Below are 72,089 nucleotides of genomic sequence, written 5' to 3' on the forward strand. Positions count from 1 at the left end.
AAATTAGTTGGTACCCTGTTCATGGAAGACCTCTGTAGATTTAAGACAAGTCTTTATCATGAGGTGCCTGCTGTCTAAATTGACCGCAGATATATTTAAAATAAAAGTATATATTGATGGCACACATAAATTTCCTGTTTGTGGTCACCCAAACAGCAACTGAAATTTGTGTACAGAAATTACCACTGAGTTTACAGTCAGCCCCACAGAGTTTTCTGAGAAGAAGGGGAAAGGGATGTTTGACATTTTCCTTTTCAGAAAATGACATATTTCAGCAGGGATTCTTTATCAACATCTTGCTTTAGAACAAATCAACATTAAGGACCCAGCACACACAGAGATATCTGTGGGATATTTCCAGAGAGCCTTCAAATTCTCTCCAGAAAATAATGGGAGAATGATTTTGCTATAAACCTGTGGCGGGGGGCATTATTAAATGCAAACTTTGGTTTTCTTTCTCTACAAATAAAATAGTTTGAAACTCAAATTGCCTGCATACAGGATTAGCAAATGAAATATTCTGCACTGCAGCATTTAAGAACTTTTTATCTGTGCTAAATGCAGCACAAAGCTGTGCTGTATTACTGTTTGTAATCACTGTTTTCCTGTTTAACAGCTATCTTAAGTTACTGGGAGCTGTCATCAGAAAATTTGGAACAAAGGAATATCACTCTTTACTCCTTCTGAATCAGTTGTGGCCTTAGACCAATGCTTGGAGGTGCTGATGGACTGGATGTGGGACAATAAATTGAAGCTGAATCCAGAAAAGACAGAGCTGTTATGTGTCCTCATGTCCAGGGGGTGGGGAGACAGCCTGTCCTAAATTGGGCTGTACTTCTCTAGAAAGAGCAGGCTCAGAGCTTGGGGATAATCCTGGATGCAGCATGATCACTGGAAGCTCAAATGGCCTTGATGGCTAAGATTACCTATTTCCAGCTACGACTGGTGGTCCAGCTTCAAACCTTTTTGGACAAAGATGTTGACAATGGCACATCATATCCAGAGAACATAACTAACAGTGGATAAATGTGGAATATCTCTGGTCTTTAATATCTCATAACCTTTAAAACCAAACTCATACCCAGGTTGGTGATTGGACATTTGAAAACATTCAACTGGTGGTAGGGGTTAAGTTTGTTTCTGTGTTATAATGCAGGGAGAGTTCATAATGGAGAGGGTTAGAGAAATCTGACATTCTGGGCTCCCCCCCAAAAATATTCCTGAACAGAGTATTCACAGTAAAAGAAGAACTCACAGCAAGCTGTAATGCATATGACAGCAAGCTGTAATGCATATGACAGTTCTGAAGGTATTTCTGAATATCTTCTGTTTATCCTGTTTAATCAATTAATTCAACTCCTTTAATTCTGACGAGCTCAAATTTGCAAAAGAAATATATTCTTATTTCTGTACAGAAACTTGAGTATGCCCTGGTTACACACTTTCACAGGGAATGAACAAATGTGCCTTACTCTGCTACATGGAAGCTTGGAGAGAAGCTGCAGTCATTAATTGGCAGGTTCCTATGGCATCCATATGTAGCAAAAGTTTTGTGCATAGACCTGTCACCCATAACAATGACTGTTTCTTGCATTACGTAGAGCTGATATCTGCATAGGAGATTCATCTTGTGTGGTGCAGCTCACAGACAATGGATTTCAAATGGGAGCCTATTCAAATTTCCCTTCTTCATTTTCTCATTTCATGGCTTATTCATTGCTTTCTGAATCCTGGCTTTCCTTCTTCACCTACTGCTAATAGGGTTTAAATCACTATGCTTACCAACCAGTCAGGTAGTTCTTCTCCTTATATCATTTTTCCCCTCTATGCCATACCTCTCAGTTTCCCCTTGTTTGCCCTTCATGCTGTTATGTTAGCATGCAGGTATTTTATTATGTTTGGTCTGTTCCTGAAAAACTTTTTTGACCTGATATATTGGTATCCTTGTGAATTACTTGAAGGTTCCTCTTTGTCTATTGCCTTCTTCTATTACGCTGGGGCAACCCACTCAGATAGGCGAGGTACTACTACTACTACTACTATAATTAGTTTTGTTAATTTGCAGCTCTGAGGATTGGTGTTCAAACTCTTTGACTGTTATCTTGCTTTGTGGGTGCAAGGGTATTGTAATGCCCAATGTCTACAAACAATAAAAAATTGACATTCCCTGCCTCCAAGTGTCCCCACCCTCAGAAGGAACATCTACAAAAGAGAAGCTTTTGACTATATGGCTGTACATGCAAAGATTGCCACATACCTAAGAACCCTGGTCATGTGGGTTCCTGATCACATGAACACCTACACATGATGGCATACCCTTTCCAGATGTCCACTGAATTCACAAGTGGTAGGCTGGGTTGGCAGGACTCATCAGCACAGCCCTGCTCACTGCTCACATGCTCACTGAATGTATGAGCAATGTTGGCTGAAGAGAACTTGTGCTCAAAAAAGAAAAAGAGATATGTCTACACTGAAAGGGGTCATTCTGATATGAGAACCCTTGGTGCAGGAAATACCTGTTTGAGAAGTGGCCAATTAAAAGCTAACCTAGGCTGAAAGGCAGGCTGATAACTACTTTTGGTTGCCATAGCAACTAGAGAATTTAGAGAGGAGCAGACAACAGAGCCTTGAAAGGGATAGGGAAAAGTGACAGCTGAAAACTTGTTTGTTTGAAGAAAAATGTTCTGAAGAGAACATAGATTCTGTCTGAAAGAAAAGACCATGTCTGGAAGACAGGGGTATGGATAGAGATAAGTTGCTGTCTGAGCAGAGAGAGCAGAGAGAGATCAGTAGTATAGGAAAAGCCCACCATTTTGACACTGATGTATATCATCAATTCCATAAGCAGCCTTAGGAGATGTCCTTATTGACCTCCATGAGTTGGAGGGAAACCGTGTGACACAAGGAAGCGCGTATCCTCACGGAGGCTCATCATATATAATCTGGAGTCCTGATTTTCTGGAGTTCTACATCACACAGTGACCCCACAAGAATAGAGAAGTTTTCCCAATGCAGACGATTGTTTTCCAACTTGTGAAGGTGTTGGGGTGGAGCTAGAATGCTCATCTCCACTCCTCCTGTTTACTTCTTGTATTTACTCATGATTATAAGAACCCAACTAGTCCAGGACTTCTCACAGTGGCCAACCAGATGGCCACAGGAAGCCTACAAGAACAACCTGAGCATAACGACCATCTCTCTCCCTGTAATTCCCAGCAACTGGTATTCAAAGGTATACTGCAACAGTGGAGCTGGAACATAGTCTTTGTGGCTTTTAGTCATTGCTAGCCTGGATAAGTATCCTCCATGAATTTGTCTAATCCTCTTTTAAAGCCACTCAAGATGGTTGCTATCACTACCTCTTGGGAATAAGGTGTCTGAATATACTCTTTAAAATATTTATCAATGAAATAACTGCTGTCCAAAGCAAAAGAAATAGTGCTGGTGCTTTGGAGCAGAGGCTTCAATATTCATGCAATAGTGGAGGAACAACTTTGAACCACAAAACATTTTTTTAATGGTGGGAAGCCAACCAGACAAGGCAGCTAAAGAATATTTGTTCCTTTTGAAAAGATTTGAAAGAATAATGGTGCCTGCACATTAGAGTTTGACAAGCAAAATGAATATTTTTCAGGGCGTCTTTGTGCACCATTTATTTGGACAGCTGACTCAGAAAAGAAATGAAATAGGCTGCTTTTTAAAGAACAAAAATTAACAGAAATGGCTCAAAACATATCACCGCAAGCTACAGTTAGCACTTATATTTGCCGAGATCATTTGATAAATGAAAATCAGCTGGCTGGCATATAACATTACAGAACAAAAGGGTTTGCATGCCATTCGGAGAGTGTTTGGGTGTTTATTTGAAATATTTGAGTTTTAATCCCTAATAAAATGAAATATGTCCCTTAGGATCTTAAGAGAAGTTATGCACTGGAGGAGGTGGGATTAGATGATTTGTTAAACAACAATTTGTATTGCTTAAAGAAACTATCAAAGAAAATAAAACAGTGAGAAGCAGATACAGCTCAGTTGCTACACAGACATATTAGAGCTGGTGTGAAAGCAGAAAAGTAACCAAAGGAAAACAACTGGTTTTACCCTGAGTCTTAATAGCACACAGTTACTGTTTTGTTTTTTTGAGTGGTGGAATCTAATATTGTCCCTAGAAGGCTTATATATTAGAGTTGGCACATTTTAATAAGAGCAAATTCATTCTAGATGACGGGCTAAATGCCTTTAGTTAAAAATTGTTCAAATTTGAATGATATTTAGCAGCAGAAATGGGGCTAATCTGAGCAGATTCCTATGTTCCAATTGTTCAAAACACAGTACATGCCAATTAAGGCGTGTTTAATTAGAAAATCTATTTATGAGGAAGATGCTCCCTTAGGGAGCTTATTCAAGCTTGGTGATTTTTAATAGAAATGGCTGCTGCTTAATGGAGATGGTACTAATACTTTCTGGGAATGCCTTCAAGTGGTTCAGCTGAGCTTTGATTGTGATGTGTTTCAGCTTTTATTCTGACCGTCTGCTCTCATAACAACAGAAGTATTTGTTTCCTATAGGACTGAAATGTGCAGGAAGTTTATGAAGTGTTGCGGTGGTGTCTGTTGTTTTGTTTTGTGTGGGAAATGCAAAACTGGTAAAATGGATAGCCGCAATCCATCAAAGCTCCATAATTCACCCCACCTCCATAAATAAACCCCTACACACATAATTATAGTGTTCTAATTGTTGGCTTTGGACAGTCAAAGTCCATGGCAATGCAGCTGAAGCTCTGAAACTCACGACAGTTACCAAAACACAGAGCAGCTATGAATAAGTATAGTGAAAGCAAGCGGGAAAGGCCCATCCATTTTTTATCTGTGTCTGTGAGAGATACGCGAAAACATGTCTTCTGGTGCCTCAAACAATTTCTTCCCCTACAAAAAAAGGTTTCGGCTTTTCTGCCTCATTCTGGGAATGCTGTAGAAGTTCTTCATATTTTGGTGGGTGTGCAATATCCATTTTCATTTATCGTTGTGGGGTGGCCATGTGTGTGTGTGTTTCATTAAACATTTCCCAAGCACTCTGAAGTCTCCTGGGCTGACTGATCTGAAAAAAAGTCCATGGAAGGACATACCATATGGTATTTTCCTCATGGATTTCTTTAAAAGAAAACAAGAATCTTCCCTTTAAAAGACTGAACAGCTAACAGGCACTCACTAGAGGGAAAGTATGTGGTGAAGAAAGGGAGATGAAATGGAAAAAGGAAATTGGACTTCAGGAGGGACTCCTTCTACCTGGGCCAGTTTCCTCATATTCACAAACCCCTTTCTATTCTCCATGCAGGCAAGCATTCAACTTGCCCCTTTTCCTTCACCATCTTATACCCCTTGCTTTTCCTCTGCCCCACTTCATTCCCCTCCCTTGCTTCACCACAGCATCTCTCCTCTCCAGTTCATGGCATCTTACTTTTGCTTACTTTCCACACCTCTATCAAGCTACTAACTCACAGTGTCACACTCAAGTTCCATGCTGCATGCGCAGATGCCTTCTGATAGGCAGGCTCCCAGCTTTGCCAGCTCTTCAATCATTGCCTGGTCCTGGGAGACAGTGGAGCAGGAGAGGTGGGGGCAGGAGGAAGAGGAAGTTTGGAAGCCCTTGACTCTCCACCAAATTGACATAGCTCTGCCTCCACCTGTTCTTCACTCTCCAATCCTGCAGCTTCTCCTGACTGTCATCTCCCGGGTGTTACAGGTTCCCCAGTTCACTGATCCCATCCTCCAAGCCAGTCTCCAACCCACCTTCTCCCAGTGCCCACTTTTCAGACTCTAGTCACAACTCCTCAGCGTCCAGTTAGTCCCTAACAATAGAAGGTCATGGTAGAACAGAAGAGGAGGGGGAAAGAGGAAGGAGATAAAAACAGAAAGAACATTCCCATTATTCAGTTGTTTTTCCCACATTTTTCAGTGGATTTGCTCATTTTTTTGCTAACCACAAAAGTTATTTTATTTTTTAAAAAAGCGAATTTGTGGCTAGGGTGACAGAGGAGCTTAATCCATGTTCTCATTCTGCAAACCTATATTTCTGGTATACAGCTGAATCTGTCCCACAAAATAGTGACAGTCTGGAGGCACCTAAAGATTAGAAAAAAATAAATATGTTAAGAGTGTGTGTGTACACACAAAAAACAGAGAAACAAAACAACTAATAGTGTGTGTGTGTGTGTGTGTGTGTGTGTGTGTGTGTGTATTCTCAGATAGATAGATAGATATAGCAGATATATCTATATCGCGTGTGTGTGTATCTCCTATCAGTTGTTTCTGTTTCTCTTGGTTTTTTTTTTCTTGCAGTGTATCTCTTACTACACTCTATAGTAAAACTCTTACTTTATCTGGAGAAAAATAACAGAATCTTCTTCTTTTTATCCTATCTAAAAATCTTTCTTGTGTTCCTTCAGGTGCCAAATGGCTTTTTGAAGAAGCTTGTAGAATGATGCCAGCCATCATTGCTCCTCTCCCAAACAAGTCATTGATTCTTTAATCTTTGAGCCTGTTTGGTACATTGTGTTGGTCTCCCAGCAATGATGCTGTCCCCGTATTCCCCAATGTGATAAAAGAAAGATAGCCACCTGTCCCATATGGCAGATTTAATGAATTGATCAAGATAACAAGTGTCTTGCCATCTGCCCCATATGAAGGGAGAGCATTAATCAGAACAGACCTCCTAGCCACTGTGTATCTTCAATGTGCTCCCAATGCCATGAATCAATGGATGAAAAAAAGAAATCGGAAAGTAGAAAAGAGACACAAATGAAATGGGGCAAAAGGGGGGGGGTACATACATTTTGATTTCCCAGGACAGATAGTGAAATTACATGCTTACACTCTTTGCTTTTTGGTGGCAGCATAGAAAAGAAATTTGAACAGTTTGCACTGAGAGGATCTCCCAGCCTTCATAATATGATGGCTATGCTGCGAAGTTAACATGCCTGGTGTTAAAATGCACCCACCATTCAGACTGGAGTTCATACTAGGATGGTTGGGAGGGAAAATTATTTGGTTTCCATATGCCTTTTAATAGATACCTGGAAGCCTGCAAGTGATTGTTGATTGTCTTTGCTGACATGTATTTTTAAAAAGAAGTAAATGGCATGTTCTGAATAATTCTTTCAAATCATTCCTTACAAATTTGTCATATAAAGATTTGTGGTCTACACATATCATTTTGTTTGTTTGTTTGTTATATACTGCCCTTCATCCAGTGATCACAGGATGGTTTACAACACAAAAATGCAAAATAAAAAACAAAAATGCAGAACATAATAGCAAAAAACAATATTTGGCCTGACACATTCCAAAGGCCATAAATTGCTTGATGAGCCAAAGGCCAAATGTTAAAGAATGTTTTCACCTGACATCTTAAGATGTGAAGCCTTCCCAGGAAGAGCATTCCACAAGTGGGGAGCCATTGCAGAAAAAGGACTGTTGTCATGTTTCCACCCTCTAGATCTCTCATGGAGGGGGCACACAAAGAAGAGTCTCAGATATTGATCACAGTGTCCATGTCAAGTTATATGGGGAGCAGTGGTGCTTGGGGTGTTATGGCCCTGGGCCATTTAAAGGCTTTATAGGGCAAAACCAGCACTTTGAATCGGGTCCAGAAACTATTTGGCAGCAAATGTAGTCAGGCCAGGGTTGGTGTAATATGTTCAAACTGTCTTGCCTTGATGAACAACCTGGCTGCAGAATTCTGTACCAGCTGAAGTTTCCAAACCATCTTCAGAGGCAGACCCATATATAATGCATTGCAGTGAGCTAACCCAGAGTTACCAGAGCACAGACAACAGAAATTAGGCTATCCCTGTTCATATAGGGTTGAAGCCATTGAGGCTGCCTGACCCTCAAGCAACATCAATGGATCAAGCAATACCTGCCCACAGGCAAAAAATACCTGAGGGACCACCTTACCTGATATAATCCTGTCTGGCAACTGCACTCCTCGGATGGAGCACAGCTAAGAGTGCAGTATGTCCCAGAGGTGTGCTTAGTTTGTACTAGAAACTGTTTTTCTAGTGTTGTACCCCAAACCTCTGGAATTGCCACCTGAAATTAAACAGGCACCTAGCCTCATGATGTTTAGGCACTTATTGAATATGTTTTAGTTACAATTACTTTCCCTGAGGTGTGACCAGTCATTTTCCTCCTCCTCCTCCTCCTCCTCCTCCTCCTCCTCCTCCTCTTCCTTGGCGATCATTCTTAGCCACGTAAGATTGTCTTCCATGAAGAAGGTCTTAACAATGAGTCTGTAAACTAATTATGGAATATTTATGGAATATTAGTGGCACGTCCCTAGATATGGCTTAAATGTTTATCGACCTTGTAGGAATGGCCTTCTTATCTTAGAATTTTTAGAAATTGTATTGTTTTATAGAATTTGCACTTTATGCATTTTATTTGAGTTTTATCTTGCTGTAATCCACTTCAATATCTTCAGGTTGTTAAGTAGTTTATAAATTTAATACAACTAATACAACTGAGAGGAACATCAAATCTCCTGTAATTTCTTTGTGTACCATTAGTAAAGGAACACAGAAAGACAAAATATGGGAACTGGATAAGAACTGAACTGAAATGTGTTTCAGGAAGATAACCGCATCAATATGATATTGAAGTAAAAGATAGATATTATGCAGTTAGATTTGCTGCTTCATAACTTATAATTTTATCTTATGAAGTTTAAATGTACATTTTGCAACTGATATTACTCTCTGAACTGATAGATGTTTTGTTTAATGTATTCTCTGAGCATACTATCTGCCTCATTGACTTCAAGCTGAGAGGAGTTACCATTTTCTAAATAAATGTAAAAATCTTTGCCTTGCTCTGTTAATTTTCATGTTGAGTGACTATAGAAACAGACTTCAGAATCAAGAATAAAAAATGATGAATTGACTAGTTATGTATTCTGACCTCACATAACTAATCTTATAGACACATAAAACTTCAGGTTTAACTGCTCTGCTCTCATAACTATTACAGCGGTACCTTGGGTTAAGAACTTAATTTGTTCTGGAGGTCCGTTCTTAACCTGAAACTGTTCTTAACCTGAGGTACCACTTTAGCTAATAGGGCCTCCTGCTGCTGCTGCGCTGCCGCCGCACGATTTCTGTTCTCATCCTGAAGCAAAATTCTTAACCCAAGGTACTATTTCTGGATTAGCGGAGTTTGTAACCTGAAGCATCTGTAACCTGAAGCGTCTGTAACCCAATGTACCACTGTACTTATAATCTTACCCAAAGCTTACATTTCAAATATTTTTACCACTCTAACAGCCACAGCTTCCCCCAAAGAATCATGGGAACTGTAGCTTGTTAAGGGTTTGTGGAATTGTACTTCTGTGAGGGGGTCTCCTAACAACTCTCATCACCCTTCACAAACTGCAGTTGCTAGGATTCTTTGATGGAAGCCATGCCCATCCAAGTGGCATAAAAGGGATTTAAATTTATGGTGTGGATACAACCAGAGTGTATTAAATTGCATACCATTACATTTGCCTGTTTGGCTTACATTTTCAAGGAAAGTCTTCAAACCAAACTTTGTCTCTGAAAATAATTTTCAGGCCCAACCTGAGAAAGTACTGTATAGCTTTATCACTTTCATAGGTTTTTAAGGTTAATGGTTATTGTATACTGTTTGCAATATTCCTTTGCAGGTATTGGTCAGTTGAGAAGCTCAACTGAAAATAAACTTTAGACCCAAGTTTGTGTACCATGTTGAGACTGACAAGTGGACAAAAAGAAAGGAAATGGAGTTGCGAACTCTCATAACTTTATTGTGAGTTGTAATCTTACAAGCATTGCTTGAGCACACATATATCCCCTACTGACGCTCCCTCAAGGCACAACATGGCTGTGCTGATTGATGGTTTATGCGAAGGATGCAGTGGGTGAAAAATGAAAGGATTCGTGAACAGCTTTTAGATCCTTTTTCAGCTGCTGTGTGTATTTTCCAGCTCATTGGTTAATCTTATCAAACAATGATCATCCAATAATACTTATAAATATGAGTGATAGTAGTGTTGCTTTTAACTGATCTTTCAAATGTCTATTTTTTTTCTGGGAATGCAAATTCAGAAATCACATTTTTGAAGGCGATTAAATCATGTTTTGGAAAGTAAATTAAACAGCTTTGTTCTTGTTGTTTTGGCATTGTTTTCCCCTTTCTGTAAAGAATTTTTCCTTTTCTTCCTGTCTTTAAGTTGGTGATTTAAGCTGCACTGGTGCTGACTGTGCTTGAAGACCAACGAAGAAGCCAGTGACAAAATGTAATCTGAAAAGACATGCTCTGAGGGTGGAGTTCCATTTTAAGCCACATTTTCTGGAACCAGGTAGCAGATTGCCACAGAAAATCCACCTCCCTGTTCAAATGCTGCCCATTTTTCTTTCCCCAGATACTTCTTCAAAATTCTCAGTTGCTTGCAGAATATCAATACCTACTCCCACCCCAGTTTTGGCCAAAATAGTAATTGCACCATATCTCTGTTTTGCACAGCTATTGCCTGTCTCAGGCTTCTTGTTCCTACTTTTTAAAGCTCTTTACAAAATATGTTTATAAAACTTTACTCATTGTATTTCTTATAATTTACATAATCTTGTAGTTTCAGATACACCTGCTGCTGCTACTGGAGATGTGCTCTCGCTGTGCCTGGAGGAATTCTAGCTCTGTGTTATAGATTTGCCCTCCCAAACCTCCGTTTTTATAGGGTGGAGCAGTGAACTTTATTCTTATCAACTTATTCTTCATTCATCCTTTACATTTTTAGCTGCTAACATAATTTGGGTTCATTGTCCAACAGATGCAATCAATAAACCGTGTGAGCTGCCATTCTAGCGAACCATTTTCAACACTAGAAGCCCTGTTGAAAATAAAATAAAATAAAATCCTTTATCCATTGACCTCTGTTTGAAGCCCTGTTGAAAATAAAATAAAATAAAATAAAATAAAATAAAATCCTTTATCCATTGACCTCTGTTTGAAGCCCTGTTGAAAATAAAATATTCTTGTTAGCTAATTGTAAAACATTTAAATGATGCAAATAACCATTTAGTCAAAATGCAGGAATCAGATTTGGGGACTTCTCCACCAGTTAGTTAGCTGATGCTTCCTGTGGCTGCATATTTATGGTAAATTCCATTCTTTATCCCATCCTATTGATTTCCCTCATGTCACTGTCTTTACCTTTTGATACCCACTCTCTGATGTCAACATCCTACGCTGCTTTGACTTTTGCATTCTGATGCCAGCTGGTTTGCCACCTGTCCATTTAGAAAGGAAAGAGACCGGGTACTTGCAGAAGCTGTAAAAATGAAAGGAACACAAGAGGAGGACAAAGAGAAGTGACAAGGGACTGGAGTATCAGAGAATAAACAGATGGGAGGAAACAGAAAATAAGCAGCAGCAGCAGCAAGACTTTATGTATACTTAAAAAGCATAAGTGGACTACAGGAAGACAAGCCTTCTTGCAAACATAGTGAAGTTTGTATTAATTATGTTGGGCATTCTGAAAGCAAGGGTGTTATGTATCTATCTAATTAGTTGAGCTTGTGATTCATTCTGTTGTTACATACCAAGCTCCAAATGATGAGATATCTCAGGGGTCCCAGTGTATACTTTGGATTTGATTTTCTTACAATGAATGTTACTAGAAATTGTAATGTATTTGTAATACATTTTACACACGCACACAAACATGGTAAGCATATCTGGCCTTTGACTGTTACAGTATTTCTTTCTTTTAATCTATACTGCTCTGTTTTTCTTTGGAACTGATTTAATAATGATATGGCTATAATGTTGTGAAGCCCCCTAGGAACTTACTGTGAAGCAGTTAAGAAATCAAATAAATAAATACAGAAGGGTCCACAGCATTAATATTGTAACAGATCTTGTTGTCCAAAGCAATTGCTTTGGATTCAGCACAGAAAGATTGCCAACACTTTGTATCTTCTCCTAGCCCAGTTCAAGACATGTTTAAGAACAAGTCTATGTTTCTCATACACTCACCAGTCTCATCACTTCCAGTCAGCAGAGGTGGGAATGCCTGCCTCCTTTAGCCCACCTTCTGGAAGCATCAATAGCTCATAGTTTCTGTGGCAACCAATCACTTGTGCCTTTTAGTCATGTGAAGTGATACTTAACAACCTTAGCTAAAGCCATCAAAGAGATTGGAATGACCACATTAGCAGATATAAAACCATAGCCATGAAGGGCAACCCAAAGATATCAATTAGGCTATTGAAAACCACCATGTCCTATATTACAATATTTTTTTGGAATCTACTGTGTTCTTTCATACCTCCTAACAGTCTGTAGTTATGGAAGCTCAAGCTCATTTTTGAGATCAGTCTTCAGCCTATAGGTTGGTAGCAGATTACATGTTCTCAATATATTCAGCCATTTTCAGTTAAAGCAGGATTTAAAATTCCTGCAAAGTTGAGATCCAGTTGCAGGTTTGGCGAATCCTGCAGGTTCGATAATTTCTATCAACCAGAGTAACAATATTGCTTGAAGTAATTAGACTATCGGTCTATCTGTCAGAATAAATTAATTGTTCTGTTCCAAACAAATTGTCCTCTTGCTTATGTATCATATGCTCTGTTGAACAGTTTTCTCTAATGTGGTAACTATGACAATTTTTGCATGGAGGAGGTGAAAATTTCAGGCAAATAGCTCCCACATGAAATTAAGTGATATTAAAAGTAGCTTATGAAATCTGTACGGAATCAGAAATATATGTACAAATTATTAGTGTCATGAGCCCTCTATTGGAATTATCATGAACAAACCGAGTGTTCAGTTGGCTCAGTCCTGTAAGGAGCACTATGCTCCCCTTTGCAAAGGCCACATAACTCCTATTCCAGCATTGGTAGTGAGGAAACAAATGTTCCTCTGGCATTCTGGATCATATTTTCCAATTAGCAATGGGCCTGAGACTACTCTTTCCAGAATCCTCTGTGAAAAACTGATATCATGTAACTAATTTATGCTGGGGATTCTGAAAAGTGGTAATTCCTGTTCCCAACCTTGGTGGGAAAAGCTGTTCTCCTGTGGGAATGCTAACTGCTACTGTTGCCTTCCCCTGCCATAGGGTAAGTTGCTGGGAGGAGAACAGAGAGATGGTGGAAGCAAATGATGCTTTGTACACACCTGATGTGCTTTTCCTGAGTGTTTGAACTGAACTCTTGCAGAAAGCTTGAATCTTTGCAAACATTCTGTCCAAGTGTGCACAAGTACAAAATGTACCTCTTTTCTACTTGGACCATTCTATGAGTCCCAGTAAGTGTGCTTAGGACACTATTATTTACCATTTGTCTTCCCATTGAGCTTTATCGTGGGCCACCATGTTGCATCCAGAACTAGCATAAATATCAGAACTAGGGTGTTTTAAAGATTTTCATTCTGCTTTGGTTTTATTGTTTATACTATTCTGTAAGTTAATTTGAGTCATTTCATGTGAAAAGGACAACTAATAAATGCAAATGATGATGATGATGATGATATACCACCCCATCTGGCTGGGTTGCCCCACCCCAGTGCAATTTTGCCCAATATACACATTTTTGTAAAGCAATTTTCCCTAAAATAATGCAATTTTGCATGCTACTTTCACTACTATATGCCATTTTATTTGCATGCTTTATTCCAGTACACATTAGTTGACTAAAGGACTACACTGCAAAATTCAGAAAAGTACAAATTGTCATGGATGGCTGTGTATTAATTTGCATATGGTTTCAGAGAATGTGAATTAGATACTTTTGCCTTTAAATGTTATTTTCTCCCCCATTCCTACTCAACTTGATCTGCCAGGTTGCCAGAAATGAGTTTGTGGGAAGAATGAATAAAGTGCTACAGAATGAGACTGACAAGCATCAGTGATGTCTGTATTGGTGAACTTTCTTAGTAAAATCTTTGGGAGCCATTCCTTTATTAAAAGGTATACTTCTTTTAAATTACAGCTTTAGCCATCTGTTCTGTGGCATGTAAACAAAAGTGTAGACTCCCAGCACCCACCCAACGCACGTCACAAAGACATTTCAGCATAGCTGATATAAGCTTCACTTGGCATTATAATATTTACATATATTTTTGTATCTTCTGTTCTATAAATAAGTTGTTGACAACTTATCATAGGGCCTTTGTTGTATTGATAACTAAGCTGACAGTTGCTCCAGTGTGGTTTCATGTGTTTACTTTTGGCATTCAAATTAATCATAAGGGATTTTCTCACTGGGGGGCATCTCAAACTAAGACCTTTTTTAAAAAAATCCTTAGCAAAAACAAGAAGTATCTGGTTTAATTTTTGATGCTCTTGGCTACAACATATTTCAAGTGAATTTTTAGTGTTTCTTCTATCTGTCTAGCACTTATTCCGCTTGTTCCTTATTTCACTCGCAGTAAAACAAAAATAGATTTAATAGATCAGCCCCAAAATAAATAGGAACAAAACAAAGATACATCCATTAACACTTAAAAGAAAAATCCTGATTAAATCTCCATCTATCTATCTTTCAAAAGCAAGTTGCTCCACTGGTGCGGGATTTGGCTGTCAGTCTTTAGGAAACTTCCGCGTAGAAGTTCTTTGTGACATAATAGACAATGTTCAGTATTCTCCCCTCAGATCTTCTGGGAAGACTTTCCAGGAATACACAAAGGAAGGGAAAAGTCAGTTTCTCAAAGTGCCCTACACTTAACGCAACCACTGGATTGAACCCATTAAGTACAAAGACTTTAACAGCCATTGACTTCAATAAGACTTCCTACCACATTGGTATGTGCAGAATTGGAGACTCACTTTTTTATTTATATTACATTTGTATGTGGTAGCTTTTATATGACTGTTGTCTTTGTCCATGGAGTTTTCTTGGCAGGGATACCAGAGTGGCTTGTCAGTTCACTCTTCACTATGACCTGTCCATCTTGGGTGGACCTGCACGGCATAGCTCATAGCTTCTCTGAGTTATTCAAGCACCTTCACCATGGCAAGGCAGTGATCCATGAAGGGGGCACAAGGAGAGCACAAGGAGAAGGGGACAGCAGAGGACGAGATGGTTGGACAGTGTTCTCAAAGCTACCAGCAAGAGTTTGACCAAACTGCAGGAGGCAGAGGTAGACAGGGGTGCCTGGCGTGCTCTGATCCATGGGGTCACGAAGAGTCAGACACGACTAAATGACTAAACAACATGGGGTAGCTTAAGAGTCTGTGTGACTTGGTTCTTGCTAACACTAGGTCAGTTCCTCCTACCTTTGCCAGTAGATTCTCTAGGCCAGTGTTTCCCAACCTTTTTTGGGCAAAGGCACACTTGTTTCATGAAAAAAATCTCGAGGCACACCACCATGCCAGATGGGGAAAGGTCACTTTTTACTTATGTAAAAAAAAAAAAAAAAAATAGTAACAGCATAGAAGGTAATGGTTATCTCTTTGATGTCTGATGGGAGGGCATTCCACAGGGTGGGCGCCACTACCGAGAAGGCCCTCTGCCTGGTTCCCTGTAACCTCACTTTTCACAGTGAGGGAATTGCCAGAAGGCCCTTGGCACTGGATCTCAGTGTCTGGGCTGAACGATGGTGGCGGAGACGCTACTTCAGGTATACTGGACCGAAACCGCTTAGGGCTTTAAAGGTCAGCACCAACACTTTGAATTGTGCTCGGAAAGGTACTGGGAGCCAATGTAGGTCTTTCAAGACTGTCGTTACGTGGTCTCGGCGGCAGGTAGCAGCGCTCACAGCTTACGGACTGCACCGTGTAACAGGTGTCTGGCCCAGCAGCCTAAGGCGGACAAGCCACTGAAACAGGCATTCAGAATCCATTCATTTCATAAAACCTGCAGGGCTCAATCTCTGTGTTTGTGTATGTGTGTGTTTCTGTTTTGCCCAAGGGTCTGGGGGTGGGAGAGATGCTTTTAAAACAATTAAATTATCAACAAACAAACCTGATGATACGAATAGCAACGTCAGGTGCTACCGGGGGGGGGGGAGAAGGGGGCCTACTCGGAAGTAAATACTGCGTCCAGGCGCAATTAGCGCTGATTTAAGGTGCACCAAGACTGCCTAAAAACCTCACCAAAGATATGCAACAAAGCGCTTCGTTGCAGAGGGGAGAGTTTGTGCACCGTGGAGGCTGGAGGGCTTCTATTCTACATGCGGGGGTTGGGGGGGCGAGGAAAATGTGCTCCGTGGGGGGGGCGGGGAAGGCAAGAAAAGGAGCTGAGCTCTAACTATAGGCTCCCACGCTTGAGCAGGCCCGACTCGGTGGGGCGGACCACCCTCTCTCCTGGAGGAGGAGGAGGAAGAGGAGGAGGAGATTCCCATCCACGGCGTGGCCTCCCACGCTCCTGAACGGGAAATCTCTGCAGCCCAAGACTCTCCGCGAGGCAGCTCCTCCCTTCCTGCCTTGAGCCGTCGCCAGCCGCCCCTCCCTCCCCAGTTATCTGCTGCCTGCCAAGCCCCGCCCCTCTTCATTGTCCTCCCCTTCTGTTTATTCCCCTTCCTCCATCCCTCGCTTTTTTTCCTCTCTTTCCTTTTTTTTAAAAAAATATTTTCTCTTCCCCTTCTTTTTTTCAACCCTTTCTTTTTTCTCTTTCTCCCCCCCTCCCCGCCCTCCTGGGTTAAAGGATTTGAGCAATGGGTCTGGAGGTGGAGCTCGTCGGAGGATTAGCCCGACTCGCCCGCCTCCCTCCCACGGCACACTAGGCAACGTCCGGCGGCACACTAGTGTGCCGCGGAACACCGGTTGGGAAACACTGCTCTAGGCCATAAGTAGATAACAATTTGGCAACTGAAGTTTGCACTGAGTAATGTTCAAGTCAAGGAGTGTAGTCAGGGTCTGTGGCCAAAATGTGAACATAGGGACAAATCTGGAAGGGGATTTTGTGGGGCCACAAGAGGTATGAAGAGGGAGGAGCAAAGACAGGCAAGACGAAGGAGCCTCAGATTGTTTGGGAAGGAATCAAGGGGGGAGGAGGAGACTTAGGGAGCAGTGGGAAGATGGGGACCTTCAGTCCGCCCAACTGCTTCATAGGGGAATGATCTACTGAAAAGAGTTGCTGTGTTTTCTAGGCCTGGCCTCCTGAGCTGTCATATTTCTTCACTGATGCAGTAAGTTATTGCTGACTTGCTTTTGCCACCCACTCCTGACACCTCTGGTCTAGATGGCCTTGCAAATACATCTGTACCTCAGTAGTTCTTCACTTACTAAATGGAATTAATGCTCAGTTCCTTTATGCAAATAAAATACACCAAATGTGATAAAGATTTGAAAGCACTTTGCAAATTAAAAGTGCTCTGTGAATTATTGCTAGTGGTTTGTACCACAGACTTTTCACAGCTGAAATCCAGGCAGAATTATATGTGTTGTCTTATGAAATATATAACTAAGCTTGCTGTCATTTACTCTCTCTTATAATTTATAATTTGTTTGTTTTCCTAGAAAAATGAAAATCTTGGAATTATATATTGCAAGTAATTGGTAGAGCAGAGTGCCAAAAATTGCAAAGGTTTTTCTTCTTATTACTATAATCCCAAGTCCATTCTTGATCCGGGGGGGGGGGGGCGGACGGAGAGGATAGTTCTCTCCAAGACTGCAAATATACTGAAGTAATCATACTTCATACTGAAACATGACTAGATAAATAAATCAAATAGCTCTTATCTTATTCATCCGTGGTCATTATAATTGTATAAAATTACTCATGTCATTTTGCACTAGAGAAAGAGATTCATACTGTTAGCAAAGAAACCTTGCACTGGTGCTGATTCAGAGATCACTGCTCATATCTGTAAGCTGCGCATGAGGCTGCTTCCTACTGAAGATAAAATGATGCCTTTGGTATGGTCTATTCAGACAATACAAATCACTTATTGGGAATAGGGAGAACCCGGATTCAGTCTCTGCCAACTAGGGATGGGAAAATATCTCAATTTTCATTTCTGCCCATTTCTCATTTTTTCCAGTCTTAAATTCAGTTTTCCACAGTTGCTCATCACTTTGCCATTTTTTAAAAGTTATCATAAAAACTCACAAGAATTCTTGTACAAATTTCTCCTACTATAAATGTTTTTACATGCAATTTTGTCCAATATGCAAATGTTTGCAAAGCAGTTTTCCCTGATAGAGCATGCATTCTGCCATAGAACTACAGTCAATGAACTGTGGTGGCTCTTCCCCCCACCCAAGTTTACACAAGCTGGTCTGGGAATTGAATTCAGAATCTCTTGCACTCAAAGCAAGTATCAAATCCCTGTACCAACAAGCTTGAGCATACATATGGTGGTATTCAACTAAGTTCCACTCAGAGTTGACTTATTGAAAATAATAACCCTAAATTAACCATGCCCATTAGCTTCAGTGGGTCTACTTTGAATCAGACTAGCATTGAATACCATCTCATAGTGTCCTCTTTTCCAGTTTTATCCTTACAACAACTTTTGGAGGTAGGTTAGGCTAAGAGAGATAGAGAAAAATTAATCTGAGGCCATCTGGTATGTGAAATGACTGAACAAGGATTTGAACTTGGGTCTTCCAACTGTTCAACACTCCAGAGACACCATATGTTATTTCCAGAGCATTATTTATGTCAGTGTAAGCCTGATGCTACTAAACTAGGTGGGCTCATACAACCCTCCACATGGGAAGTCCATGGGGCTACAGGACCACATGAACTAACTCTGACCCACTGTCAACATACCCTGCAGATCTGATTCCACCACCACCAAAACGAGCTTATTAAGGATAGGAAAAACTTAGCCCCTCCAAACCCACAGCTCCCCCATTCTTTCAATTCAAGAGAGCTGAAGTAAACCCCCCATTAGAGGTGATACTCAATTCTATGAGAACTAGCATGCGGCAAAGATGAATCATGCTGCCCCACTGGCATCGAACAAAATGTTTCTGTGTAGCTTTAGAGCTGAGATGTTCATATGCTAGTGTTGCTAATAGCATAGTGTTGCTAAAAATCAAAGTGTGATTTTTCAAATCTTTCTTCCAACAACGTTGAACATTTTGCGAGGTGGGGAGTCTTATTTTATATAAGAAAGTAAAATGGAAATACTTTATGGCTTTCTTGAATGGTTTTTCCGGTCACCAGCCTATTCTCTGAAATATGATGTAACATACCATAGTATCACATCTTGCTTTTATTTCAAGGAATGGAGCATGAAGACATATTTTCCATTTGTAGTGATAACTTCAGGTGTGTCTTGTTTAGCAGCTGTTGGCTAATAATGACCCCAAAGTAGGGAGATGGGGAAGTTAATGCCACTCCTGCCTGAGCCGCAATTCTCTTTAAAAATACTTCAATCTGGTCTGCTGTCATTCAGGCAGCTTTCATGAGCACAACTGCTATAAATCCATTTAAAAACATTTTTTGAGCTATAAATCATGTTTTGTCACTTGAGAACATAAAGGAAGATTATAGTTTTTCCACAGCCTGGAGCTGGGTAAGGCATATGACTATAAAGTCACCTCTATTCTTATTTTTAATTCTAACCCAGTATACCTTTCATTTGCTATTGATTCAGCTGTGCGCTGAGTTTGTTGGCATAATTTCACTGTCTTTGATGTTCTAGGCAAATTCCAAGCACTTGAAAGATTTTTCAATAATTGAGCCAGTCATTGAGATTATCAGTGGAAAGGAAAAGGAAAGTGGAAAGATGAATCCTTCTACAGAAGGATTTCCCCCCTAAGGTTGTTGTAGCTGGTTGACTGACCAAACCCAAAGAGTGGTGGTCATCATTCTGGGGTGGGCCCATTGTTGTTCAACATCTTTATAAACAACTTGGATGAAGGTACTGAGGGGATGCTCATCAAATTTGCAGAAGACACCAAACTAGGCAAGGTAGGTAATGCTGCAGAAGGCAGAATCAGGATTCAAGATTACCATAACAGATTGCAGAACCGGGCCAAAGCTTACAAAACGGATTTCAATAGGGACAAAGGTAAGGTTCTACACTTGGGCAAGAATAACCAGCAGCACAAATGAAAGATGGGAAACACCTGGCTTGCCAGTAGTATATGCAAAAAGGATCTAGGGGTCTTAGTAGACCACAAGCTTAATGTGAGTTAACAGTGTGATGCAGAAGCCGTAGGAGGTAATGCTATTCTAGGCTGCATCAAAATAAGTATAGTGTCCAGATCAAGGGAAGTAATAGCACTGCTCTATTTGTCTCCACACATGGACTCTGAAAGTTTGGGTGAGGGTATCCCATGAGAGTCATACTTGCCTTCTGATTCCCTGTTGCAAAGGGAAGGTCTGCAGGGAGCCTCTGATCAAATGTGGCTGGTGCAACACAGCTCTTAATGTGGCAGAAGTATACTCTACTATGTGCCCCCAGATCCTCCTCCTACCTAATGTTGTTCCTGAACTATATTGGATGTTTACTTGCTCGCTATTAGTTGGACTTCAACAAGCAGTCCCCCCCCCCCAAGTCTATTTTCTCAAGTTGTACAGCTCCTTTGCAAATTGCTCAACAAAATCAAACAACAGTGATGGAATATGGGTTCCTTGTGGTTCGCTTAGCCAATCACTTTGGAGTGCACTTTTCTAGATGGACATTACAGAAATGATCGTTGGTGTGTTTGTTTTCCTTCAGATCAACGTTATCCAATAATAAGTATCTGTACCTGCATTCTTGTATCTACTGTGATTTGTTGGTAATACGTTTGAGCTATCATCCCATAGTGATACTTACTAGCTTAATTGGCATGCCATAGCACTGAATAATACTCAGCAAGGGTGACCTATGGAGACTATAAATGCATTCTAGAAATCCATGACATTGAAAAGCAACTGTTATACCTTTTGTTTTGTCTAATCATCCTGAACACAAAAAACTAATAAACACCAGGCTGGAAACAGTCTCCTGCTGTCTTTGCAGAATAAATGCAGAACAAGACTGAAAAGGCCATTTACTGTTGCAAAGGAGAGGGAGAGAAATCTTTTCAATTGTTGCAGTCTGAAAGGTCACTGATTTTGGTATTTTGTGAATGACGCTCTGATTCTATTGATTGGGAGGAACATTCCCTCTCTGAATGCAATAAAGAAAGCAGACGCTAAACAACAGCAGGGAGGAACCAAACAAGCAGGGGGTTGTGTGGAAAGAATTGGGTTCCCTCACTTTCTGTTACATTTACTGCCTAGGGAATCACACCTAATATTGCTGCCTAATCTTGCACTGAACTAATTTCAACACAGGAAAGGATTACTGTTATGCAAATTCTTGGTGAAGCTGTCACCCAATGAAGTCAAGTGTTAGATTCCACGAAATTTAAATGTTTCTTTCTCCAGGGTATATTGTTGAGAAGCTCAGCTGCAGTTATCCAGAAGGGACAATGTCCGCAAAAAGCAAAACTCTTTACATTTTGTAAAACTCTGCTCTGAAGATAACAGGCTAGCAGAGTGGATTCAGCAGAACTGATCCTGGCTGCTGCTAAACTTAATTATTTTAGGCCCAAATGAAATTTCACTATAGTTCTGGAAGTGGAATGTGGAAAAGAACAGTTAGGGAAATGTCATGAAAGTGGAATAAACGACAGTGTGAATGCAGTCTATTTGTTGTAAATCAAGATAATACTGTACAGAGAGTCAGTGTGGTGTAGTGGTTAAGAGCGGTAGTCACGTAATCTGGGTAACCGGGTTCGCGTCTCCGCTCCTCCACATGCAGCTGCTGGGTGACCTTGGGCCAGTCACACTTCTCTGAAGTCTCTCAGCCCCACTCACCTCACAGAGTGTTTGTTGTGGGGGAGGAAGGGAAAGGAGATTGTTAGCCGCTTTGAGACTCCTGAAGGGGAGTGAAAGGCGGGATATCAAATCCAAACTCTTCTTCTTCTATGGGTTATAGGACAGACATGCTGTGCTCCTTCTGGGCACCATTGTTCCCCACCCTGCACTCAGCTCTCACCTATGGCTCCTAGAAGCTGTAACCATGTGACACTGACCACACCCCAGGGATGGCTTCCACTGGGCAGCTAAACCAGATGTGTTCTGGGCAGCTAAACCCTCGGTGTGTTAAGGACTTTCCCTGCATGTGAAGACAGGTTCCAGTGGATTGAGCGGACAAAACCAATAGTGGGTCCACGGGTCAAGAAGGCAGCTTCTGCTGTATAGGGGAGGTTAGGGGCAGATGGGGCTTGTCAACTTGGGAAGGTAGCCCATATAGGAGAAGTAAAACTCTGGTCCTAAGCCACAACTGCCTTGCAGTATATCTTCTAGAGAAGAAAAGGCTAGGGAGTAAAATCTACACAAATCTGGAGTGGAGTCCCTAAGACAGTTGGATGGTGCCCTGTATACATCCTTCTGGCAACTCCTGAAGCCAAGCTGGTGCCACGCATATTGCTCTGCTTTCCTATGGACCACATCAGTGAGGCTGAGAGGAGAGTCTTGTCATCTGGGCAACCCAAGACCTCCATACACAATGCGCAGGCTTGCACCCCAGGGAGGTCACTTTGGTACTGCTAACACAGGAATTGACTCCATTGTCTCCCAATACAGATAGATGCCAACAACTGTGTGCTGTGCAAGGACTTCATGCCCTTCCACTTGATTCCATTACATCTCAGTTCTATTTGTTTGGATTTTTGAGTTTAACTAAAAATCCAGCCGTTTGCTTTAATACCAGCATTCTTCTCTGCAATAAATTACAAAGATCACCAAATCTCCAAACAATGCTGACAAATGTGTCCCTGTCTTTGTGACAGGCCAAAGAAGAAAGAGATGCCAGGCTGCTTAAGCGATCTTGAGGCATTGTTGAGCAGAGATAAGTTTTAATCCACTGCAGAGAAGCGAAAAAAGAGATGCCTGTGTGTGATGTTGAAGATAGGAGCATGGTGAGAAAGGGAGATAACAGTTGGGAAAGCTGCCCAGGAGGGCTAATGTGCTTACAAGTCACCCAGAAGTGGAAGCATTTGAAGTTTGTTCCTTAATTAATACAGCAGCCTATGACAATCCAGCCTGGAAGAACAAATTCTGAGTTTTGTATCTGACAAATGAAGCGAAAGGCTTCCTTTGGCAGTGTCCCGGGGGCAGGGGGAAGGAGAAATGGCTTGAGGAAGCAGCACTGCGTACTTTTAACAGATTTGAGTCAGTCAAGGTTAGAATGATTAAAGTAACAGCCTTTCCACTTCACATGTTCCAAGTGGTTAATAAACATCATACTCACAGCATGTCTGGATCAAAACGACTGCTGAGATATCAAAAGGATGGCAACGTCACATTTTTCAATTTACTTTTTTTAAAAAATGCAAGTCATCCCTTCGCAATCGGTTGCTGGGCTTTCCCGATATGTATGCCATTTGACAGCTCCTGGGTGCTAGAGATTGTGAGCTACTTACCTTCCTGATACACTGCATATTTTATCACATTTATTGTGCCTCTTCCAACTTCTTAAAGGTTTCTGCATTGTATGAACTCAGTTCTCCAGCCAAAATAATTACAGCTAGTTTAATGGGTTGACTTTGTATTAGAAAACAATGACTCCTGGAAACCCTGTGATTTCCCTCCCCTTTAAGTACAAAGTTGGAAATCCCCGTCCAGCGCCAAAGCTGTTGGCAGCTATGTGGGAAAGAAAAATACATCAATAGATGTTTCTGTGCCCCCTCCCCCCCAAAAAAACCCATATCGAGCTAATAGTGGACTTGGGAAGGGGGTGCTAATTAGTTGGAAGGCCACCAAAGGTATGTAAAATCTTCAGCACAAATCTCCTGATCATCTCTACTTTGGCTCTGAAAGAAAAGATTTGTGATGCTTCTGTGGATGAGCAGGAGTGCGTGTTGAGGCTAAGATTAGTCTCCTCGCCCACCCTCTGGGTAAAATGGATTCTGGGTAAAATCCAAGAATTTTAAATAAAGGATTCCAAATTGATAATCTGCAAATTGGCACAGTAATCCCCTGGAAACCACAGTTCTTTGAGTCCTTGCCTGCTGTCAGGCTTGCCAGCCCATTTTTATCTCTGTGCTGTTCTTCATAAGGGCAACATGCTTAACCATACACGCTCAACCATACAGGCCGGCCATTTTGCCCCCTGCTGCAACATGTCACCATGACCTTATAGCAAAGGCTATAAAGGTTAATCAGAGACTGGGTTGTATCTAACTATTATGTTCAGAGTAAACTCATTGACCTTAATTGACCTAAATGAGTCATGTCCATTAATTTCAACAAGTCTCTTCCGAATACGACTTAGGGCGGATCTACACTCATGGTTTTTAACGTTAAGGAAGAGTTAATGAATGGTTTTGATAACATATATGGGCCCATTATGAACTTTTAACATTCATAATGCATTATTAAAATGTGACACCAGAGCGGGCTGCAGAGCAACCAGTAACCAGCAGCAGGGAGACGATGTTTGATGGGGGAAAAGGTTAAAAAAAAACCCCACCCCACTTTAACAAGTATGCGCTGTGACTTTTAGAATGACATATCTAATAGTGTTCTAATCATGTTAAACAGGTCAGTGTAGATCCAGCCTTAAATAGCATAAGAGAAATGGTAAACACACCCACACACCCATAAAGACATTTTAAGATAACAGTCACATAACATAACTTTTACAACTAGGATATTGTATAACACCTCAAATGTCATTGTTTTTACATGTTTATATGAGGCTCATAAATTGCAAAACTATGCATTTTGTGTTGGGGATTCACACATATCTATATAAATCTAAGTTGCACCTTATACTGGGGAAGGCTGATTACTATATGAAAAGTTATAAAAAATTTCACTGAAGCAAAAACGAACTTTTGTTAGCAGTTGGTGGAGGTGCTGGCTAAGAAGACATAGCAATTATCTTAACTCCAGTGAGATGTTTAGTACTACTTTGTCAACTATTACTCGCATTTCCATCTTGAGAACAGTGCTCTAGGGACCAAATTGGTGCCAGATTGGTGTAACTTCATGAAGAGCCATATAGCCTTGTATCTTGGAAACTGAAAAACGTACGTGATTCACGGGCATGACTTTAGCATTCCTGGTGATTTTAAGAGCTCTTACCTTGCTCACCACCATATCTGGCAGATCCTTAAAAGAACACTTGTTTGTTCTGGGGCACTTTTCAAAGAGCTGAAAAGACTCTCTAGTCGAGAAATTCTCTTTAATTTCAACTAATAACAAATTTGAGTTCCGAACATGATAGCTCTTTTAGTATGTCATAATGCTCTTTTCTTGCTATTTCAGTGTATTTGAAGCCACTCTTGCTACTTTAAGCAAACATGACACGTCCAGTATCTTCATCTTAATTTGCATTATAAACAGATGATTTGCAGCATATTCCCCAATCTTTGTCTTTATCTCCTAATTTGAAGCAACCAGTCTGAAGCTGAGTTCTAAGAGTTATATATTTGACTGCCGCCACTGTTAAAACTATGATTGGTTTCTGGATTTTAGCCCAGAGCCCAATAACTAATTGAGTAAGTTCCACAAATTAGTGAGGCTACTTCAGGGCCAAGAAAATGAGAATTTTAGCCGTGGTTATTTATTATATATTTATATCAGATATTTCTATCCTCATACAGATACACATCCTATGAAGGCTGTTTCTTAAAAGGTGGCCTGAAAAGCCATATATAAAATAAGTAAATAACTAAATTAAATTAAATGCATGCATTGGAGATTTCAGTTCCTCTACTCCTGTATTATCAAGATAACATGATAGGAAGGAGAAAATAGTAGCAGCTAGTGTCTATCCTATAATGTCAGTTAAACCATAGTTTTCTTTGAAAAATTCTATTACTTCTCATAATATTTAACCAATGAATATATCATCTTAAATGTCTGGCTATTACAGGAATGAAATTAAAATATGATCCAGTAAGTAACTTAATATATTTATTGATGGTATCTTTTTAATAGTCTATCTGACCATATAATGTATAGGAGATTGTAACTGTATCCTGGGTAGTTTAACTGCATCCTGGGTAGTTTAAATCTAACATAAATAGCAATTGGTGACATTATATATTTGCAAAGTATTTCTATCTAGTGAGCTACTTTCAAGAGATTTTGTGGCCTATGCAGATTAATATTTAAGGCATTTTGCTGTAAAATAAATTATTCACTACTATACATTTAACCAACAAGAGAACTGCAGTGCCTTTTTAGTAAGAAAATTCCACTGCAAGACAACAATTCTACCATTTTTAATCTTTAAAAACAAAGACAGTCAAATGTCTTCCTTTTTAATATAATAAACCCTTCTAGAAGGCAGAAAGGGTAACGTAAGAACCTTTTTGAACAGCTAATCATGCAGATTTGGAAATAAAGGATTTGTTTTATTTTTTACAAAATGCCACCAATTGTTACTTTGTAGCTGAGTATTTTACAGGTATTTCCAGCGTTTCATTTCTTTTTTCAGTTCTCAAACCATCATGCCCCTTCCCACCGTTTGTTTTGCTCAATCAAAATACCAGCCTTGATTCCCACAGTTTGTCTAACTCCTAGAGGATGGCAGTGACTAAACGAATGAAAGAGAATTTTCTATTATCTGACAGAAGTGACATACTGGGAATTCTAAAAGAAAGAGATCGTCAGGGTTTCTAGCTGGAGTTAGCCGCTGATTAAAAATGAAGATAGAAATAGAAAATTGGGGAGGGGGATGAATGGTAGCATATAAAAGTATGTTGTAAAATGAAATACTCAGTGAACAATAATCTTTACAAGCATTGGTTGGGCTCAAAAGCTTCAAGAGGCTCCAATGTGTACCCAGAGTTCCAGGTACGCAGGAATTTCATTTTTTTTCCATTACGGAATGTTCCATGTTGATGTTGTTGCTGTTGCTATAATTATTACTATTTTGTTTTATTTTATTTATTAAATTTCTATACTGCCCTTTGTCCAAAGATCACAAGGCAGTTTACAATATAAAAACACAAATATATCTAGCATAATAACAAACAATAACTCCCTCCCAGTTTAAAAGGCCATAGATTAAATAGCCAAAGACCTGAGGAAATACAAATATTATTTTCCTGGCATCTAAAAATATGTAACAATGGAGCCAGGCAAGCCTCTCTGGGGAAAGCACTCCACAAGCAGGGAGCCACCACAGAAAAGGCCCTTTCTCATGTTGCCACCCTCCAGACTTTTCACAGAGGAGGCACACAAAGAAGGGTCTGAGGTTATGATTGCATGGCCCAGGTTGGTTCATATGGGGAAAGGTGATCCTTGAGGTATTATCTTTATATATGCATTTATATCCTGCCCTTTTTCCTGACAGGGACTCAAGGCAGCATACAGTTCAAATAAGAAAAGCTAAAATCATGGGGGGGGGGGAGACATTAATTAATAAACAATTAACCACACACACACATATGTTCTATTAAAAACCTGCAGATAATTACAATAAAATCAGCATGGAACCAACCCCCTCAGTAAAAACAGTCAGTTCCCCAAAGCCTGTTGGAATATGAAAGTATTATGTGCCAGCAGAGGGAAGCAATCTAACTTTTTTAGAAAGGAATTTCCAAAGTCTGGGAGCAGCCACTGAGAAGACCCATATTAGTGTCAAGATGGTTTGTTCAGAACTTTTCCTGACACTGAAGAGAATGAAACATACACAATTGCTGTGTGCCTCAATCTCTAGCTTAATCCAGATTGACATTAATGAGAGTAGAGCAGACATACATTCAGAGATAGACCAGTCTTTCAAACAGCAACAGTTTCCCCAGAGTAACAAGGAAGCATTTGTTGATCCAAAGCTTTCAGTATGGTTTGTAAGACTTTTCAACATATTGTAAGAACTGTTTGACCATGGAACAGACTCCCTTGGAAGGTGAAAGACTCTGCTTCCTTGGAAGTTTTTAAGTAGAAGTTGGATGGCCATCTGTCATAAATGCTGTAGTTGAGATTCCTGCATTTCAGAAATTGGACTAGATTACCCTTTGGGTCCCTTCTAACTCCACAGTCCTATGATTCTATGAGATTTCCACACAAAACATGGGCCCTATCATTAAATTAATCACTAAGCCTGCAATCCTAAGTATTTTCCCCTTTTGAATTCAGAAGGACTTCTGAGGAAATGTGATCTGGAGTTTGCTGTAAGGATACAATCCTAAACACACTTGTTTGTAGGGTTTTCAGGGTGGAGCAAAATGCCTCCAAACATTGTACTGAGTTTTGGGGCAGGCGGGGGAGGAGAATTTAAATAATTTAACAGACAAGAAAAATATGTATTCTCATATAATAGACAGCAGTTAATAAAAGCAGAGTCTGTATAAACAAAGTCCATTTCCTCCACAATCCTGTACAACCCTGTACTATTCAAGTTCTTCAACATTAGATCTTACATTTTAACAGTTAATTCTGACTTCAGTACTTTAGTGCAATGTGAAAAATCTTTTTCTTCACTTTATGAAGAGCTGTAAAACCACATATGATGTTATGAATTGAGAAATAGTAAACAGTAAACATACATTACAAAGTAGCATCTGGATCTGAGAGGGAATTTATCAGATTTTGTATGGAAACATCTTTGTTATTCATTTGCATATCATGCAAGGTGGGTTAGAATTCATTTTAGCATTTTTGCTGGTACTTTGGTACTCTATTCCACGAGTTCAGAAGCTTTCTGGAAATGTCTTCATATATTCAGTAAAGGCTGATTATTAGAACAAACCAGGGTAAGCCAAGTCAAATTTCAAGCAATTAAAAAAAAAACGATTCCTCTGCTTCCTAGGCATAAAAAACAATTCATAAATGTGCATTTTCCATCTTTTATTCTGTGGACAAGACCAAGCCAGCATAGATATCGCTGAGACTGGAGTGCAAACATACTGGGAATGTGACTTGGGAGAGCAGATCTTTGTTTGAGACTCAGTTCTTCATTAGATACCCCAAATGCTCATGACACAGCACATGTGGAAGGCTGTACAGCATTGCTTCTGGTGGCTGTAAGTTGACCACAACTCACTTCTATAAAGCAGTGTGCTCAGCACATAAGTCTGGTAGAATTCTTTCTTGGTATTGGACGTTAGCATCACATTCTTCCAATGGAGAGGTTGCTGGTTATGGTGGAACCCAGGTAGATGAAATTGTCTACCACTTCAAGCATGTGGTCACCAGTGCTGATGCATGGAGTTCTGGTGATGTCCTGACCCAGGATATTGGTCTTTGTTGGGCTAATGGTGAGGGCAAACTCCACGCAGGCTTGGACAAAAGTTGATGAGTCTCTGCAGAGTTTTCGTGGAGTGTGCTGTCAATACTGCATCATCTGCAAACAATATCTCTTGGATAAGGACCCTACATTTTTGTCTTGGCATGGAGACATGACAGGTTGAACAGGCCCCAGTCACTGTTCAAATGAAAATACACATTGCCTTCAGTTGAGCTGAAGGCACTAGAGAGCACCAGGGGAAAAAATATGCCAAAGTGCGTTGCAGCCCTGTTTCACACTGCTCTTCATAGAGAGTGTGTCTGAGGATGAGCAGTCATGCTGGACGCTGCCACACATGTTCTCATGGAAGGACACAATCATCTTGTGAAGCTTAGGTGGGCATCCGGCCTGGTTGAACAGTTTGAAGAGTCCTTTTTGGCTGATGAGGTCAAAGGCCTTCATCAGGTCTATGAAGGCGATGTACAAGGGGCATCTCTGCTGCTGGCATTTCTCCTGCAATTGGTGCAGAGAGAAAATCATGTCACCTGTTGACCTCTGAGCTCTAAAGCAGCATTGTGACTTGGGATAGACCCTGTCAGCAAGTGACTGTAATCTGTTAAGAACTGCACAGGCAAAGGTTTTCCCAACAGTAATCAGCAGGGGTATTCTATGTTAGTTGTTACAGTCATGACAGTCACCTTTGTTCTCCAATGCTAGAGTTGTGCAAGTCTTGTGGCACAGATTCTTGTTCCCAACACTGCAAGAGCAGGCTGTGAAAGTGTGTCACAAGGGAGAAATTGAACCCAGGTTTTAGCATTTCTGTTGGATTCTATCCTGTCCTGAGGCTTTGGGACATGTAGATGCCATACCACTGACTATGGTCCTACCTGTCATTTGGCCTTAAGTCTTCCAAGCTTTATCTGAGTCTCTAGATTTCTTTGCTTGGTGCATACATTCAATGCTTTATTTTTCTAGTTTCTTCCGTATGAACAATTACTGTATTCAGGAATAGAATAATGGAAAAATTGAGACAGGTTGCAGCAAAAGAGGGGGGGGGGATTCACAACTGTTGTATTCAGCATGTTCAGCCTGTAATCCATTCTATGTAAAATATGTTGCCATGGTGGAAATATTTGGCACTAATCTGTTTCTTGAAAGTGTGTTACATTTGGGCATATTTAATCCAGAATCATGAATGGCAGTCATAAACCTTGAATTAACTGTTAATCTCATTCATTTTGCCTTGTGCTAAAGTCCTTCCAAATTGTGCTGTGCAGCCAACCCACTGGAAAAGGATCAAAAGCTGGTCTGCTGAACCATGACAGAAGAAATCCTTTGAAATCACACCTTAAAAGGGTTGTTAATATTTAGAGTGGCTATCCTCTGTGGGTGAGCTCAAGCTCATGTTCAGAGTGCCAGCATCAGTCAGTCACCATGTGGGGAATTGTTGCACTCATTACTTCTCAGAAAATTGATTTTCATTTTGAGAGAGCCTGCCTGAGGTAGTGAGAAAGAATCATCTGCGGTGACCCACCATGCAGTGACTATCGCCAGCAGCTTCATACATTCGGATGATCACTGCGATTATCAAAAGCTTGTTATGATTCATGTAATTTGTCAACTCAGTGTGGAAGCAATGAATGAGCACTATGAAGAAAACAAAATTCAAAGCAAATGGCATGCAGTTGGTTTGAAAAAGAATGATTTGCCCTTCCTGTTCATTAAGTCATTTGAAATGTTAGCATGTAGATACACCAAGGTACAAACTATACATCACATCAGGGGTAGACAATGTGGTGACCACCAGATGTTGTGGATTACAACCTCCATTATTCCTGACCATTGAGACCATGCTGACAGGAATCATACCCCAAAGTTTGAATTGAGTCTTCTTTGCTAGCTGGCCAGCTCAGGGAGCCGCCAGTGAGCATAATTTATTTCCATAATTTATTATATAGAAACATCTTTGTTATTCATTTGCTTATCATGCAAGGTGGATTAGAATTCCTTTTAGTAATTGTTTGGTTGGTAGGTCAGTAACATTTTTAAATACAGTGGTACCTCAGGTTACATATGCTTTAGGTTACAGACTCCGCTAACCCAGAAATAGTACCTTGGGTTAAGAACTTTGCTTCAGGATGAGAACAGAAATCGTGCTCCAGCGGTGTGGTGGCAGCGGGAGGCCCCATTAGCTAAAGTGGTGCTTCAGGTTAAGAACAGTTTCAGGTTAAGAACAGACCTCCAGAACGAATTAAGTACTTAACCCGAGGTACCACTGTATACAGCAACAGCTGGAGGGTAGAATTACAGCCAAACTTCAAGAAAGCATAAATTTGTTGTTTAAATGATTTCTTACTGCTTAAAAAAAATAGAGAAATATGTAAGACTAGGAAAAACATGAAAACATAGGATGATATTCAATGTCATGTGAGCAGGCTTCCCCCTCTTATTCTCCCCCCATGCCTCCAAGTCTGCTTCAGAGGGGCCCCCTTATTATCCAAAGTATATTGTGGGGGCTACAGTGTAAGGAAAGGAAGGGGAAGTCCTACCGAGCAATGTCCCCCAAATAACAAACCCCTTTGAAGCATTTGTCTACATGTCCATGCTAAATGTGTGAAGGAGATAGAAGGCCTGTCTCTGTCAGCCTAAACCTGAAGAATATAAAAGTTTAGTGTGAGATCTGAAAAGTAAATCTATGAGTGTACAGCTGTATTCCCAGTGTGCAGAGAGCCTAGGGCTATGCACTGTAATGGTTGTTATGAAGCCACAAAAGCCCCTTTTCAGATGTTACTCTAAACAACTAGGCTTTAGAGAAAAGGCTAGCAGCTGTGGTCAACCTTTCACCAAACTTTTAGCAGAGAGATGAAGCCACAATCAAGGCTACACTCGCAATAGATTTTAAAATTACAGAACATATTTGAAATTTCACGTTTTGTATAACTATTTTGGTCATGGATTTTTCGCTTTTCCTTTTTTTTTTTTTTTTTTTTAGAGTGACTTTTGGCAAACTAAGTCCAAATCGCTATGTTGTTGTGTGCCAGTTTTTAATTGTGTGATCTTATTATGCCCCTTTGTAGCACTGATGGAAGTTTGTCAGTTAGATTAGTGCTTAATTAAACCCACTGAATAATAGCTCTAAAATGGCTAATTTTGCATTATGTTCACCCTAATACATTGCAAATATACAGAAAGGTAGAGCACAATTCTCCTGTGGAAATGCAAAATGCAGTCTTTATTGGGTCAGTAAGACTGCATTGCAGAAGGTGTTTTAAGGACTACATCCCAAGTATTCTTCTTTTCAGTAACAGATGGAAAACCTGTAGCCTTGCAAACATTCAGCTTTAGGCAATAAAGAGACCAGGTTGATTGGCAGTGAATTCCCATGTGCAGCTACAACATTTATTTGGTTTTTGAAATGTAGCCAACATTGGCTTGCAATGCAAAATAACAGGTGCAGGTCTATCATTATAATAATAATTTTTCATATCATTATTTTTCCTTGATATGCATTTGGCAGGTAACTGATGTTGCAATTCTATCTCTTGTGCCAGGTTATTGCAATGAAACTACACAATGCTCATGGCCAACTGTTTTTCCATAACAACTCTGAATAGCATTCTTCCCTTTTTAAGACTACATTCTCAGGCATATTTATGTGCAAGTATCTCCAATTGACCTTGACATTATTTTGCTCCCCAGTAAACATCTTTAGAAGCGACTTGTAAAGATTTCTCTTGTTTTGAAAAGACAGTGTCCAGTAGCTGTACTGGAATTTCATCCATTTCAAACATCATTATTTCCTCTGGAATACCAGGCTGCACATATGTGCCAGAAGCTTCAAAGGAACATAAAAATGCTAAGCCAATTTTGGAAATAATTTGCTTTTATTGACTCATTCTTTTTTAAATGCTTGGAGGCTGGGAGGGAAGGAAGCAACCCTTCTGTTCCAAACACCATGTACCCCCAAGAGCATAATTTCAATATTGTACTGACACAACAATATTAAGCTTACATTCTTAATAATGCTTAGAAAACGCACTGCACACGTTGCTTGAGCAGCCTTGTAAATCTAGCCAGTAATTAACTGCCTTTCCATGATAACTGAACCCTCGCTTCTCAAGCCTCTCGGAGTTCTCTGCTCATAACTGCGACTGTGAAATGATGCCTTAGTTTTCCCTTTGCCATTTCCACATGTGGTTTAAAAGGGCTCCAGAGAACATAAAGTGGACCAAAAAAAAAATGCATTGCAAAGCACAAAAGTACATTTCACTATGTGTGCTCATGCCAACAGTTCCTAGTGGTTTCCTCGGGGAAGCATGCATAGAAGTCCATTACTGAAATTGACCTGAAATCCATGAGATTGTGAAATTGGTACAGAATGAGAGAAGAGTAAATCTCCTTTCTTAGGTTCAAAACAAAATAAAGCAGCCTTATGTTATAATCTCATGTGCAGTTAAATATCTTTGGGCTCTAAAGCAACTTTCCTTGGTATCTTATGTTTGTATTACCAGAGCTACAGTATGTCTTTTATGGTTCTAAACATATGCTGAAAATCAGCAGGATTTGGGATTGGCCACAGAATTCAGGTTCCCAAGAATCTTTGTTGTTATTGCTCCTTAAAACCTACAAGTTTCTAGCCTTCTTTGATGTGAAAATAGATACATATATGTTTGGACAAGGTTTAATATCTCAAAAACCAGAGGGATTATTTTTTATCTATGTTTTTCTAAGGATTCTATTTCTTCCTGTATTTCAAGATTAGCAAATAAGGATTGAAGCTGCAATCCCAGAAATCTCATCAGGGTTATCCAATTGAAATGAGTGGATTTGCTTCCAATTAAATATATTTAAGATAAGTATTTATGAAGATCAAGAAAGCACAATTAATCAAAGTAGCTTTCGGTTTGTTTGTTTGTTTGTTTTGTAAACTGTCCCTTAGAACAAAACTGTAAAGACCTGATTTCTTCTCAAGGTTAAATCATTGTTTTCATCCAAGAATATATGGCTGGGCCTACCTTGCTGACAACAATATAAACTGATTCACCTGCATCACTATTCACTGTAAAGCAGAGCATATTGCACTGAACAGCATACAATAACAAAAATTCAGTTAACTAAATAAACAAACTGTCAGTTGAGTACTTCTCTGTTTAAAAAAATGAACCTTCAATAGCCAGAAATAAACTAAAACTATGCCAGGTCTTACTGAGTATAAAAATAAATGCTGGCTGAAATGCAATACCTTAAAAGGGATTTCTTGAAATTCCAGCTATTAAAGCTGCTAAAGTTCTAAATAGATTTCTTCTATTTAAATGTAGCCCAAGGTGTGCTTCAAGTCTATGAAGAGGTATAAAGTGAAACAGGAGAATTGATCTAAATTGTCTATCTACCTCCCAATGTATTTTTGTGCCTTCACACGTTTAAGCTGTATTTTCTCTTAAGAGATATTTCGATTGATAAATGGCAGGCCTTAAATCACCATGAGGTTCAGCACAGCACATAGCTTCCAAATGGAGCTTCTGAAGTAAATTTTAGGATATATGCAAGAAAAAGAGTGATGTCTTGTAGCGTGTCTGTGTTGATACTGTAGTTCACAAAGGTATCTGTCAAATAAGTTTATCCCTTATCTTGCTGTCATTTACTGGATGAACATGACTACAAAGAAATAGCTGTGTAATAAAAAGCACATGAAATAAAATGTCGCATCATAGGGTTGAAATTAATGAAGGGAAAATATTGCCTCCCTTAAAAAACAAAAATCTTGATTTGGAATGAGTTCATTCTTTGCATGCCCCCCCCCCCCCAATAATCTCAGTCATTTGTAAAATAAAATATGGCATACTCAGAAGCTTCCAGCATCATTTATAACACTAGATCTGTAGTTTTTATTGCTCCAGGTTATTCAGAATGGATAAAGTCAGGTTGAATTAAAAGTCTACTTGGCTGCCAGTTTTTTTCTCACTGGTGGCTTTTGAACTGTGTGGACATTTGTGTCCATTGTATATTAATGAGCATGCTAGCATACGTAAAGCAGACATTTTAAGCTCACACTTTTAAATTTCACCTTGGTGGTGAAAGCAAAGTTGTGGTAAGAGACTTCACAGATGGCTCTGGGGAGTTAGCAAAAAAGACCATCATGACTCTTGAACCAAAGTTGTTGTAACACATGGTAGAGAATTCTGATGGGCACAAGCTTAATGATGATTTCTTGCAGGAAGAAGCAACAGTACGTCATTTAGTACCCTATTGGCCAGAGGACACAGCCCTTCCATCATTCTTGGAATCCCCTCAAATATCTCTTGTGGCCCCAGCCTAGCAGAAGTCACTGGTTATAAAAGCAGGTGAGAACCCTTTCACACCTCCAGAGCAGTGAAGCCTTCCAAACACTATGTCTGATCAGCTGGTGTGACGTTTCAGTTGACTCTAGCTCCCTATGGAGAGAGCATGTTTGTTCACTGCCTTAGCAGAGCCCATTGGAGCTGTCCAAGGTTCTGTTTTCTCTCAGCTTGACATGAACTTTCAACCTGTGCACTATTTCCCAATAGGGATGACATAGCAGGGCAGAAGTGCTTACTTGACCACTTGGCAAGTGAGTCACTGCTTCTCACTGGGAAGAGGGGGGAGGGGCAATGGGGCAAACACACTAGCCAAGTCAATCTGGGGCTCCTGCTGGTGCATTTTCACTACACCACCCCCTTGGCCACCTCTTCCCTCTGCCTCCTTGTCTCAGTAAGTAGTGTGACTCATCTCCTAGGAGATCAGATAAGTGTCTCCACCCCACTGCACCATGTGCTACTACTGCTTCTCCTGTGAGCCTCAAGCACCCACAGAGGGAATATTTAGCAGAATTGATGCATTTGGAAGGGACATCTGTGGTTTGAATGCCATGATTGGTTGGGTTAGTTGAGACAGGAATTCTAACAGTAGCCCCACAGATGGAACCTACCATCTAGGAAACTGAAGTTGGTGGTAGTTTGGAGGTACAGCAAAACAAATCTGAATCTGTCCCTATCAGATTCAGTAGCTAATCAATTAAATGGTATCTATCAAGATTATTGGTACTTGAACTCAGAGACCTGTTTTCTCACCAATATGAATGCTCAGGAGATGGACTTGAAGGAGTCATTTTCCATTCTTTACCAGGTGCTGCAATTATCATCCAACATTCTGAAAATATATTGGAAACCACATCCTTCTGCAGATATGTATTTTTTCTTTATCCTCCAAAACCAATATATTTAACTTGAAAGCTCCTTCCCTAATTAGTTGTGATTTTCTTACACCACCTACTGAATGCACCATTTCCCATTTCTTCAAGGTCCTCAAAGTCCTTGTAAATTATTTAACAATGTCACCTTATTTCTGTCACTCATAAACAAGATTTGGAACATGTTGTGTTTGTGATCATTTCAGCCGCATTAATATTTTAAAATGCTTTTTCGGACCCAGCAAGCTATTTACTGGAAAATATGAAACAACCAAATTAAACAATATTTCCAAATGAGACAGAATCGAGGGGGAAATATAGTCACAAAACTGGTTTGGGTATAAATATTGTGCTTCAAGACTATCTTGGAATAAAGCATAAATTATGCTTTAAAAATATATATGTAAGAGCTTTGTGCAAGTCTGCAATTTTACTGTTTTTCTTAGTCATTATATAGCTTTTCAAGGGCTATTACAAACACATGTGTGATGGCCTGGGAATCCGATTCAGAGGCTGAACCGGAGGAATCCCAGCCTGCACAGGAGTCCCCGCCTCCAGGGCCGGCTGAGCTGGGGCAGGGCCTTGATTCGGAAGCGCCTGCACCTGTGCCGGATCCTCAGGAGCAGACACCAGGTGAATCCACTCTGGCTCCGGAGGCGATTAAGGACGCATTGCCTACAGGTGCGCCTTTCCCAGCCCTGTCAGGGGAAAGTGAGTCTCCCCCTGGGTCCAGTAACCCACCGGCCTCTCCTGAGCTGCAGAGGCTCAGGGCAGAGAGGCGGAGGGAACTGGTTTCTCCCAGGAGGAGTGCTCGTCTTAAGGCCAGGAGAGGCGGGTCACCTGGGGGCCAGGACCGCCCCTGGCCTCAGAGAAGATAAAGGACAGTCAGCCTGGTCCCAGGTTGTGGGAGCAACGTCGTTGAAGAGCTGTTTTGGCCAGCACCCAGTCCTGTTCCCCCAGAGTTCCTGCCGACCCTCGACTCAGGTTCTGGACCTCGCTCCACTGTAACCTCCCCCCTGGACCAGCACAACATGGGACTCAATGATCCAGCTAGGGATGCTTGAGAAATTTGATTTTTGTGCATTCCATTAGGAACTGACCTAATTTGCACCCTCTAGATCAGAATGCACATCAGAACACTGAATTTTGTACTTCTCCAAATATTACTACACCGTTTTTGGCTAAAATGAGAGAGAGAGAGAGAGAGAGAGAGAGAGAGATTTTATTTTAACATTTGATAGGTGTACTCTGAGAGAAAATGATGTGAAAATATGCATATGCATTCATATATTTTAATTTTTAAAAATCATCGAAATATTTATTTTTCCAGGCACAGTTCAAGGTGCTAGTTCTTTTGCAAACAGCTTGGGACCAGAATAGCTGATAGATATTATTCACCCATTATTCACCTAATCAGTCACTGCACTCTACAGGCAAGTGCCTCAAACAGAAACCATATTATCAGGAGACCCATTCTGCACAATATAGGAACTGGGTTTTTAGTGTTGTGGCGCCAACCCTTTGAAGTTCCTTACCACAGGCACCACCTCTGTTGTTTCATGCCTAACAAATGCCTTCCTCTTTCAACAAATCTTTTAAATAGAGCTCCTTCCCAGTCTGTTTCTCTATTGGAATTCTTTTTCAGTTGATTTAAGACATTTTGATTGTTTTATTGCTGGTGTGCTTGCTGCCCTGGGCTTCTTTGCGGGGAAGGACAAGATATAAAGTTAATAAATAAATTCAGATTTGCTGAAAGTTGGGTGGAAAGGCTTTGTGTGTGAACACACAGGTGAAAGTGGCATGACCATGATGGCTATACTCTGTGTCCATGGTCAGAGGAACTATGATTCTCAATGCGAGTTGCTGGAAGCATTAGAAGGAGAAAGTATTGTTGCACTCAGGTCATGTTTGTGGTCTTCCCATAGGTACCTGGTTGGCCGCTGTGAGAACAGGATGCTGGGCTGGATGGTCTCTTCCAGAAGGCTCCTCTTATGTTCTTATGTTCCATGCTGTGCCTAACTTAGCCTGAATTTTGCAATGCAATCTCCTAGCCAAGTAGCGTGTGCAAAAATGCATATAAGAAAGCATGCATACAAATGTATATATTAGTGGGGGGAAAGATACGAAAATGCATTTTATTAAGGAAAATTGCATTGTAAAAATGTGCACATTGGGCAAAATTGCATTCAAAGATGTATATATTCAGGGGGAAATCACCCTAAAATGCTGATGAATTTTCATGAGGGCTTTTAGTTTAGTTTTAATTTAGTTTTTAAATGCAAACTAATTTGGGAATGTGGAGAACTGAAGAGTAGAAAAATGAAAAACTGAGAGACACTATATTGTCATATTTGCCCATTCCTATATAAGGAACCTGTTTAAATAGAAACAGGACACCTGAGTAGAAGCAGGCACCAAACAGTCCCCTTCCAACTCATGGAGGGTGGCAGAGATAGCAACAGAAGGCAGACCTAGAGAGCTCATCCACACTCTTGTGTTCCATTTGTGTAAGTGTGGTTTTAAAAGTTTCGAAGTTTTGGGAAGTTCTGGGGAGGAAAATGGCAGAGTAGAAATCTTCTGTTCACAGTTCAACATGTATAATTACATGGTGATTAATGATACGAAAGCCATGAATCTTAGTTATCACATTCTCTCTGGAAAAATAGAGAGAACCAGGGATGAATCTCTGATGCTCTGAAAAAGCCACTTTCCATGCTAAGAAACTGAGAAGTCTTAGGGGACCTGGATGCAGGTGAGTGACTTATAGCAGAGGAACCTCCACCATGCCCCCAAACAACAAGGGGGAAAAACACCCGCAGCCTCCCTCTCCCAGCACCAAACCTCACAGTTGGAGCAGGTAGCAGGTACCCGCTTCGCAACTGTTGCAGTCTTCTGTTTCTTCTGGATTCAGCTTGGCTGATCCGCTGCTCCCAGAGGGAAGGGGCTGCTGGCTTGTCATGTGCTGATGAACCGCGAGGCTTCCTGGAGCTGAAGGACGAGGTCTTAGAAAACCTAACTGACTCTAAGAAAATGTATGTGCAATGGTGGGGATGGCTGGCGTGGCTGCATTTGAGCAGCAAGCCACGCCCCCGCAGAGCTTCCCTATTGGGTGCCTAACCGGGGAGGGGCATGGCGCCAGCCCTGGAGTTGAAGCAGGGAGCGGAGCACCCCCTGCATGACATGCGAATCGTCTCCCGCTCACAACCCCTCCCCTCCTGGGAGGAGGAAAGGCTTTATAGCCCTCAGGGTCGGCTCTTAGGGCATAAGGTTGGCAAAGCTCTGCCTTTCTCTAATTACTTTTGAAACTGTTATCAAACACAACTGAGGTGATCCATGTGCTGGTTGAAATTCTGAAGTGTGAGCTGACTGTTAGCTTAGGAATAGACAAAAGGCTGAAAGCAAAACAAAAGCATGTTTTGTTTTCGACCAAGAAAGTTTTTTAACAGCTAAGGGGTGTTCTGATAGTTAGAAATCTTCATTTTATTTTATTTTTAACTTTCTTTCTCCTCAATGAAGTGTTGTCTTCAAATTGAAACTGAATTCTCCAGGTTCCTGGTGGGTAGGGATGTGCTTTGATAAAGAACATTGTGAAGGCCTTATGGTGGAGACTGGTGACTGAAGGTCTTAAGCCAGATTTTGTAAAGACCTAAAGTGGATTGAACTTTAATAAGTCCAAGAACATTCAGCATGACCAAAATGTTGGACACTCCCATGAGAGTTGGCATCATACAGCAATTATTGGATGAGCAACTAAAAGAGATCAGAGCTGAGATTGATAAAACTGTGGATGCAAATGGACCAGAGAAGGAAGACATAAAACCTGTGGAGAACAATATTGATAAAGGAGAGGTTGGAATGGCAAAATTGTAGGCTGTAGATGAGGAAATGGAGAACATCTTCACACTGGTGCCTAGAGGAATGAAACAGCCAAATGGCAGAGCTATTATGTTGGAGGAGTGAAACGAAGCCATTTAAAGAAAGATTAAGGGACCTCCTGAGCAAGCAGAGAGAAAGCATTCTTTGTACAATTTGGAAAGAATTCAGTAGAAAAAGCTACCAAGTCTCTGGCAATTCTCCTGGAAAAAGAATGGAAGAAGAGGAAATGGAAGGATCTTTTGAGAGCCAGTGTGGTGTAGTGGTTAAGAGCGGTAGTCACGTAATCTGGGTAACCGGGTTCGCGTCTCCGCTCCTCCACATGCAGCTGCTGGGTGACCTTGGGCCAGTCACACTTCTCTGAAGTCTCTCAGCCCCACTCACCTCACAGAGTGTTTGTTGTGGGGGAGGAAGGGAAAGGAGATTGTTAGCCGCTTTGAGACTCCTGAAGGGGAGTGAAAGGCGGATATCAAATCCAAACTCTTCTTCTCTTCTTCTTCTTTTTAAAAAGAAAAAAATGAATTGAAAATCGGAGCCAACAAGAAATGTGATCAGAAGATATGGAACTATGTTTGAATTAAGAACTGTAAAATAAGTAAATAACTATGGAATATTGTTTCATTTTTATCTTCCTTCTCTTCCTTCTCTTTTCCTTTCTTTCCTTTTTTCCCATGTGTCTTCTATTCGAGGTAACTGTGGGGATTGTACACACCTGAAGGTGGTTGGTGGTTGGTGAAGGACAGGAAAGGGAAAAGCTCCCAGGGTGGATAGCTGGGAGAAGAAAGGGAAGTTCACCCCCAGGTGAGAGGTGGGAGGATCCACTCTTTCCTGTGTGAGACAATTGTTAAGATCTACTATTGAGAGAGGACTTTGCATTTTATTTTCTCTCTCTCTTTTTTCATTTAGATTAGTTTTTATTTAATTGTACGGCATAAGGAAAAAGTTTCAATAAAAAATTATGGAAAAAAGATAAAAAGTTTCAAAGTTGCAGGTACACATAGCAGAAAGATGGCAAGGATTTTGAAAGGACCTATTTCTTTTCTGCTCCCTGCTTTTAAGTGTTTTGTTACCTGCCATCAATCAAGGAAGTGTCGTGGTGCACACAGCAGTTGCACCATGAGGCTGCTGTGTCTTTCTCCACAAATAGGATATATAACTGACCTGATGGAAGAAACCCAGGAGGACCTCCTGGGGTGTATCCTTTCTTCTTGTAAGCCTCAAGTAGCTATTAGATCTCTTAGCAGTTCCTTGGGAAGAAAAAAGAGAAAGAGAAAATGATCCTTTGAATTGTTGAAGTGCATCACTAGTACCTCTACTAGGGGACTTCGCCTGCAAAAGGAAGATGACTGCAATCCAGCACAGAGCAAGGCATACTTAAGTCTCTCCATCTGACTAGCTTCCCATGCCAGAGGCTGGCCTGTGGGCCGATTCAGGAGCAGTGCAACTTTTCATACTAGACACACTTTATTTGTTAGGTGGAATTACTGAGTTAAAAAGAAACAACATATATAAAACATTTATATACCGTTGAATCACTTTCATTTCTGAGCAGTACATAAAAAACAAAACACAGATGATGAAACAAATTTTTTTTTAATCATAAAACTGAACATTACTTTAAAATGCTTACTGGTATGATAAAGCCGTATTTAAATTTCACCTTAGCCATGTATATACAGACTGAACCATCAAGACTAAAAAACAAACAAACCCACAAACCTTCCAGATTGCAAAAGAAATTTGCATTGTCAAGACCAATAGCTGGCTAAATCTGATCAGATCTATATAGCAGGCATAGGCAAACTTGGCCCTCCAGATGTTTTGGGACTACAGCTCCCATCATCCCTAGCTTACAGGACCAGTGGTCAGGGATGGTGGGAGTTGTAGTCCCAAAGCATCTGGAGGGCCGAGTTTGCCTATGCCTGCTTTATAGTAACCATGTGAAATAGCATTCCTGTGGCCATTATTCCATTCAAATGCTGACAATCTATTTCAGAAGTGGGGAACCTCCGAGCTATCATCCTAATTAGACCCAGTAGGTGAATAACAGATGGGCAACCCTACCCACCTGTCAAAGTGGCCCACTGAGGTAGAGAGAGGTAAGGATGCAGCCTGCCAAGTGGGAAATGTTCCCCACCCCCAATCTATTTGAATGAACCACATGAGGGAGGGACACAATGCCATGAATTTCTCCAACAATAATGTGGTATTGGCTCATCCACCAAGTTGTACTAAATGACTGAGCTGAGATAGCAGGAATTTGCTTGTGTCCAAATGGCACATAAAACTTAACAAAATCGTATTTTAATCAGATAAACTATGCATTGAAAAAACCTTTTCTGTACTTGTACACAACTGTAGGAAGTTGTGAAACCCCAAATGTAAACAGTTATTATAATGCTTATTTACTTAGTCAAATGACAGACTTAATGTCCAGTAATAAGGGAACTCAGTGGAGCAATTAGAGAACTTGGAAATAGATGGTGTCCCTACAAAAGTAATACAGTATCAGCACATGTAGTGAAAGTGTCCAAAAATAAAAAGGTTTGGGGAAAATATATTCACAGAAATATCCTTAATTACAAGGCAAACAGTTCCCATGACCCCAGGACTACCTCTACTTAATTTGTATAGTTAAATTTGTACAGTCTTTTTGTATGTTACAAATTCGAAACACATCTATTAACTGCTGCAAGAACAACCATTGCCAGGATGTGGAAGTCATTATAACTATTGACTATGGAACAATAGTAAAATAGTAAAAAATAGTAAAAATAGTAAAAATAGTAAAAGCATTATTGGGGAAACTGACAGAAAAATTAAAACTAGTAAGAGTCCAAAAGAAGCACGACAAATTTTATGCAGTTTGGTGTGACTTTACTGATATGAATAATGGCAGAACAGTATTCATAGTTTACAGCACTGTTTGAAATACATGCAGTTAATTTCCTGTTTTCTCTCTTGATTCCTATAAATCCTCATAAATTAAAATTGTTATTGAAACAAAATACCTTTTACTAATGGTCAACAATTTAAGCATAAATGTTATTTTTATACATCACTTCATATCTGTAATAATTATTATATATGCATATCTGTATATGAATGTATAAGACCCCCCCCCCCCATGTATAAGACATGGGGGACTCTTATTTAAGAAAATGGGGGGAGATAATATCTGTGTATAAGATGAGTCCAGATTTTGATCATTATTTTAGAGTAAAAAAACATAGTCTGGAAAAGTACGGTATATAACACAACTTTGTCAATATAATCAGAAATGTTTATCTGAGCGTATACTGTTGTTTGATTATCATTTTATGTAACTGCTGCATGTCTTATGTCTAAATGAAATTAAAAGAGACTTGTATTCCAAATTTTGATAAACATATCCATTTTAATCACACCTGCAAATAACAGAATTCTGCATCACACTACCATTTGTCTTATGGTCTATCCTACTTTATTTAGCATAGCACCCTGGAGAGGGAAAAATGATTGCATAGTTATGCATTTTTAGACGGTAGATAATAGATGCATCCAAATAACATTGACACTAGGTGCAAACAAAGCATTCTTGAACTCATGAAATCTATCCATTCTTGCATAATCAGATCCCTATGATCAGGAATTTGACTATCATGCTAAAAAATAAACAAGGAGATCAATATTGATAAAATCCAAGTACACCTTCTGAACAATTTCAGAATGAAAAAGCTTGAGTTGAGCACAAGCGTGGGCTGTGCAATGACAATGAATGTCATGTGTCATGCAGAGATGGAAAGAAACCAGAGTAAAGCTACAGAGTGAGAGGTTAGGGATCAGGGGAAGACAGCTCCTTTGGTTGCTATGTGATCCAAAAGGTCCACTGATGTGCTGACATTTCTTCCCATCTTGTTGACCATTATCTCTATGATGTTATTTTTCATCCAGTACTAAAATGTTACATCCTTGATGTAGTTCTGTGCTGTGCAACTAGCTAGCTTTACTTTCTCCCATATGGGGTGATGTTGGAATGCAGCCAGCCTTTCATGGACAATTCTGTTGCTTTTCAGCGGATTGCAACCTTCAAGCGGGCTACAGCTAAGAGTAGTGCAACAAGGTCACAATGAATGAATTGAGGCTGTTGTTGCTAAAGGGCATCAATCTGAAGAAGGTTCCACCCAATTGCACCCCACTAAACAGTCTTTGTGGCTATTACTGGCATTCCCTAGGTATGTGGCTATTACTTAGAACACTGCAGTCATTACAATTAGTCTTTCCTTCATTTTGGGGAACACATATGCCACCCAGGGTTGGAGCAATGCTGGGAGAGTGTTGTCTTTATACCAGCTTTCTCCAGCCTAGTGTCATCCAGATATTTTGGACTACAACTCCCATCAGCCCCAGCCAGTTTACATGACACCATATCTCTCACCTGGGCTTCATCCCTCTCTGCTGGCTGTTGTGGATAATAAGATTGAACACTTTTCTCCGTATTTGATTCCCACCCAACCCCTTTCAAATATTCTCAGTGGTACAATTGATCTCTAAACATATTTTCTCTTCTTTTCTCTCCCCCCCCCCGAAAAATATGGCAATTCCCAAGTGCCCAATAGTTTTCTCTGTTCAATGTGGCCACTTTAAACCCTTCCAAGCATGTATGGGTTATCAGATCTGCTTTAAAATGCTGCCATTCATCTGTTCAATTTAATGCAAGCTCAGTAGGGAGTTGCTGTTATTGGCTAAAGGCTATGCCACTGCAGCTTAGAAAATGAGAAAAGAAAGGCAAGCAAGCCCAGGCTAACTATGCCATTAACTTTCCCTCCATCTATAATACATCAGTAGTACACCAGACCTAATCATGTTTTATAATACCTGGCCTACTGCAGCAAATATCAATCAGGGGTATTTATTCAAAAAGGAACATTGTTTAGCCCTTTTCAGTGCTTGCTATTCTCCTCACTCTTAAGCATAATATGCCAAGATTAGCCATTTATCTTCTCAGATGCTTCTTCCCCCAACCCTCCTTCAGAACTTTCCATAAAATATGGAAGCGGAGTAACGGGAGAATAAAGACAGCATTTTGCATGAAAATTGGGAAATCAAGGCTGTAGCCCTGTGCATGTTTACCTGGGAGGAATTCCCCCTGGAGTTCAGTCAGACTTTCTTCTAAGTAAATGTACATAGTGTTGTGAGTTTGGGAGTGGGAAGGTTAGGCTGTGTGCTTGAATTCCTTCTAATTCCTGGGTCCAGCAAGGGGCCAATTGCTGGAATAGCAGGCAAGTTTCTTGGTAATGACCTTCTAAGTATGGGTCATTAAGGTAACAAAGGGAGGGGCAAATGCTTGCTTTTAGCCTGTACTTGGGAAATAAATGTATGAGTGAGAAATACTACAAGAGGGTGAAATTAGATAAGATGGAAGCTTAAAATGCAACTATATGTAATTTGAGTTATAAATATTGATGTTGGGTTAACAGGAAGTCTTTATTCTTACTGAATTGGAATATAATTGCTGAGTAATGAATGTAACTTTCTATATTGAAAAAGGAATAAAAAAATTTTACAATAAAGGACTCATAAAGCTCAAATCAAGGAAGCCAAAAGGCTCCTATCATCGCAATGTTATTGCAATATTTTAACACTGGAAAATTTATTCAAGATATTTCCAAGGAAGCTCACTCGCTTATTTAAGATCTTAAGAAGATCCCTGCTGGATCAGGCCAAGGCAACCTCTTCTCACAATGGCTCACCAGATGCCTATGGAAGCCTGCAAAGCAGTTTTGAGTGCAACAGTACTCTCCAATTTCTTATATGCTCCATAATAAGCATAACTTCTTACTCTCAAAGACTTATCAGAATCCAATTCCATTTTTTATGCATCCACCTTGATTTGTGGTGTCCAGAACATAACATTGTACTCAAAGGATTCATCAGTGTCAAGTCAAGTGGTGCAATTATTATTATATGAGCTGGGTATGTGATGATCACCAGTCCATATTCTCCGTGGATTGTCCCAGTGTCGAGCCAAGCTGCATTGTTGCTTGGCGGGTCTTAAAGGGCATACTGCTTTAAACATAGCTTACTGTGGCATACTTTCGTGTGCTGCTCCTCAGAAATGATTTTGTTGTTGTTTTTAGCAATGATCCACAAAGTAATCTTTCACTCTATACCCTTGCATCTGATTCTTCTTTCCTATGTGCAACACTTTTCATTTGTCCTTGTCAGATTTTATTTCATTATGAACCCAGCTTGGCAGTTTCAGATCCTTCGGAATTTTTTGCTCACCACCTAACACAATTTATACCACCCTACTCTTTTACATCAGTCACAATTTTGCTAAGTACATGACTTCATCCATCATTGATTTAAGAGCCAAAGAATGCTGACCTAGGACTGACTCCAATGGCATCTCAGTGTCTCTTTTCAATGTAACATCAATCTGTTAATGTTTACCCACTGAGCATCCATTTTTAGTGATTTGATTATTCACCTCATAATACTGTATATCCAAATCTCTTCTAGAAATATATCATAAAGGAACTTGTGCAAACCTGCCTAGGAAATCTTCTCTAAATTCTTGCAGTTACTTTTAACATCTTCTCTGACAGAACCTCCAATTTCCCCCAAAAAGAATTCATAAAGTGATATTCAGCTGTAATTTGGGTAATATAAACCCCTCCCACCATTCCCCTATTGAAACACTTTTAACAAACCTTAAAATCCCTCAGTGTTTTCCCGAATCCAGACTATCCAATGCTGCTTCATATTTTATTTTCTAACTTCTAAATACAATAAATCAATGCCTTCATCTAAAATATTTAATTATTTTCTTTAATAGATCTGCAATAGCTATAGTCTATCTTACATGGCTGCAGTTTCACCAAAACAAAACCCTCAAGCATTATTACAGTGGAAACCCCTTACCCACTCCAGGATTTTCCAAAAGTTGATGTTCATATTCTGTCAGTGTAACAGTATGCATTTCCGAACAGAGTCTATGGAATTTCCCTCAAACTTTTTTTAAAAAATAATAATCTCACAATCTACTGTTTTAAATGCCATCAGCAAGTTACTTTACTATATTAATGCAGTCTGAACCCATAATTTCTTACAAGTATATGAATTTTTGCATCAATGAGCTTCCCACTGATATCAATGGAAGAAGTAAATTTACACAGTATATGTATTCCTTTGGCTGCACAGATTTAATCCACTGAAAATAAATGTCCACATGTACTAAAGCAGCAAACGTATGGAATCAGGACCAAAAAGGCTCTTTTGAGAAGACCATTAAGAGCTGCTTGTTTTTGTGGGAGAGAAAAAGCAGAAACAGCAAGTTCTGCTTTCATGAAGCCAGTAAGAACTTTTTACGTGGGTGATGAAGAACAGAAGTAACAACAAGCCCTGTTGTTGTTTTTTAGCAACCTTGGTTTGATCTCTTTTGTGCTGCTGACATTTTCAGTGACTTCTTATGCAGCCTTGTAAAAAGGAAGTACATGTATAGCTATACAGTGTGTACCTAATTATATAAAGGTTTACGCAGAAGTCCCCTGAATTTAATGGGATATATTTCCTAGTAATTATGCTTTGGATTGTAGCCATAAGTGAAGTGTGTTTATTAACTACCTAAACTTTTTGTAAAATATTTGTCTTTATGTAAATAAGAACCCTAAGGCAATTATAATTAAGTTCATCCAATTTTGACCTCCCTCCTCACAAAACTTCAGCTGAAAGCAATATTTTATTTTATTTTCCTCGCTGTTTTTATTGTCTGACCCATGTTAGCTTTTAAACAATGTTTTCTCTGTTTTGCAGTTGATATTTTAAATAACTTCATTGATGACAAACAGCACACAGGAAAGGATTACAACATTATACAATTAATCTGAAAGTGTTGTTTGGCTACAGCATCTGTTATATGCACCTCTTGCCTAAAGCAATTGTTGTTAGAAATGTAAGAAGAAAAAGGAGATGTGTAACAAATGGTTTAATTTTGAGTTTCTCAAGAGAAGCCCTTATCATGATCCTCATGATCTAGTGGAGCACAATATATTGCTCATATATCAAGCGAGAAGCTTCAACAATACTATTTCTTTGTATTTTGAGGACACACAAAACCATGTTGTACAACTGGGACATGAGAGGCAAAAGGAAATATCTTTAGAGAGAAACCTAACAGTTCCCCCCTCCCTATGATTGCTATACCTTTACAAAGAGAGGGGGGGCTTAGTGGATTTCAGATTGGGTGTTTGTATTCCATTGTAAGCTCCCTGAAGATTTCAATGTGTGTGCTATTATCTTCTAATGGAACCAGAGCCAATACTCTGTATGTAAACTGTATCTTATCTGGCAGAGTAGCAGAGAGTAAAAGATATTGATTGGAAGCAACGCTTGAGGGAGTGACATTTGCAGTACAATGGATTAAGTTTAATGAGAGAGTTTACTATTTGTCAATAGAAGATTTAGGCATATCCCCATGTTGGTTGGACATTATTGTGCAAAATAAACTCAAGTAGATTAAATGATTTATTGACCATCCACAAATGTCTCGAGGAAAGTTTATTTCCCCCCTAGTACAAAATTATTGTCAGAATAAATGTTCTGCATGACTTTATAAAACCAGTCCTTGTTTTATAGAAGAAAATATATAAATGGAAGTGTTTTGAATTATAAAGGGTTATCTTAAAATATTTAACCCCTTTCCTAATGGAGAAGAATATCAGTGATACAAGTGAGAACAATGAATATTGTTCTATTGTTACATTGGCTGAAAATAAGATAGATAGATAGATAGATAGATAGATAGATAGATAGATAGATGGATCATGATGATGATAGAGATAGATAAATGATAGGTAGAGAGAGATGATAGATAGCTAGATAGCTAGATGATGATAGATAGATAGATAGATAGATAGATAGATAGATAGATAGATAGATAGTTGATAGATAGATACATAGATGATAGATAGATGATAGATAGATGATAAATCTTTAGAGTAGATGAGTGACATAAAACATAGGGTATGTTGGCATTTGCCTAGTGCTTTTCACAATCTGATTTCAGGGCAAGGGCCCATGACAGTAATAGGGAATTTGGGGCTTTGCAGATGTTGTTGGACACCAGCTACCATCAGGTGTGGGAGAATGGTCAAGGATCATGTAGTCCAACAGTATCTGGAGGGCCACCAGTTTCCCATCTCTGGTCTACAATGTATGTGGAGGCCACTTGAAATTGTTCCATGTTGCAGTAGTTGCCATTTGGAAAAGCCATATGTGTGGATTGACTTAACACATAGAATGAAAGATATATTTTTGCCACTAGACATGACAGTCAAGGCCACTAGACATGTCTGCAATGGTGAATCAATTGGTGAGGATACATTTAAATGCTTAGAATTTTTAAAAGGTCATATTTACTTTGACAGTAGCTTTTTGTTTTAAATAATGCATCATGAATGCATGTATGTGTGTGTATGTATACACACCCACACCCACACTTTCTGTGCTGTCCCCAAATCTGCTCCAGATTGTGTTTGGGGGTGGGTCAGGAGGCTGCTGTTTGTTTGTTTGTTTGTTTGTTTGTTTGTTTGTTTACAGTTTCTAAGTTTTAAAGAAAGTGGGGTTTTCTAGCTGTTTTTGTATTTTTTCGCATTTTTTATTTTTGTGCTTGTAACTTTAACAAGAACAGATGTAGGCGTGCACAGGGAGAAGAGAGGAGGATTGTACCATTGCACAAGGAAAAAATCATTGTGCCGATGGAACAGCTTGCTTAGTGCTACATTGATACAACTCTGTAAATTGTATCCAACAATGATGGTATGGAGTTGCACTCATGAAATGGGGTTCCTCCCTCCATGCACCTTCAAATTCTGCTACAGAGAGTTTCCCAAGGGTGCACAGTTGCTGCAGAGGAGAAGAAAGCGGACGTCTGTTGTGCAAGTGGAACCACAGCAATGGAAACCATCCTGTGATTCTTTGATACCAGATCCAAACCATAGAACAGAGGTCTGTTAATTAGGGTCACTTCCCACTTAGCTTAACCAAGTAATGAGTGCAGCCATACCTATAGTGAAAAAAAGCATTATATTACAGTGAATACTTGATAAAGTTCCAGAGTTTAGAAAAAGTTCAAGATGACACATGTTCCCCAAAAACATGTTCTCTATTTTAGAAATATTATGAAAAATGTTTTCTGAATAATTAAGTATGCCCTTTAGCTTCATCAGCACAATTGTTCTCTAATTCTGGAACTTTAATGCATTCTTCATGCAGTAAATATTTTCCCAATCCAGCCACACAATAAATTTGGATAAGATGGTAACGAAAATACATCAATAGGTAGCTTTAGCTAGTTTTGCTGTATTGCCAGCAGTGAGCAGCATGGCCTACTGTTATGTTTTAATTATGCAGATCATAATCATCCAGCATGACTAAACTGATAAATTATATTATTCCTTGCCACTTTAATTATATCCTTTGACATAAAAGGAACTGGCTGAACACTTTGCTAATTAATCTTATCACTTTTGACCCAACAACCCACTGCAAGGGGCCTGTCTCAAATCCACTGCTATTTAAAACAGAAAATAGTGTCTTTAATTAAAAGTAATATTTAAAATAATGCAAATGTGATCCATTCTAGTGTCAAATGTGAGTCTTTGAAAGAGCAATATGTAAGCAAATGAATTTGTTTTTTGAAAAAACAACAACCACTGAATCCACCAGTGAGTTAAACTGAAATATTAGATTTTAATTTGATCAGCTCATTGATCATAACCATTTATGGCAGCTTATGTGCCTATTAGGACTTCTGAAATTTGCTATGATGTTGGCATAGCGTTATGATTTATAGAATATTTCTTCATTATCAGTACGTTTGGCATATCTCATCCTAATCATATATCTTCTCACAATTGTGCAAGCTGAAGAGTGAAGAATAGTGTCAGAGCCAAAGCACTATGGGCAGCCATATCCAGAGCCTGAAGTGAACAATAGTCAGGATGACCTAGGAATTAAAAGGCAAGACCAATGGGAACTGATAAACAAGAGCATTGCAAGGGGGGTGCGGTCCACCCTGGGTGTCATGCCTGGGGGGGGGGTGTTGCAAAATCCCCTGGGCATGATTGTTGTTGTGAAAATCTGCCCCCTGATTATGCAAATATGCCTGTGATTAGCCTGGCACACCACTGGCGTGCAGCAGTCGCATCCCCTGCAGGCGGTTTTATGCAATCGGCGATCAAATTTTCGTGATCCGGACAGCCGGGCGTATTTGTGAGAACCTTGGGAGGACTTTCATGACAACAATCACGCCAATCCCGAAAATCAGCCCGCCAGGGATGCGAGTGCCACCCGCCTTCCCTAAAAAAAAGCTCAAAAACTTTGGAGTACCCTCCCTAAATAAAGCTCAACAACTCTGGGCAATATTCCCAAAAATTGCAATGGGGGGATTTTTTTGCACCGGGTACCACCTGACTTTGCTACGTCTCTAAGGTCCTATATGTATAGCCCACAAAAGTTTGAATGAATGAATGCATTTTCAGGAGGCAATATAAATTTAGCACTTTGTGTCTGCCTTGCTTCAGGAAGGAGATGGTTCTACAGACTAGGCCTCACAGCAGAAAAAGCCCTCACCATGGTTGCTCTCAGATGTACTCCAGCAGGGTGTGGAACAGTTGGAAGGGCCTCATCCTGAGATGCTTATCACCTGACAGGTCTGTGAAGGAATTCATTCAAATAACCATGTCTTTCCACTTGGGAGTCTTCAATCTGTCTTACAAAATAATTAAAATGGACTAATGAATAGAAGTCAAACATTATGAAAAACAAAAAAATCAGCAGAGAGCAGAGAAACCTAATCAAATTCAATTGATGTTTCATTAATATTAGTAAACTATCAAGATTTGCAACAAATAGCTATTAAAAGGAGGAATCTGTGAAATTTGTCCGGGAGATGGAACTTAGCAGCAGGATGCCAACCTAGAGAAGGTTTTCTCTCTCTTTCTGTAACGATCAGCCTCTGGAAAGTGACCCAAGGATGGACCTCATGTGACAATCTTAATTAACGGGCAGCTTCAGAACTGACAAGATATCCTGGTTCTATTTCTGGCTTTAAGGGTTTTGAGTTGTGATTGGAAATAAACTGGAAGCCAGCAATGATCTTTAAAGTACTCAGGAAATATACACCTACAGGAAGTCCCAAATAACACTTTGGAGCCTACTGGAATTATTGTACTCCTTATCAGAGATGTGGCTCCATAAATATCATGCATTACAGTAGTCAAATACATTGCAGTACTGATCTGTATTCTTCCATTCAGGATGGGTCTTTTGTGAGGATTTACAGCAGGGCCTTCTCATATGTGGTTCTACAAGGGTAATCCTCTCCCCATGAAAACCTACCTGTATTCATCATTGCAATATTTAGAATGCAAAAGGATGAAGACACTAGGCTTGTTCACACATTACACAGTGCTCAAGTGTTTGTGCGAAAGAGTACATTGCACTGATTGTGTACACAGGTCCAAAGTCTGCATAGTTGTTGAATGTTACATGCTAACAACTCTAAGAGTGCATAAGTCAGCTATTTACAAACACAGCCACACAGGTTGTATACCTGTTGACTGTGTTGTGTGGGTGTTATCTTGAAAGACCGGGTTTTTCTTTAAAAACATGTGTTTTTCTTTTTTTTGAACTGCTGTTGTATCTGGTTGCAGTAGAAGTAGCTCACTGAGTGAGATGGAGCTGCTACCCCAGCTTTCTGACAGGTGGACATCCATTGCTTTCTACTGGGAAGTAGAGGGGCAAGGCATTGTGAAGCTTGGCATGTTTCAAGCACATCTGCAGGAATGCTGATTTGCCACCAGCAGTGCACTTGCACCACATTCACCTAACCTTTCCCTTCCTCCCTTCTTCCTGGTAACCAAAAGTGACCCACCTGCCAGGAACCCAGTGTAGCATAGCAGATGCCTCCCACCTAGTGAGCTATTTCTCGGTCTTAGCAATTATGTTGCAATATTTATTATACAAATTAGTAGAATGAATTTCTGCTTTGTTGGCTTCTCTGGCCCTCTGGCACATAAGAGAGAGCAGGGTAAAAATGTAAGAAAAATAAATTGTCAGATTTCAAAGAAATGTTTTGTCCTTTCCCTACCCTGTTGTTCTTCTTGGCTGTACTCTGTATAATGATGATGATCATAACTGAGACATCACTGAAAACAAGCATGGTTCTGTGTTATTCACATTTTAAATTTTGATTTATGTCACAAAATAAATATTTGCTAGATAATGATCATCCACCTGCCAGTGGGACTTACTTTCATGTTATATTCTTGGTGTAAGCTACTTCTGTTTTGTTCTTGCAAAACCAGGAGAAAATTCAAATGAATCTTAGCATTAAGGCCCCAACAGCTGAGTTCCCTTCATTTCCTTTGAAATGCACAGCAGGTAAAATATAACAAATAGAAGAGGTGACAAGTTTCAGGCAGAGCATGGTGATGAATTCCTGGGAATGTCCTTCAGCTTTCTTTTAGATGAATGTAAACAATCTTAAGAAAGTCTATAAAGTTGTCAGAGAGCTTTCGGTGGACTTATTAAAACTTTTAATTAGCTGTTCATGCACAATCCATTTTGCCGTCCCTGTTCATATCTCTTGTCCAAACACCATCATTATGGCAGAAAGCCTGACACCAGCAGTGATTCTTGTACTACATGGGGATTCCGGTCATCAAACTGCAGGTTTATCAGCCATAAAAATGATTTTTCTCCCCTAACAATAATAAGTCAGAATGAGTGAGGGGGAAAGGAACATCACGTTCTGGAACACTGTGGAAGCCAACAGTTTCTGGTGATTGCAGTATAAGGGTACAAGATTTGCCCTTACTCCAGTTGTGTCACTTTCTACCATAAAAGTAATTGGATCCATTTAATTTCATTTGTAAGGAAGAGCCCCTAATTCACTGTCCAGCTTCTCCCTTTGCTTCTGTCACCCAGAAATGGAGACTGTAAGAACACAAAATGGCCTTTCTTGATCAGACCACAGACCTAGTCCAGCATTGTATTTCCAAGCAGGACATGAGTTCAATAATCCTTTCCCACTGCTGTTCCCCTGTGACTGGTATTTAGAGGCATGTTGCAGATGGTATATAGTCTTCATGACCAGTAGGTATTGATAGTCTTCTCCATCAGTTAGTCTAATCCCGTTTTAAAGGTGTCTAAATAGGTGGCTGTAACCATATGCTGCAAAAGCAAATTTCATATTTTAACTATACTATGTGTGAAGAAGGACTTCATTTTGTTTTTTTCCTGAATAGCCCACATTTCAGCTTCCTTTGGTGACTCTGTCTCCTTCTCCCCATTTAAGTGGCACTCCCAGCTGCCATACCAACTAAATGAAGGGAGGAAAGCAGGCAGCAAAGACACAAACTGAAGCTCTAGTTACTCATTTCTCACTTGCCCCTCAAAGCAACAGCAAAAGCCTCCTGATAGAAGGGCCTCTGCTGGGAGGCAAATGTCAAAATCAATTGTGTGAGAGAGTTGACAGGAAGATATTATTCCAGCATCTTCAGGGCATGGATGGAGTTAGAGCCAGACATGGAGGGCCAACCGAAGCATCTGTTGGCTCTGGACAACCAACTACTAACTCCTCTTGACTGATCTTGCCCGTTGTATATGTGCTACTGTTGTGCTTTCCCATATGCAGAAAAAAATGAAGGATTGCTAGAGAGGCTGTAGTGCTCTAGAACTATTCCAGTCATGGCAGAATTATACACAGCCTCTGTCCTAGTTCCTTCTTGGTCCTCCTGGATTCTCATTCCCTTGGACTCATAAATGGAGGGGAAGGGTCAGCAAGCACCACTAGTCCTTGTCCTACTCAGACATGTCTCTCACCAGACGCCTGAGATCTCAGCCTCCAGCCCAGATTTGCCATGTGTAGCATAATATTGCAAGAGTTCCCTGGGCACCCTGTAGTAACAGGGGGGCAACTCACCCTTGAATTGCTATAGGTCTTTCATTTCTCTCACAATGGTGAAGTAGCAACCAGATCAGCCCTACATGGGCAGCATGGGTCCAATCCTAGGCAGATGGCAAGAAACAACTCTAAACACGGGCACTTTGTGAAGTCTTATGGAGGATGAAAGGTGGGTGGAACCAGGTAATGGTGATCCTTATTCCTTATCTCTTCTAATTATAAGGGTGCTTGAGCTCAGCTCTTGTTAAAAATTGCTTCAGTGCTCCATACCTAACTCTGTCTGCATTAGGCTTTGGGCTCACTGAAGAAGTCTATAGATATGATGCTGCCTCCCACATTAACTGTGTGCTCATTGATTTTATGTAACTACAGATTTTATATTGATAGATGAATTCAGTCATAGATGAGAATCAAACAAGAGCACTTGCAATACTTGACAGAATGGCCATTTGTAAATTCCACCACCTTAGGAAGCATTCCTCCCTGCCCCTGGGTTTTAATGGACTATCTGGTCAAACGTGTATGATAATGAAAACATGCAATTGCTGTCTGGAGACTTTTAGTATAATGACTATTTTAAAACACCGTTAAGGTGTAATGGCATCCTTATATTTTCATTAGGAATCTTTAGTTTGGTGTCATGCCCAGGGAGGATTAGATCCAAATTGCTGCTGGGGCTTTGGAGCGAGCAATAACCTAGACAGCTAAATGGAGCTGCTCCTGATTTACACTATGCTAGCTGCAAAGGAGGACTGGGTGTTGGCCCATACAAGCTGGTCATGTTTAATAATGCTGATAATTACTTCAGGATTGACTATCAAGGTTATACTCTGAGGAGATACAACCTTTGCACTTGGAGAGACATTGTAGTTGCTTGGCTGACAGGTGACCTAAAGATAAAATAAAAATAAAAATTGGAGCATCTTCAACATGGAGTTGGCCTTCTGATTGATTAAGACTAAAGGTGGATCAGATTTGTAATTAACAAAACTGGTCAGAACTGATATCCCAACAATTTTGCCTATTAACGACAACAAGAAGAACAATGGTTTTGTATCAAGAAAAATACATGCAATTTGGTTTTTCATACAGTTCAATGGACTTTAAGTATTAGTTCCCCAATTTCATCTGAATGGCCAATTTACATTGATGACTGTGTTTCTCTAGATGGTTACCAGTTGTCTGTGGGAATAATTGCTATTTAGGTTTATAAAGCATTCATTAAATGTCTCCTTAAATTACATAAAGATCATAATAGGCATTTAATGGATGCTTTTTAAAGTGAACTACAAATTACTTTGGATTATAAGTAACAGTAGGTTTATAAAGCTATCATTATGTGTCTATTAAGATCATTTAACTTAAGTGTTCTATAATTAGACAAGAGCCAGGATTTTAATTGCACATTTGCAAACTGCTAGCTGGGGTTTCTAAATTGAGCCCTCATTTTGCTCACTATAGAAAGACCTTTCTGTACAACTGTGCTCCACTAAACTGTATGAGATTGCGTGAATTAATATACTTTGATATATTACCCCCTTTCCCTGAGCATGTTTAATTTGATTATGTTGACAATAGAATATATGGACTTTTCTATCTTGTTTGAGCACTATTCATGTTGCTTCTGAATGCATACCACTTGGCCTATAGAAATAAGGTTTAATCCAGTATCTGGTCCAGATAACACCTGAAAGTCATCATCTAATGACCGTTTGGCTCGGTTCCAGTTCCTATACAGATGTCCATGTAATGATAATACTGCACTAATTGGTTCTTTTATTGACAGTCTCAGCAGACAAACTAAAGACATTATCATCAAGGAGACACTAACCTATCCACTGGTCCCAAGAGATGCCCTGCGCTTGTCAAGGATGCAGCATTGCTTAGCCACATGGAGGCCATGCACATCTGTGCCCTGCTTCCCTTTTCTGTAGATTATGGGACTGAGTCACAAAGGCTCCTCACCAGTACTAAAGTTTACTGTAAGAAAAATGTTCCCAGATATCTACAGATATAGACTCTGTATATCTTCACTAAAGACCTGTCTCCTGGAGAATGTTAAAAACCATTCCACTTAAAGTTGATTCAGCGTGTAAACCATCTTGCACCATTTTTTATGGCTGATCTTCAGAAAGAGCTGTTAGACATATTTTGAAATTGTTTTGTACTCCAAATGAGCAGTGCACTCTGCAAATATTCTGCTATGGCAAGATCTTACATTACTTTTGCACACTAAGGAAGAGGCCAGGTTTACATTTGCTCCACACTTTGGGGCTGGCTAACCTGTTTGTAGCACCAAAAAATGTAGTTTTCTCTTAAGCTGGAATTGTCCGTGCTTGTCCTCAACGTGCTACTTTCAAACAAGAATGATTCTCATTCATGCTGTATACAAGGGTAGGTATGGTTACTTGATGTGAATTTAAAAGCCCTCCCCCTGATTAGGATATCCACACCATCACATTTTGCAGGCTAATGAAGAGGAAATGCTGGCTGCAATCTTGGTATAAGTCCACCGACAATATCATTGGCCAGGTCACCTGGGACCACCTACCTCTGTTTTCTAATGGACATACTGCAGGGTAATGAAGAATCAAGCAGCAATGTGCTTTTATTTTTGGAACAAAACTAGCTTTTCAGGACGTGCTTTTCAGGGGCAATATATATATACAATAGCGTTAGACTGTGTGTGGACTACACAGATAAAGCTAATACATGGTCTGCACTGATTCAATACCATATGCCATGGGTATACAGCCTTTGTCTCTGTGCTAGGAAACTAGGGTCGGAGCAAACAAGGACAACCAAAACTCAATGAGTCTACAATGCTCATTCAGTGAATGTCTCATGGCTTTGCCTGCCCCCTGCTTTCCACCTATTAATCCCTTTTGCTTGCACTGATTCCAGAATTACACTGGGCAACAATTTTTTTTACTTTTTGAATGTTGTCTAGAATTCTACAATTGATTTAGGGTATTTTTGCACTGCTGAATCAGGAAATGGCATCCGTTTCTCTCCATCAGGTCAGGTTTTTGTGCTATGTTGATTTGAAAAAAATCAGATCTTGTGACAAAATCGATTACATATTTGTGGCATTATCAGCTGATTTTTGTCAACACATATCATCCTAAATATGTTTTTAAGATAAAAAAATGTTTTTCCAACAACATATATTGATTACCTGATAGAAACATTGATTACTGTAAACTGAATGGTTGGCATTGATAAAGGTAAGTACACGTAAATTGCATGTTGCTTCACCATTTTTCAAACTTCAGGGCTTGAACTTCCGTTTCTTGGAACTCCTGGAATGCTCAGCGGCAGGGAGGTCTCTCTTCAGAGTCCAACAGTAGTCAGCCATCATGACTGCGTCCCAGCGACCCTGATACCTGGTCTCCATCTCTTTCATGTCCTGATGGAATCTCTCCCCCTGCTTGTCACTCATTGAACCCAGGTTCTCAGGAAACCGGTCCATATGTGAAAATAGGTAGTGCATCTTGACGCTCATGTTGCAGCCCAGGTTTCTGAAAGCAGTCAGCATGTTGTTGACAAGTTCTGCGTAGTTTCTGGCCTTATTGTTGCCAAGAAAGTTCTTCACTACCAGAACAAATGCCTTCCACGCTTCCAGTTCCACTTCGTTCACTGAGTTTCCGAACTCTGGATCTCTGATGAGCTGACGGATCTGAGGACCGTCAAAGATGCCAGCTTTCAACTTCTCCATGGTCAATCCTGGAAAAGCCTGGCACAAGTAAGTGAAGCAGTCACCATCCTTGTCCATAGCCTTGGTGAACTGTTTGATTAAGCCGAGCTTGATGTGCAGCGGTGGGAAGAGTATTCTGTCTCTGTCCACCAGAGGGTCGTTGATGACGTTCCTTTCTTTGCAGGGCACCAATTCCTCCCGCACAGGCCAGTCCTCCTTTGTGTAATGCTGAGCACGGTCCCTACTATTCCCACATGCACAGAAAACATGGGTACTTGGTGAAGCCAGACTGTTGTCCCAACAAAAAGTTCACTATCTTCAGGTCAAAACAAATAAACCACTTATGCTGATCATAACCAATTTTCTCCAGCACATACTTCACCACTTCATAGTTCTCCTTCAGTGTACTCAAGTGAGCCAGGGGTATAGAGGCAAACTGGTTGCTGTTGTGTAGCAGAACACATTTCAGTGACCGCTTGCTACTGTCAAAGAACAGTCTCCAATCTTTGGGTTCATACTGTGGCACTCCAAGCTTGAGCAGAAGCTGTGCAATATCTGCACAGTACACCAAGTCCTTCTCTTCCGAGAAAAAATGGAGGTACTCTTGAGGCCTGTTGCGGAAGAAGCTGATGCGAGCACTGTCAGAGAGGAGGTTTTTTTCCTTCAATCTGGATGCCAACAGTTCAGCAGAGTCCTTTGACAAGCTGAGGTCGTGAACTAGATCATTCAACTCCTTTTGGGAAAATGGATGTGGAGCATCATCTTCAAGAACCACTTCTTCTTCTTCATGTCCTTCAACACTGGAGGCATCTTTGTCACTAATGTCAGGAAGTTCTCCGAAGATAGGCACTGGAATTTCATCACAATGAGCTACAGGACGACGTGCTGATTGAAGATCAGGATACTTGAGGCTGCTCTGGTTCTTTCTGTTGATCCCAGTCACATCAACAGCGCAGAAGTAGCAGTCAGTGACATGGTTTGTCGGCTCCCTCCAAACCATGGAAATTCCAAAGTTCAGACTCCTCTTGCCATTGGTCCACCCACGTAGAGTCTCGGTGCATGCCTTGCATACCGTGTGCGGCACCCAAGCTTTATCCTGGTCACCAGGTTTAATACCAAAATAACTTTATGCTTTGCCGCACCAATTTATGGAAGATTTCAAGGTTTTATGACTTTAAACTGATCCCTTTTTGACATAATCACCCAGAACTATTGGACCTGAATACTTCTTGTCATTAAAATAATCATTTCCAATCAAAACAATTATTCAACACGGCATTTTACCCCCACCAACTTCTTCTAAAATGCTCCACACATGCGTACATGTGAACAAAAACATAAAAAAGACATGTGGCCATAGCTCAAAAACTTGACCTGATTGAGCAAAACCAATGTGATTTTTGGATTCAGTGCATCAGATTCGTCCTAAATCAACTGAAAAAATGCAGACAACAAATTTGTTGTTGACCAGTGTTATCTTTGTAGATTTGCCCTAATTTAATGAACCTTACAGTTCAGGAACAACAGTCAAAACACTATCACAGGGCTACATTCTGTTATGAGAAGCCCCCAGTGGCAGCCAGCCAATGGTGGACAGGGCCAGAGGCAAACATTGCCAGAGTAAAAAAATGTTTTACTTTTGTACAGTAGGCTCGTTTAGTCACACTCACACATCCCTCTCTACCAGGTAACTAAGGAGCATGATAAGAGTTCAGGGACACATTCCAGTTACACAAAAATACTCAAGGAGAGTATAGAGTTGCTGAGGAATGTGACTTGGGAAGGTTATGGCCTGAAAAGAACTCTGAGGGACAGATAAGAGAGGGCTGCATTTAAACCCAGGGCCTAAGACTGCCCATACCTGGACTATCACAAGGGCAACACTAGATTAATCTCCAGTTGTACCTGGATACAATAGAACTTTATGACAGGGCGGGAATTTCTCTTTCCCTCTCCAACCATTAATGGAGAAATGATGAATAATTTACTGAGGAAATTATATCACTGGCATTTTATTGGTTAACAGTGTTATCTTTCTTTTATCTTTCATTATCAGAACACTGTAAAATACTTTGGTTGTGTAAGCATAACCCATATCTCCAGTCTATATTCAGTATTATTTGCAAGGTTCTTCTAGAGACTGATCAACTTGTATTACTACCATGCATCTTATCAAATCTCTGACATTCTGTTCTTGTTCAAAAAAGAAGAATGCTTAACACATCACTTACACTCAGGGCCAGTCCACCTATGAGACAAAGGGAGGCAACTGCTTCAAGTGGCAGGATTCACTGGCACAGCCGATCCTGATGTATATATTTATTTCGGTCCGGCCCAACTGTGAGGCAAGGGAGACAACTACCTCAGGCAGAAAGTTTTACTGGGGTAGCAGATCCTGATGTCAAGCTTCTCCCCCGCCCCCTTGTTCCAGATGCAGATCTTCCCTCACCTCCTCTTCACTGGTGAGGAGGGGGAAGCCAATCTTGGATCTGCCTCTGGTGTCAAAATGGTTTGAGCTGGCACTACTTACTCTGAGTAGCATTGCACTACAGCAGTGGTGTGAATTATTTAAGGCCAGTTATATTTTTAGTAAGCATTCATAGTTTTATTGCCACCTTCAGGACAATTGTCAAAAATGTCGGCTTGGAAGTAACACCTTGTTACTGCCCTAATGAAATAGGTAACTCAAGGAGGCTTCACTTTATTACTGCAAGTCATCATTCACAACAGGTTTCTAGAGAACAAACCAAAATGAAATCCAACAACCTTGGCTCATAAAATATTTTTTTTAAAAAAACAGGGAGGATTCATATACACAAGGTTATAGATGTCATTGTGAGGAATGGGACTTGTCCCTCTTGCCTGCTCACCCACCCAAAATTGGGATATTTGAGTGCTCCAATCAGATACTTAAAAATGCAAAGCAGCTCATTTTTTATCACCATCACCATCATCATTATTTATTTGATTTCTTACCCAACATTCACCATGAGGTCACAAAGTTATTACACTTCTCTCTGCCATTCACCATGAGATCACAGTATGGGTTACATCAATTTGAAAATACAATATGCAAAACAGTTAAACTTCAGGCACCTTTCCTGTGCAGTCAAGATATATCCCCTGCTAGGGGAGGGGCTTTCTGGAAGTAGATCCACACATGTTTTCTTAAAATACTCTTGAAAATGCTCTGGAATGGCATATAGCCAGATTTACTTGGGTCACATGCCAGTTGTGGCCAGAGCGAGAGGCAACAGTGGGTGGAACAATGAATGCAAATGCTACACTTGCAGTAAGCTAGTTTCTATACACATTATCACACCCCTCTATATCCTACCATAGCTGTCAACCATCCCTTATTTGGCAGGAAAGTCCCTTATCCCAGCGCCGTGTCCCGCTGCTGTCCCTTACTGATGATGTCCCTTAAATTTCCCAGGTTTCAAAGGAAGCAGCTCCTCTCTCTCCCTCCCTGCCGACCAGGGAGGAGGGAGGCTCCAACTGTGTTGCTTGGCTGCGTTGCTCACCCAGTAAGGAGTCTAAGAACAACTGGGGGGTGGAGCTTGCATGCCTTGTGCCGATCAAATTGATCGCATTGCCTGGGGACTCGCCTTTGCTCAGTGCTTCCCAGCGGAGAAGTGACGGTGGTTTTCCTTGCTGCATCCCCTTTGCCGGGTTGCTACGCTGTGGGAACCACCGCTTGAGGCTTCGTTTGGCTGCTGGTTGAAAATCCCTTATTTTGGCTGCTGATCCCTTATTTTTGAGGCTGCTGGTCCCTTATTTTCAAATCTGTAAGTTGACAGCTATGTATCCTACACCCCCAATCCACACCACGAAGAGACATTCTCAGAGTTCAAGGACACATTCCTGGTAGGCAGAACCATTTTGGTTGCAAAGCAAGACGAGTGAGGGGTGATTCCTGGAGAGACTTCCAATGGCCCAAGAGAGAAGTGGCCGCCAGGACTGAGATTCCTGAGGTTCCCATGCTTGGTGTATAGGATTGCATTCTAAAGCAGCATAATAGTCTAATGGAGTATTGTTAATACACATTGCTTATGCTCTCATTATTAGGTTAGGAACAAATCCTGAGTGAAAGCTTGCCACACATCCGTTCCCACCATGAGTTCTTTAAAATAAATAAATAAATATATCATCGTGATTCCAACAACAAAACCTTCTTGTTGGCTAAACTAAGTGGTGTAGTTGATTTGTTCTACTGAGAACATGCTATTTCAGTTACTAAGATGTTTTGTATTATCACAGTCTCTTAGTAACAAGGCCTCTTCCAGAATCTTTGGGAGGGGAAATGCTTTCTTTTCCTCCTCCAACAAACACCCACACAAAATGCACACCGATGAGCATGGAAAGGAAATAAATGTTTAAGGCACTAGAAAGTTGTGTTAAGGAGTTTATAGTATCTGAAATCTCTTCTTGTTTCTGTGTTAGTGAGACAGAACTGTTCATATATAATTCAAGAGCTCAAGCTTTTTCTTGAAGGCTGATACAGTGTGAAAATAAATGGTCTTTCAATCTGATTTGCCACTGTTTTAGTTTAGATGTAGGACATTTTAGCAGCTCACTGGAGTTGTTGTTGCTTATCAATTTATTAATCACCTTCTATACAATCGTCACAGGGTGGTTTAGAATAAAAACAGCAAAAGCAGATAATTATACAATTAAAAGTTCAAATACCCCCCTCCCCACAAAAGATACACTTAAACAGTTAAAACAGAACAAAACCCAAACCAATAGACTCTCATGGCAAATACCTATTTATCCAGCTGAGAAAACTTGCCAGAACAAAAATGTTTTCAGTTGTTTCCACAAAGATAGTGGGTGACTATTGTATCCCAACAGGGATGCTATTCCACTGAACAGGGGCAGCCACACTAAAAGCCCTGCTCTGGGTTGGTGTGGGGTTGAATTCTGAGGTCTCTGGAACTTGCAGGAAGAACTCTCCTGAAGACCACAGTTACCTATAGGATATATAAGGGATAAGAAAGTCTCTCAGGTAACCTGATACTGAGCCCTATAGGGCCTTATATGTTACAACAAACATCTTGACCTTGGCTCCAAAGCAGCCTGACAGCCAGTGCAAATCCCACAAACAGGGTATTACAGTGGTGTAGCATGTGTTGCCAGTGCCCAGGGATGTGGGTGGGGTGGGAGGGAGGGAAATGGACAGAGTACACATGTGCATTCAGCTGCCTAATGCATCCACATCACCCAGAAGATTACAGTCACAGAGATAAGAAAAGAAGAATTGTTCCATTGTCTGGAGAGGTTACTTCCTAATTCACATGGAGAAGCCATTTTCAACTGAGCCCAGCGATGTAAGCATGTAGCTGTATTGAGGCAGTACCACCCCTGTGGCCCCCCTCATGCTACACCACTGGGGCATTATATGCTGGTGGCAGTTTGGCCCCACAAGCAACCTAGCCACTGTGTTTTGTACCAGTTGCAGTCTCTAGACCAGCGGTTCTCAACCTGTGGGTCCCCAGATGTTGTTGGACTACAACTCCCATCATCCCTGAGCTCTGGCCTTGCTAGCTAGGGGTGAAGGGAGTTTTAGTTCAACAACATCTGGGGACCCACAGGTTGAGAAAGGCTTCTCTAGACCAACTGCAAGAGTAGCCCCACATAGAGTGTATCACAGTATTCTAACCATGAGGTTAATGCAGTGTTTCCCAACCACTGTTCCGCGGCACACTAGTGTGCCGCGAGATGTTGCCTGGTGTGCCACGGGAAAAATTAAAAAATTCGAAAGATTTTTTTTTTTTAAGTCAAATTTTCGATTGGGGCGCCGTCACTAGATGACCCCTGGGGTTCCCTCCCTCCCTCCCGCTCTGCGCCTCCCTCCTCCTCCTCCTCCTCCTCCGGGGAGGCCCTTCCTGGCTCTCGGCAAAGGCTTGGCGGCTGCCACTCACTCACTCGCTCGCCCACCCGTCCCTCCATCCCTGCACCCGGCCTCTCCCCCTCCGTCCCCGGAGCGGGGGCTGCCGGGATCCGTAGTCCCCTCGCCCTTGGGCTCCGCGCCCGCGCGGGGTGCGAGAACTACGTTTCCCAGCGTGGCCTGGCGGGCCGGGCGTTTTGTTTGAAGCGCTCTTCTCCCGGCCATGGAATGAGCGCGGCGGCGGCGGCCGGGCGGGCAGGGGCTCTTCCGCGCAGACCCCGCGCAGCCTTCCTGCGCCCCCGCGGAGATCGGGCGGCAGGATGGAGCCCGGGGATCCCCGCGGAGGCGGAGCAGCAGAGGCGGAGGCTGCCCCCCAGGTAGGGCTGCGTCGGGGGGGGGGTTTATTTTTGCAATGCTGCATCCGCGCCGGAGGGGACGCATCGGACCGTGGGGAGACCCCTTGGCGGGCGTGCAAGGCAATGCATGCGTGCAGGCGTTGCATGGAGTGCAGTGCAATGCAATGGCAACGCGGTGCCCTGCATGCATGCATGCAACTTCCACCGGCGCTCCGGACTTGGCAGGTGAGGGGGGTCCCCAGTGGGCGGCAGAGAGAGCCGGGAGGGCAAAGGGGAGCCGGGGGGAGCAGCGCTGCTCCCCGAGCCGAGCCCGGGGGGAAACTTCGGCGTCATTGCGCCGGGTGTTGGAAGCGGAGGCTGGCGGGGGCCCCTCACCTGCAAAACCTGGTCGCCTCTCATATATTTCGTGCATTGCATTCATCACCCACTTTCTCCTCCAAGGAGCTCCCGGGGGCGCGCGTGGTTCTCCCCGTGTTATCCTCGCAACAACAGCCCTGGAAGGTGCGTCAGGCGAGTGGCCCAAGGGAGCACCCAGGGATTGTCCTGGCCAGGTGGGGTGATTTGAACCCTGCTCTCTGCCCGGTCTTCGTCCTCATTTAGCCCCCACATGTGCATGACTGAGGTTTTCCCCCCTCGTCTTGGCTATGGTGTGAGTCTGTCCTGTTAATTAATGGGGTTCTGCCTTGAGCCAGCCCTCAAGGAGGTGATTATGTAATTTGCTAGCAATTCAGGTCCCTCCCGGCGTGATGCTGCGCGCTGACGTCACGGGGCTGTAATGGTGGTGTGCCTCGAGATTTTTTTCATGAAACAAGTGTGCCTTTGCCCAAAAAAGGTTGGGAAACACTGGGTTAATGTATAATGCATGGACAACTGTGGTCAAGCTGTTCTGATCCAGTTCACTAACCTAAGCTGAAAATAGGTGCTTCCCACTCTCTGAGGTCACCCGAGCCTCCAGGGACAGAGCTGGGTCCAGGAGCACTGCCAAACTATACACTTGCTTCTTCAGGGAACTTGTGACTCAACCCAGGGCAGGCAACTTACTGACATCCCACACATCAGACATACTCACAGGGTTGCCGGGATTCATACCAGGGCCATATTAAGACTTTTAGAGGCCCTAAGCACTTAAAAGATTTAAAATATAAACAATAATAAACTGTAAAATAAAATTTTATTTTTCAAAATGGAACCAAACCTACAGTAACATGAAAAAATAATGTTTATTCTTGTATAAAGGTAAAGGTACCTCTGCCCATCAGGGCCAGTTGTGACCGACTCTAGGGTTGCGCGCTCATCTCGCTCAAGAGGCCAGGAGCCGGTGCTGTCCAAAGACACTTCCAGGTCACGTGGCCAGCGTGACTAAGCTGCATCTGGCGAGCCAGCACCAGCGCCGCACACGGAAACGCCGTTTACCTTCCCGCTAGGAAGCAGTCCCTATTTATCTACTTGCACTTAGGGGTGCTTTCGAACTGCTAGGTAGGCAGGAGCTGGGTCCGAAAGACGGGAGCTCACCCCGCCGCGGGGATTCGAACTGCCGACCTTTCGATCGGCAGGTCCTAGGCTCTGTGGTTTAACCCACAGCGCCACCCGCGTCCCTATTCTTGTATACTTCTACTTTATTTATATTTGATTTTTTCTCCTACTTTTTCTAATTGCAAAGTATTTGATCAGATCCTCAAACTAATCTTACACAACACATCTGCCTCTATACTTAGTAGTATAGAGCCTTGTTGCATGGTTGCTCTTTTGGGATTTTTAATATACTTTAATATACTGAGAAAATGAACACTCAGTTGAGCAATCTGTGACCATTAATGTTAAAAATCTGGCAATGGAAAATTTCTGTGGTGTCCCCCTTTCCTTGATGCCCTAAGCATGGACTTACTTTGCTTAATGATTAATCTAACCCAGATTCAAACTAAGATCAGTAGCTCTCATCCAGTTATGTATCAAGCTTGGTTAGCTCCAATGATGTAACCCAAATTACATTATTTTGCTGGAACTATTAGACTCTGGTAGCTGCTGGACCATATTTGTTCACATTGGTCTACTGACCACTGATATCATATGAGACTCTCCTCCAGGTTAGGAAGTAGCAGCTAGTTAAATCATTCAGCCTAATTTTTTTACTTACCCATTATAAAAAAATGCTCACACACAAACATGCACACACACACACACACACAGAGTGCTCCTATTTTTTCCCATTTAAAGGCATACCTTACAATCTGTCACTCATTATATTATCACTTATTTTTTTAGAAGCAATCCTAAATGCACTGGCTTTAAAAACTGTATTTTATTTTATTGTTATTCTTACCATTACATCTGGAAGTATTTTCATCACAGAGGAAATCAAAATGCTCCTCATGTGAGAGAGACAGAGAAGAATCAACAATGGAAGGTATTATGAAACAGCGAGAGAACAATCTTATGATGCTTGCAAGTCTTCCATTCTGATTTGCAACAAGATATGAATATGTTGCTGCAGGCTATTTATAGGGTTTTGTCAGCAGGTGCTCTCCCATTATCTCACACTCTGGTTGTTCAGACTGCAGCGCTTTAGCATTTTCTTTGGGATGTAAATGCCTGGAATTGCTTGAAAATGGGCTGCTGATTCTTCCCCTCTACACCTTCAGTCAAATTCTTCATGAAGGGTTTCTTCCAGTAGAAGCGGGGAAAGAGAAGAGATGTCCTTGACTACATTTCTACAAAAGCAAAGCTCTCTGTGCTCAATAAGAGAGTCACTTTTTTTACAATTTCAAGAAATAATGTTGAGAAATATGTTTCATTTCCAGCCATAATGAAACATATTCTTAAATTCTTTTTCTTACATTGAAATCCCATTATGGAACTCATGTGGTTTCCAGGTGTTCATCCATCCAGGCATTGCCTGAACCCACTTAGCTTCTGCAAGCTTCATGTGCTTTCAAACCTTGGGAGACTGAGCACATGGGGAATACACACACACAGAGAGAGAAAGAGATAGAGTGACAGACATACACAGAGAGATGGAATCTATATATATTGCATTGTATCCATTTCTGGTCCTACTTGGAATAGGACAACTGAAATGATGAAGTCTAAGTTACTCATGTTCATTAATTTCAGTGGGTCTACTATAGGGAAAAATAGCATTGGAGATAGCCTATTGTGTCTGACTCCATTATAATTTGGGGGGCAAGGTAAGATATACCAAATGATTTGAGCTAGTATGGCACAAGTGAGCTATGAATCAGGAGTACAGGAAGCTGTCTTATACTGTACCGGGTCAAATGATTTGTCCATCTGAATTGTCTCAGGGGGCATCTGTCTGTCTCAGGAGACAATGGAGGAGTGTGCCTTTGTGGGTGAGGTCCAGTTGTTGGATGGTTGCTGCCCCTGCTGTGGCTGTAGACACATGTAGAGACATGTTTTGTTGCAGCTGAGGCAGATGAAGGCATCCTGTTGCACCATGGTGTTTCTTCTCTCTGCGCTCCTCCTACAGGTCATTTTCCCCCTTGTCACTGCTAACGATACACAACTTGACTGCCTGTCTACAGGTACTGTGGTCATCTGCAAGGGATTCCAAAATGGTAGGGTTGATGTTGCCACCCTTCGTGTCACATTTGTGGACATCATGTTGGCTGTTGACCTCTGAGCTGTAAAGCCACATCTTGACTCAGGATAGACCCTGTCAGCAAGTGGCCGTAATCTGTTGAGAACTACACAGGTGACGGCTTTCCCCATGGTACTCAACAGGGAGATCCTATGGTAGCTCTTGCAGTCTTTGTGACCACCTTTGTTCTTGTGAGTCACAATGCTGGAGTCACACATGTCTTATGGCAGAGGTCCTTGTTTCCAACACTGCAAGTGGAGGCCGTGGAGCTGTCATGAGAGAAGAATGTAAGCTGGCTTTCAGCACTTCTGTTGGGATTCCATCCTGTCCTGGGGCTTTACCACATTCCTGAGAGCTGACTGCATTCTTCGGCTCCTCAAGAGAGAGGGACATCCAGATCTTTCAAGACATAGTCTGGATACTGTTGATTGTTGTGTAGAGACCATGTTTTCCTGTAAGTACAGTTCTGGATAGCATCTTATCCTGCCAAAGATTCCCAGAAATTCCAGGATTATATTACAACCTCAAGGGATTTGGTTACCTATATGAGGATCAAACAGGTTTGAAATCTGGTGCCTTGGCATGCATTTTTATCGGAAATGATTGCATCTCCTTATTGATATTCCCCCCCTTCCCTTTCAATATGTAGTTATGGCAGCTTTTACAATGTCATTTTCCTCTGGAGGAGAAAGCCCTGGTGATTTATGGTGTTCTCTAAGATAATTTTCATTAGAAGTACCATTAGTATACTTCAAACTTTCCGGATTGTTACACATTCTTTATGGAAAAAATAGCAAGACAAAAGGCATAAAAATTACATTTTATCTTATTTTATTTGCCCATAATCTCTAATGATTTGATGCTTTTCAGAATAGAATGTAACAAAATCAGTAATGTGTAAAATTGCTAGGAAAAACATCTCAGGGTCTCCTCCCCTTTCCCCCCTTGTATGGTTACAACCCTTATTTTTGAAGTGCTATTGCAGTAAAATTATGCCTTGCTATTTTATGAAATATTCTGGGGATAATCTGCTCAAATTATCCATTTTTCCTTCTAGCATAGTCTTCTACCCACTCTCAGAAATGTGATAGGATGCATTAGGTATTCAATATTAGGTCTAGAATGATGTGCTGTTGGGTTAGCTTTGTGTCCTAGAATTAGTGTATAGATACTCTTGATACAGCAACCCACGAAATCCAGCCCAAAAAATGTCATTGAACTAGACATGTCAGTTTTTCATGCACCCACTCATAGGTCTGTTTCAGCCTATTTTTGTGAATTTACATTGTATGCATTTTGTAAACATTTTATATGTATTCTTCCCATATTGGTATTGGTGTACAAAGTTCCATATAGCCTGGGGCCTAAAATTGTTTTTCATATATGTTTTCATATATTATTATATTGTAAACAGCTTCAGGATGCCTCATTGAAAGTGATACATAAATACATTTTTGTTTGTTTGTTTGTTTGTTTGATTGTTTGATTGTTTGATTGATTACCTTAGTGTTCACCATAAGGACCCAGGGCAGGTTCCAGAAATTTTAAAATGCACAATTGAAAGCAGTCTACAACAAATTGTAGTCACAGTAGAATAGGGTCAGTCCTAAAAAATATATATCAAGTGTCAAAGGCCAGCATATGAGAGAAACAGTGGCTGCATTTAGGTAGCAGTTTATTCCATTTTCACACTGTTTCCCCAACTCTAAATTTCCACATTATATTTGAGCTTCTGCACAAAATGAAATAAAGGAATATAGGAATATAGCACAAGTTTAGCACTCAGTTCCACATTATTTGCCAACAGATTTTTTTTCTAGGATCAAATGACAAGGAAATGTACACTAACGTGGTGCCAAATTCCACTATAGTTCCAGGAATGGCTTTTTGCGTGTTCAGACCCAAAGACCTCCCCATTAAATAAAGACACATTTGACTCAAATTTTAGTTTTGGTTTTTGGCAGAATTTAGGCCACAACTTTATTGATTACAGAAAAGTGAGTGGTTGCATGGGTTCTGGTTCAACTAGCTCCCTATACCCTTGCAGGTAGCGCTGACCCAGAATGTTCTCCCATCCCTATCACCTGAACCAGTGCCTATCCGCAACAAGTTGTGACGAATTGCTATGCTGCAGGTGAAACCCAAACAGCCACAGCCAAGTGGGGGAAATTCCTGCCATGCCCCTGTCCCAACGACAGACGACAGACGACGGCATAGCAAGGTCAATCGCAAAATGCCCTAAAATTAGGGAGAGGGGGGCGGGTGTTCCGATGCACGAGTCAAAAGAGGAAGCTCTGGGACACATACATGGGATCCTTTTACACTGCACCCATTGACCAGATTACACCTAGCAACGAGGGACCTACCAATCAGGTGTTGTGGCTATCCAATAGACCCACCCACAACCAGGAGCTCAGTCTCCAGGTCTCACCACAACACGTGCCCTTTTTTTGGAAGGACACGATATGCCATGTGGAAGTTCAGATATAATGCAGAAGTTAACAGTTAGAAGAAAGTGTTAAAAACAGAATAATCTGTCCTGTGAATGCAGCCTATATATTGAAGATGCCCAACACACCTCAGTGGGCTGAATATTCTACAACTTTGGGCCTGCATCTTTGTACCCATTTTTCAAGCAAAATCACTTTGCAAAATTTGGAAAAGGGTATACTCAAATTGAAAGCATATTCATCTGGGACTTAGATCGGTCCATTTTAAACTGCAGATGGAACTAAATTCTCCTCTGTCCCAACAACTGGCAAAAACAATAGTATCTGAATGACTGTTGGCAGTGTTTCAGTGTAACATTTGATATCTATGAGATAAGGCTGATAAACTCCAGCTTGCTCAATGGAGATTAAATGTAGAGTCCATTGTAGTTCTTTTTTTATAAACTGCTTCTGTTTGATTCTCAATTTATGGCAACTGCAAAAGTCAACACACTTTTGGAAGGAAAACGTTTGTCTTAATACCTCCTGAGCCTTTAACATATGGTTTGTTTAAATTTCCTTTCCCATGTGAAGCTGAAAGCCCCCTTTACACTTTCTCAGCACTCAATATAGGCTTCTTAGAAATAAATTGCAACATTCAAATATATCTTCAAACCCATATGTTGTTCTAGCTGTTTCACAGCTTCATTAAAAGGATGTGGATATAACAAATCTGAAAGAAATTGTTTACTATTCATAGAGCTCTCCTCACATTAAGTACTTCATTTACTACTTTCTACAGTCAACTATAATTTTTGTTGTTACAAGGTTAAAAACCCAGAATCCAAAGCAGTGATAAACAAGCTGGCATGGGATCATTTTTCCCTCTAGAAAGATATTTTTTCAGTCTACCTCTGGATGTTTAGACAACAGATGGTATCTAATCAGTTA

Source organism: Podarcis liolepis (assembly GCF_965112155.1).
Source record: "Podarcis liolepis genome assembly, chromosome: 4".
Classification (NCBI taxonomy): Eukaryota; Metazoa; Chordata; class Lepidosauria; order Squamata; family Lacertidae; genus Podarcis; species Podarcis liolepis.